This window comes from Mustela nivalis (assembly GCF_964662115.1).
Source record: "Mustela nivalis genome assembly, chromosome: 1".
Taxonomy (NCBI): domain Eukaryota; kingdom Metazoa; phylum Chordata; class Mammalia; order Carnivora; family Mustelidae; genus Mustela; species Mustela nivalis.
Genome location: NC_139020.1, coordinates 10,353,024 through 10,414,180, shown reverse-complemented (window position 1 = coordinate 10,414,180; position 61,157 = coordinate 10,353,024). Strand labels below are relative to the sequence as shown.

The 61,157-nt window shown below is 45.3% G+C and overlaps 1 long non-coding RNA gene across 5 annotated transcripts; it reads left to right on the top strand.

Annotated features, from left to right (window-relative positions):
- The first annotated feature begins 5,599 nt into the window (after positions 1 to 5,599).
- On the top strand, positions 5,600 to 30,884 carry LOC309860742. Of its 5 annotated transcripts, none has more exons than XR_014309566.1 (6): positions 5,600 to 6,422; positions 8,954 to 9,026; positions 10,240 to 10,344; positions 10,494 to 16,209; positions 16,350 to 16,426; positions 29,166 to 30,884. It is a non-coding gene; the product is annotated as an uncharacterized lncRNA (long non-coding RNA). The 5 variants fall into 5 exon arrangements; XR_014309567.1 differs by lacking the exon at positions 29,166 to 30,884 and adding an exon at positions 18,810 to 19,459; XR_014309569.1 differs by lacking the exon at positions 29,166 to 30,884 and adding an exon at positions 18,477 to 18,553.
- Positions 30,885 to 61,157: the final 30,273 nt, after the last annotated feature.

Below are 61,157 nucleotides of genomic sequence, written 5' to 3'. Positions count from 1 at the left end.
AGCTGAGACCAGAAGAATTAAGAAAAAACAACAGAAATGTTGAATACCTGGGTAAATGTAATACTCTTCATCTTTTAAGTTTTTAAAGATATAGTTTGGTTAAAAACAAAAATTGTAACATTGTTTAGTGGGATTTTTAGTGTATGTTGATGTGACAAATGTGACAACCCAGCAAGAAGGAGGGAGGGTAAGGGAATGTATGTAGTGTTAATATATCGCTGGAAATGGTAGATACCAATTCTATATAGACTATGAAAAGTTAAATATATCTATTTTAATCCCTAGAACAACTTAAACATTACACAAAGAGATACACAGTAAAGATGCAATAGATAAAATAGAAACTAAAAAAAAATGTTTAAACTAAAAGAGAAAAGAAACTACAAGGAAAGGGGAAAGCTAGAAACTAAAAATAGACAAGCAGAAAACAAATAATAAAATGGTAGACTTAAATCCAAAGATATAAGTAATTACATTAAATGTAAATGGACTAAAACACACTAATTAAAGCACAGGTTGCCAGAACAGATTTTTAAAATGACTCAATTATATTGTCTATAAGAAAAACTCACTTCAAATATAATGATCTATGTAGTATAAACACAAAAGATGGAAAGTGCATATCACTAACCGAAAGAAAGCTGTAGTGGCTGCAGTAGTGTCAGATAAAGACTTTAGAACAAAGAATAAAAAGGGCAATACATAATGATAAAAGGAGTAATTTATCAAGAAGATGCATAATCCTAAATTTGTTTACCAAGTAAAAGAGCTTGAAAATACACGAAGCAAAAACTAACAACCAAAAGAAGAGATAGACAAATCCACAATAATAGCTAGATACCTCAATAGTCCTCTCTTGGTCATAAGTAGAACTAGGGGATAGAAAGCTAAAAAGGACATATACTATAAATTACTGGTTTGAACTGGCACCTATAAAATACTACACCCCCAAACAGCACAGTACATGTTCTTCTTAAGTATACATGGAACTGTCACCAGATAAATCATATCTTGTGTCATAATAAAAATGTTTTAACAAATTTAGAGAATTGAAATCATGCAAAGTATGTTCTCTGACTATAATGGAATTAGACTGGAAGTCAATAACAGGATAATAACGGGAAAAATTCCAGACCCTTGGAAATTAAACAGTACCTAAATGATCCATGAGTCAAAAAGGAATTCCTAGGGATGCAGGTAAAGCAGAGCTTAAAGGAAAATTTACACAATTAAAATGCTCATATTTGGAATGGGAAAGCTATCAAACCAATAATCCAAGATGCTATCTTAAGAAATTAGAAAAAGAAGAGCAAAATAATCCCAAAACAAGCAAAGAAAAGGAATAATAGAAATAAGAACACAAACTAATCAAATTGAAAACAATTTCAAAACCAACAGAGAAAAGCAGTGAAAGCAAAACTTGGTTCTTTGAGAAGATTAAAGAAATTGATAAATCTCAAATGAGAATTCTAGGAAGGAGAGAACACAAAAAACCAATATCAAAGATAAGAAATGGGTTATCACTACAAACTCTGTTCATAAAGTCAACAATTGAGATAAAATGGATGAATTCTGCAAAAAACACAAACTACCCAAATTCCCCTGAGATTAAATATAGGTAAGTTGAGTAGCCCTATCACTGTTTTTAAAAAGGAATTTGTAGTTAGAAACCTATTTTCTGAAATCTCCAGGCTCAGATCATTCTAGCAGGTTCTACAAAATACTGGGAGTGATGGTTCACACTAGCAAATTCTACCAAATAGTTACAGAAAAAATACAACAAATTCTGCACAGTCTTTTCCAGAACGTAGAAGGGGAGGTAACACTTCTCATATAAGAGGAACACTTCTCAAATAATAAGGGCAGCATTAGCCTGATACTGAAGCCAAACAAAGATGGTACAACAAAAGCAGAGTACAGAACAATACCCGCCAGGAGCACAGTTGCAAAAATTCTCAACAAAATATTGGCAAATATCTAGAATACATAAGCACATGAAGAACTGTTCAAAATCAGTGACCATTAAAAGCAATACAAGTTAAACCCTGATGAGATATAACTACATGCCCAGAATGGCAGAACAGGATACTGAAAATAAAAAAAATACTGATCATACTGAGCACTCAAGACAATGCAGAGCAATTGGAATTCATACATTCCCAGTGGGAATGCCAAATGGCACAGTCCCTCTGGAAAACCACTTGGTGGTTTCTTATAAAGCCAAACAAAGACTTGCCTAGGATCCAGCAGTCCTACTGCTGGGTATTTTCATAAGTGAACTGAAAACTTAGGTTCCACAAAAATCTACCTGAATGTTTAGAACAGCTCTGTTGCTACTCATCAATATCTAGAGACAATCCAAATGTCTTTCGGGAGCAGAATGTGTAAGTAAACAGGGGTGCATCCCTACAGTGGAATATAGCTGTTTAGCAATAAAAGGGATGAACTATTGATACACATAACAACTTGGATGAATCCCAAAGGGTTATGCCATGTAAGACACGTCAATCTTGGAAATTCTATATACTGCATAATTCCATTTATATGAACTTTTTGGAAAAAATGAAACGATAATGACAGACAAATCAGTCTTTTCCAGGGGTGAGAGGTTAGTGGAGACAATGTTTTGTTTTTTTCCTCTCCCAAGTTCACACACCACCTGGGGAGAGGGTCTGTGGAGCCCAGGTTAAAAACCCATTCTATGCTATATATTATATAGAAATTGTCTTTTTTGTTTGTTCTTCTATGTCCTGTGCCTAGAGGAATGGACTGACATATGGCAGGCACTCACTTGTCTGGTTAATAGAAGAATAAATGAGGGTGCCTGGGTGGCTCAGTCAGTTAAGCATCTGCCTTTGGCTTGGGTCATGATCTTAGGGTCCTGGGATCGAGCCCCACTTTGGGTTCTCTGCTCAGCAGGGAGTCTGCTTCTCCCTCTCACTCTCCCTCTGTGCTCTCCTTCCATCTCTCAAATAAATTAAGTCTTTAATAAAAGAGGATAAATGAATGAACAAACTACTTAAGGACAAACATATAACAATATATTGAGAGACTCTAGAGACTTTTAGAAAAATGTTTAACCCAACGAATGATCACTGTTCATAATTATGAATTGGACTGTCTCTGATAACTCCTCTAACTGTACTTTTCTGGTTGGATCACTGATCAAGTTTTGTCTGGTGTTGTAGTACCTGCACTGTTCCTGAGCATCTCTTGTTTCCATCTCATAGAGGGAACACAATTAAATCTTTTCTCAGAATTATTCAGCTTGCTGTCACCAAAGATGGTCGATAACTGTCCTCAAGGTACACATTGCAATTAGTGTTTGAGATTTCTCAGGCCCTGCAGGACAGGACTTGGTAGGTGCAATGCTGAGGCTATAACGAGATTCTGCCAATGGGCATCATTCAAGCTTAGCAAGGAGTCCGGGGTGAGAAGCAGAAGTGGGCAGGCGCAGGAGGGCACTCTGCATGAGAGAGGCACCCTTGGGACATTGATGGGTACCCGGAAACCAAAGTTGGTGTTAGAACCAGAGAGCCCTCCACATGCCCAGCTAGTAGTAAGGGCGGGTGAGAATAATCACCAGAAGGTTCTGGAAGAGTTGCACAAACCTAATGAGCGGCTACACTTTCCTGGCCCTGTCATGTACCGGCAGTCTCCTTGATGGTCCCTGGCAGGGCTGTTCCAGACCTGAATAAAAGACTGGAAAAGGCTATTACCTTACTTCATTAAGTCAAGTCTAAGATACCCTTGGATGTAAGACCCACCATTATTTTATATAAGAAGGGAAAAACACTGTCAGTAGACTGAGGGGTGCCTTTAACAACAGTCCTGACTGACCTAGGAAACAATCACAGCAGAGTTTCTTGAAATTAATTTTCATGTCTTCTGAGAAATTGAGCAATGAAACAGCTATCTCGATGACAGAAAGTAACACAGCTTGTCTGTCCTTGTTGGTCTCTCCCTTTCGGAGGTTTCTGAGGCACTTGGTTGTTCCTTTGCAAGAAAACATGGACTTAATGATCATTCCTCTGTGACAAATATTCGTTACTAATACCACATTTACATCCTACTGTTTGGCTTCTGTGCCTTTCTGAGTACAAAATAGCTTGTCATTTCAATGCTGAATCATGGTGGAATTTTTTTTTTTTTTTTTTGAGAACATTTCTAAATGGCAGTTAAGCTCTCGGGTTGAACTAACAGATGCACATGCCTCACAACCGAAGTGGGGACTGTGTGAGAAGCCAAGTGGCTACACAGACAGGCAAAGGCAGTGTTGTCATAACCCCCACCACTTAGACCAACGGCTGAGGCACGGCTGACTGGGATAAATCTGGATTCTAGAGCTGTTTACGTTGTGAAAAACTGCATCTTGGAATTGGTAGAATACAATGATTCTGTCAGATTCCATGATCTGGGAGAGAGTTCTGCACCTAAGACGTGTTTCTTGAACGTCCTCTGTTTGCCGGGGAATGTTCTAGACCTACGGTGGGAAGCCAGCTCGATGATTTCCCTGACCACGTGGAACTCACTCACACTGAGTAGGGAGAACACAGGATCAATAAATAACCAGAGAAGTAATCACGTGGTTTTGAGTGCAGTGAAAGAAGTCGATGGGGCTGAGATAGAGCCTCACAGAGAGGAGGGTCAGGGTGTGTCAAACATTTATGCTAAGTCCTCTCCAATCTTGCTGATTTCCAACTGAGTGGACATTTCGATTTCAGTCTCTGAGAGTCACTGAGGGCCTGCAGGGTGATCGCCTGCCAAGGTTTGCCCCGGACGGAGGGGTTTCCTGGGTGTGGGAATGGCAGTCCAGAGACGGGCAGTCCCAGCCCCCCTGGCACACTTGGTTTCCCTGCAGCGTTTCAGCTCGGTTTCCTTTTGGTTTAATATTTGCATTACTCTCGCCGTATGGAGTAAAGTTTGATGCTAACCTTAAAACTGTGACTTATTTTCTTCCACTTCCATCTCTTCTATTTGCATAAAAAGAGGTTAATTTGATAGATAGGAGTAAAATCTTATAATCCCCAAATGCATTCAGTCGGTGAACAGCACTGATTAAGCTCCTAGGTCACGTCCTGGGGGTGGGGGGGCGCTGCAGTGGGGGGCCAGGTGGCCCCGAGGAGGAGGGGCGCCTGTCTCAGAGGCTGGAGGAAGACAGGGACCGTCCACAAAGTACTCCAGGAGTTGCCAGGAGTGGGCGTCTGATGATGCGGAGGTGAGGAAGGCAGGGGAAGCTGCCTTCTGTTTGTAATTTTTTTTCACTTTAGATGAACAATACGAACCACAGGCTTCAAAGAACAGCAATTTTCTTTGCCTTTGAAATGAGGTAAGAGCAAAAACAACGTCATGCTTTCATGTTAGGAATCATTTTGGTCACACGGCGTGGCTCTGTTATGTAACTAAAAGACTGGCTCAACTCTGGACTGCAAACGCTTTCATGACTATATGAAATACATACATTTTTCTCTTTAAACCAATGGAACGTGTATTCTTGGCTTTTCCTTCAAGAAAGGGGCCCCCGCGTGGAGAAGCCATTTCCGCTTCTGTGAGCAAATGCCGTGGTTGGGGCTCAGTGACATTGCCGTCCTTATTAGGGTTCACGAGCCCTCAGGGAACATCGTGTCCCATCTCTGCCTTCAGCTCAGGGTTGACCGGTAATGACTCGCCCATCTGCGGCAACAGTCAACAACTACTGTGTGATTCCTTTTCTTGCCCCTTGCCCCTCTCCATTCCATATCCCTCCTCTATCTCTTAAACGATTAGTTCCTTCTTTAATGGCTCATTGCTCTGAACACTGTGGTCAGTCTTAGAAGCACTGTCCTCTGAACCAAGCCACGAACTCTCTACTTGGTCACTGTTGTTTATTATTATTATTTTTTTTAAAGATGGAGGTTGTCATATGAAAATGGGGGCCTTGACTCTTGAACCTATGTCAAAACTTTATTTAGCTCACACATGGCCAGGAAATAGAATGTAGGTATGAGAACGTGTGTGGTTGGGCACGCTCACGTGTGCGTGTGTGCACGCACCTGAAATAGTACAAAACCGAAAAGGCATAAAGTTAAGTAAGATTGATAATCAGTTTTTAAATGAGATGTGTTTTATGGGTCGAAGTTATTTGAAAGCTGAACAGCTGGTGTCAAAAATAGACTTCCCATTCTTTCCAAAGTGTGGCAAAAATAACCACATGCCTTTCTTGGCCTCCTGACTCTCACCCCAGAGGGTTTTCTTGTATAGGAACCAACAATGCCTTGGATGGAAACTCTGGATAGGCTAGTCATTATTTTAAGATTTAGGAGATTGCAGATTCTTGGCAGACCTTGGTTGTTTTTCTAGAGTAGTAGGCAAGTAGTTGGACAAAAAGCAAGAAGCCGATCTACGCCGCTGGCTTTGGGTTCTTCGTGAACAAATGAGACAAGGTGAGTGACTGCTCTGATCTTCCTGCCCTTGCTCCGTGAAGAAAGATTCTGGTGGCTGCAGCCCTGGTGTGTGGCTCTTAGTCTCTTGGAAAACAACGGGACTTTTCCCCTTGCCTTTAGGCTTGCCCGCCACTGGGAGGAAGACCTAGACGATGTGCGTCTGGTGCCAGCACAGCCCATCGAGGGGTTAGAAATAGTAGCATTGCTTGTGGAGGGAGAACAATCACTCCATTGTCAGATTTTTTTCCCCCCACTTTTCATCCAAACGCTGGGCTGCTTTGTAGCACAGTTGGAGATACTGTGTTGAGGAGCCTTTGCTCATGGCAACGTATCCTCTGTTCGTTTTCTGCTGCTTCTTACACTGGAAAATTCCGTCCTTTAACACTGGGATTGTATGTCACTGTTGCTGAAATGATAGACAGAGTTCACTTAATTTGCTGCAAGCATGAGAGAGAGCCAGAGAGAATGGGAGAAGCATAGCATTCCCTTGTATAAAGAGAGGATTGAACAAGGTCAGTGAACCAAAGAACCGGCAGGTCACAAACCTCAGGGGGTCATGAAAATCTTCCCAGGTTTCTTGCCTTTAAGAGCAAAACTGATGCGTGTTTTGATTTAAAAAAATTTTTATTTTGTTTTTTTTTTAACGAATTTAAGTTTGGCCATGATAACTGAGCTGGAGAAGTATTTGAAGGCTTATTATTCTTGTTTCTGTACTTTAGCATGTTTTTCAACATTTCAATGATAGGAAGTTCTTTTTAGAAAGCATTTAAATGTTTCTATCTCTCATCCCAGAATGATTCCAGAACCCCTGAGTGGGTATCATGTACCCATGCGTGGCAGGGATGGTGGCCGAACTGAGCATGCTCGTAGAGTTGGCCTCAGTCACTTTAACTGAGGCGAACCCCCAAAGCTTCTAACCTGTCATACAGTTTCAAGTGGCCCTTATTCTTAGCCATATGTTCTTTGGTGCATATCTTGAGTGGATCCATTGTTAGAGACTAGAAGTGTTAGCAACACAGATGCTGAAATTCATGTTGTTAGTGCAGTAAATTACCTGATGCTAATCTTCTTTATCTGAAAATGATCTTTTTCTCATCAAAATCTATCCCTCTGAAGATGCCCCTGGACTTCAGAAACTAAATATTACAGAAAGAAAAGACAGTGACAATTATGTCTACTTTTGGTTTTCATTGATAAAGAACCAACGATTGCATAGAAGTGATTACAACTAGCCCTAAGTTGATTTTCTAAGCACAAAATATTGGAATTTCAGACACGAGGTCATGAAGGCGATTTTCCTAATTAATTTCAACCTGTGTTTTAATGTAAGCACCAAACAGCTAATACAAAATAATTCTTTTATTGACTTCCTACTCATATCTGGTGGCCTTGCAGTTGTCACCATGAAATTTATTGTCTTGTCATTGTTTCCTAGTGACTTTTGGGCACAGAAATGGTAGAATTTGGGACGCCTAGGTGGCTCTGTTGATTAAGCATCTGCCTTTGGCTCAGGTCATAATCCCAGAGTTCTGGGGTTGGGTACTATATCAGGCTCTTTGCTCAACAGAGAGCCTGCTTCTCCCTCTGCTTGCCACTCCTCCTGCTTGTGTGCCCTACCCCCTCTCTCTGCCAAATGAATAAATAAAATCTAAAAAAAAAAAAAAAAAAAAAAAGTGGTAGAATTTTCTAGAAATAGGCCATGTGGGCACCTTGTAAAGTTTATGGGTTTTAGATGCACACTCCAGAAATTCTGTGTTAATCCTCACATTCAATTAAATTTTAAAATATGTTGAATATTAAAGATTATACCAACGTGAAATTTACAATGTATGTGCAGAAGATAGAAAATATCTTTTACTCCCAGTCTCTTCTTTTCATAATACACTGTATTGGACATCTGTGCGTGTCTCTCACCTCCTGGCCCACCTTAGATGCCAGCCATTGCTGGCAGGTGGACCCAGACCATGCCTTGTTTCAGCTTCACCATATGTCTCTCTTTCAGCCTTGGGCTCCTCAGGGACTGTCTCCTGGTCTCCTGAACATGCCTGTACAATGTACAAGTTGTAAGGGAGTCAACACCCCATAAGACCACCTTCCAAAAGAGAATGGAAGTCAATGGGATAATGCTTTCCTTTTTCTTTCCTCAGGCTGAAAATTCCAATGTGCCTTCTACACAGCTTCTTAGAAGGGTCCTCACAGGAGACGAGATGGACCACATGGCCACCTTCTCTCCTTCCTTCTTTGCTTCACTCCCTCCTGTCTTGACTCCAGTTTGCTGGGATCACTCTCCAAAATAAGCTTCCTGTACAAAAGCTTTTGTCCCCAGCTCTGCTTTCTGTGAGGAACCCGGGCTAGACATTAGAATAATGTGCTAGAGTTAAGATATGAATATGGATTGTGCAGGGATTGGGTGGGTTGTATATCTCTGTGAGTGGCGTTCAAAGAGAAGCTTGGGAAACACTGGGCCGGATGTCTGTTGGACTCACGGCATGTCAAATGAGAATTGTCAGGTCCCCATTCTGCTCTAACAGGTTGGTGGGTGTCTGAGTCTACCATGAAGAACAGTGGAAGATCCCCAAGCCTTGTCAAGCCTGTACAACACTTGTGAGTATGTATGACATCCAAGGGAAACAGAACAAAACGAAACAAAATGTTTTCACCAACTTTCAGAGATCCCCCAATCTTGGGAGTCTTCTGCACTATTTCTGGATCTAATTCTAAAACTGCAAGTGATGCTGGCTTCTTCCAAGGAAATTGGTGGCCTGACTCTAGGGCATGGTCTCTGCCTACAGGGAAAGGTGGAGGAGACCCAGGGAAGGCTTTTGTCCTGATCCCTCCTAGGAAAGGGTGGCCTTTGCCTCAGCCAGGTTATTGGCTGGATGCTCAGGATTGTGAAATCTACTTACCCCCCTACCCCGTAGCCTTTTTGTACCTATAGTGTCTAGGCCAGTTCTCAAAATGTGATCCCTGGACAAGGCCATCTTTTTCTGAAGGGAAATTTTCCACTAGGGGCAGGGTCGGGGGTGGAGGTAGAACTTCCAATTCTAGGTCCTTTCCCAGATCTCCCACAGTCTGTTCTGAGAGCCTTCCAGGTGATTCTGTTGCTGGCTTAAGTTTGAAAACCACCTCCCTGGGCTTTTTCTTTCTCACCGGGGTTTGTGGGCTTTGGGGGGCCTTCAGTGTGGATTTCACACTCCTTCCCAGAGAATGAGCTCAGGAAACAAAAGACGCCTTGATTAGTCAGGAGGAGAAAAGAGGCTAGAACTGTGTAGGCAGCTACCCAGCTTATAAGCAGATCATATTCTGGACTTTGGAAGTCAGCTGTTTGGAATGTGAGCTGTTTTCCTAGGAATGGTAGAAAGGTTCCCACGCCAGCACACAGGGCATATTTAATCCTGAATCTAGCTGAAATACTGCTGTGTCACAATGAAAAAGAGCAGATCACAATGCTCCCGTAGTATTAGCAACCACTCAAAGCAGAAGAAAGTGATAAATGAAACACAGAGATAGTATTTTATTTTGGCTCACATTGGGGGGTTAAGGAAAGGTGGATTTGCAGGCAGACGACAAGGTATAAAAGGGGATTTGTCAAGACTGAAGGAGTTGCTGGCCTTTCTCTTTAGAATGTCATGATACTAATTCCTTTAGTTCTAGCTTCTTAAATGTGGTTCTGGACTGCCCCCCCCCCCTTTGAAGGCAAGTTTCACACTAGGAGGCTGTAAAGAATTCTGAGAACGTCGGCAAGAGTTGAGGAGAGTGGAAAGAGTAAGGGGACTGAAGAGAATGTGATGTTTTCTGTTAACTCGATCATCCACAGAGACAGAATTACCCTGAGGAGTGAGCAGTGAGAGACGGATGGGTCAGGATTCTCCCCTTGACAAAAGAGGACAGAAAGCAGACAAAAACTGACCGCCCAGTGTCGGTAAACCACTTTTCATTTTGATAAATATCCATGAATGATTAGTTTTATATGAAAAAAACACCCGACCGCATGATTCGAGAACCTTCTCTCTCATTGTATTGCCTTGAGACAATCACATTTCCTGTCCCTTGTCCCTTCTCTGACAACAGATGGACAGCTGACCAGAGGCCTTGACAGTGTCCACTGATTTGGTGTCAGAAGGTGATCTGGACCACGCTGACGTCCCCTTTCCTCCTCCCAGGCATTCAAAGTAAGGAATGCCCAGAGCATTCGTCCGGTATGCATTGGGAAGAGGTACATGGCTAACTATGATCCTTTTACGTGTTTTCAAATCAAATGCTTCTAGCTAGGCTTCCTGGGTTAGCTAAAATCCTTTCTTCCTGGACTCAGGATGCATTTACTACCCATTCTATTTATGTATCATATGAATTATCATCACTGATGGTTGAATGACTGGAGTCAGAGAAATGTGGTAGCCCTAATGGAATTAATTAATTGAATAATATTGCCTGACAAATGACTCTGTATACCAAAGAGGGCTTGAGACTTAATTACCGATGTCATTTATCTCTCTGTTTGCACCCCAACAATAAGCAACTCCTTTCTCATTAACGTTGGGTCATTTTCCAAAAGGAAGAAAAGAGGCCAAAATATCAGGAAGGGGGAAAAAAAATCGATGTCTTTGTTCCTCATCTCATTATCCTGATAAATCATAACAGACTCTGTTAATTAGATGGGCAGTCTTAACTGGCTGACTCCTGTCCAACAATTACCTCAGAAAGAAGCACCACTGGGAACCTTGCCTTCCCTTGGGAAGAGATGAAAGGAAGTCTGTAACAAAAAAAAGGGATCGTTCCCCCAACCGTGCTGGGGGGATCACAGTTGTCAAGGCAAATTTTGAGACCGAAGGGCGGGACCTGTTTCAGGGATGGTACCTGTGCTTTATGGCGACATGGGGTATCTGACACTGCCTTCCTAATCTAAGGCTTAGGTAATGGTGCTCGGTGCCTCAAATTCCCCTGGGGAGATTAGAGCCTAATTAAAACAGGGGAACAGGTGTAAGAGGGCCTGATTTGATCTGGTCAAATTAATTGCTGAGATTGGGCTTGCATTTGGTGACTGGAAACAGTGAATTAACTGTCACCGGAATACAGCTAATCCCTCGGTCTCACCGTGACTGTGTATAAAACAGACTGAACTTGCTGGGAACACAAACACAGAGGGATTTGAAGTGCAGGTACGATGCATCCTTGCATGGGAAAGCCTGGGCAGTGAGCCTAGCCCCAGAGGGAGGCCACCATCAGACACTGTCTGCCTGGGATGGGGCTGGTTTACGCCCGTTGTCCCTGAAAAATTATTAATAGGGCCCCCTTTCATTCTCAAAATAAAATGTCCCTGCATGGACAATAAATCAAATGGCTGCTGTATTTTAATGCCAATTTTAAGCTACTTTTTTTTTCTTTACCAGAAGAGTGGTGTTATAGGCTGAACTGCGTTCTCCCAAAAGGTATCAAAGTCCTAACCCTCGATACCTATGAAAGTGAACATTTGGAAATTTGGGTGTTTGCAGATGATTAAGTTAAAATGAGATTATCAGGGGGACCTCTGATCCAATAGGACTGGTGTGCTTAGAAAAAGGGATCTTGGGATATTTGGACAGAGAGGCACACACGCACATAGGGAGAATGCCATGTGACGGTGCTTCCCCAAGCCCAGGGGTGCCGAAGATCACCGGCAAACCAGGAAAAGCTAAAAGAGAGGCCCGGAGTAGACCCCACCTCACAGCCCTCAGAAGGAGCCAACCCTGTGAACTCCTTGATCTCAAGACTCCCACTTCTAGAACTTCGAACCAGAACGTTTCTGTTCTTGAAGCCGCCCGTTGGTAATGTTTGTTAGGGGCCCCCTAGCAAACTCATTCAAATGTGTGCTGGTTTCCAGTTGTCTGAAAACACTCTCATTGCTCTTAGTTTGTACAGTTCACAGAAATGAGCTCTGTTGGTGGCAAAGACCAGTACAAGGCTGGTGTGAGAAGTCATCAGTCAGTGAACCGACACTGACTTCTCAGTGCCAGTGCTGGGGGTGGGATGAGGGAGACAGACATGGTTCCTGGTGTCCAGGAGCAGCAGTTTGGTGGAAGGGAGGCAGTGCACATGACCTTGTATTTAATTAGTTAGATATAAATGTGTATCGACTATGCAGAGAAGGGAGGGAGGCACATCCTGGGGCTGGAAAGAAAACATCTCCTAGAGAAAGGGACTTCTAAGCTGACCTGATAAGCAAGGGTTACCTGGATGAAAAGAAATAAGGGATTTGTGGGAAAGAAAAAAGAAATAAGAAGCATGTGTGGAGTGTGTAGGGCAAGAGAGAGCCGGAAGTGTACGCTGAAGTGTACCTAGAGAAACCCAGAGAAACTGCAGGAGCAGAGAGAGAAACTGGAGAGGGCCGAGTTCCAGGTGAAGTCGCAGGTCTTCCTCTCAGCCCTCATCACCTCATTGATGAGAAGTTTAAAGACACATCATGTCCCAGACCCTGCGCTAGGGGCTGGGGGATACAAGTGGTGGAGACTAACAAGCAAGCTGCCAATCAAGCAGTTGATGGCCCAGGGCTGGGAAAACAGGTGGGAGCAGCCAGAGAAAACAAAGCCACCTCTTCTGTCTTGAGAATTCCTCTGAGGTGAGTCTTGAGGTAAAGCTATATGCAGTGGCTATGGAGGGGATAGGAGAAACCGAAAATGTTTATCCTTGGTTCAGAAGAAGGGAAACCATTGGTCCCTGAGCTTTCTGGCTAGTAGTTTTCATGTGACTAGACTCGGAGAGATCACATATTCTGTCCAGAAGCACTGATTCTTTCTAAGTGTCTAATGTGATTCTATTTCCCTGAAGCAGAATTTGGGTTTCTCCTTGTCTAGGTTTCATTTAGGGACCTGGCAAGACATTTCAGAACATTCTACAGAAAACCTTTGTGATGCCCTCTTGCCTTGGAGGTGCCAATGCCCCACATCCTCGGGCCTTGGTTATTGGGACCCACCGAGATGATGCCATCTTGGATTTAGGTTTCTATCTCCTTGGCTAGAGTCTGAGGGAATATTGAAATCAGTAGACTCAACCCATACTGTGCAGAGGGCTTTGAACTCTAGGTTTGGGGGTTCTTAGGTGCTACCCAATCAGAAGGGGCCATTAACAGTGCCATTTGCAAGATGGATTTCTAGGTTGGATGTTTGTCTTCTCGAGTTGACTTTAATTATCTGTCTCTGGTGGGCCCCAGGACAAAAAGTTTTGGTCAGGCAACACTGGGCTCTGGTTTTGTAGGCATGGCATTCATTATGTAAGCGTACAGGTCTGCATTTCAAAATGAAAAATAACAATAATCCTTAAAGTTTCTTTAGCCTTCTTGTGTCCAAACCACTCTTGCAAAACCACCTCTGGATGAGCTTTAAGTGTCAGCAAATCAGAAACATGTGGATTTAATTTCCTTTGAAATACACCAAGGGAACGAGGGGCAATGGGGCTTGGCAACCAGCTTCTTTGGGTTTGCCAAACCCCAAATATCTCACACTCAGGAAGCACCATCCTGCTGGCCCCCCGCAGTCTTATCTGGCCAGTCCAGCCACCACATTTCTTGCTGTCCCAGCTAGGTTTACTCTAACCATTAGGCTGCTCTCTTGGTCTACTCAGCTACCAGAAGGACGCTGTTAACACCACCCACATGCATAACAGAGCCTTGGAAGAGGGCCAGGCTGCAATGAGGTGTCAGGTTGGCTCCGGTCTTATCTGGACGAGCAGACCATCTTTGCAGCCATAACCGTGTCTTTAAAACCCCAACCTACTGCGAGGGAGTTTTTTCCAACTTGACTTCTAGATGGGAAAATATTTGGCTTTTATGGTGGATGATGGTATCAGGCCCCAAATATATTAGGTTTCACGACCTCATGTGTATAATGTGAAACAGGTCCATACTCTGCAAAGACCACAGCCGCCGCACCATTAGGTTCCAAGGTAAATACGGGCCCACAGACCTCCTGGGGAAATAGAGAAGAAGTTTCCTTAAAGGAGAGGAACCCCACAGGCGGGTAGTCATTATGCATCTCCAAACCCCTGAGCTCCTGGTCTACTCTAATCGAAGAGTAAGGACACGCTGATGGGTCAGTGTTGTTCCTGGTCCATTGTTTTTCTTTCTGTATTCACACCTCTATTTTCCATGTCTGGTGCCTCTTTTACCTTAAATAACAATGTGCCTTTAATGCAAAGGACACACTGAACCTTAAAAAAGTACTTTTCGCATTTGAAACAACTAAGGCTTTGGTGCCTGTATGTCACATATACATATGCTGACTTTTGTTATCTTCATCTCCCCGAAAAGGCCACTGAGGCAGCCCCAGAGAGACAGAGTAACCTACACATGACCCGACTGGTCAGTGACAGCAGCGCCTTGACTTTGGGCTGCTGAGATCCAGAAATGGTGTTCTTTCCAGTACATGCTGTTGCCTCCTACTCTGCCGTGATGGTTCATTTTATGTATCAACTTGTCTGCCCAGATATTTGGTCCAACGTTATTCCGAGTGTTTTCGTGGAGAGTGTTTGGGGAGGAGAATAACACTTAATAACACTTACGTTTTGGTAGACTGGGTAAAGCAGGTCCCCCCCCCCCCCCCACCGCAGTGTGTGGGTGTGGGGACCTCATCCGATCAGTTGAAGGCCTGGATAGAACAAAAAGACGGACTCTCCCTTGAGTAAGGGATGCTTCTCTTGCCTGTCCCATTGATCTGGGACACTGGCTTTCCCTGCTTGGGCTTGAACCGAAATGTCAGCTCTTCTGGGGTGTGGAGCCTCCTGGCCTTGGGTTAGAACTTCACGGCTGACTGTCCTGAACCTCAGGCCTTCAGAGCTGGACTGGGAATATACCCCTGGCTCCCTTGAGGATCTCTCTGGCCTCCTTACCCTGAAGATCTTGGGATCTGCCAGCTTACACAATGGCATGAGCAAGTTCCTTATAATGCCCCTGTCTCTGTCTGTCTGTCTGTCTCTATCTCCATTTATCCTATGGGTTCTTCTTCCCTGGAGAACCCTGATACAACCATTTCTTACTTAATCTGCTAGGCAGTCCTGTGAAGGTGAAGGATCATCGCTGCTTGCTAGATGAGGGAAAACCTAGAACATGCTCATTTTCTCCACTCACCTGGACCTGCATAGACTCCGGACATCAGGACTAAGAGCAGAATCCAGGGGCGCCCATTCCTCACTCTGTCCTCTTTCCCAAGTCTTTGGTAAAGCAGCCACAGATGGCGTCGTTAGGTTACTTCCAGAGTCATTGATCTCCTGACCTTCTCGAAGGCAAATCTGCCTGAGGATCAGGTGACAGAGAGGCCGCTGCTGTTTTGTTTGTTTTTCAAATTCCGCCTTGTAAATGCCAGCTACAGAAAACTGTGCGGTGAGGAAGGAATCAGCCTTGCAAGTTCCCACCTGGAAACAGGGAATGGATCCTCGAGGGTAGAATTACCTCGAACAATTGGGTGCTGAGCACGCCACAGGGATAGCTGGCTGGTGGAATTTGTGTGCAAGCAAGGGCTTGTTAGCTCATGGAAACGCCAAGGCCATTCTGTGGGTCGAGACTACTGACACCTATCCTGGGTGTTTACTTTGCAAGGCCTTCTCCTGGCTCAACCCACCTCAGCCTCGGGGTTAAGAAGAAATCCCGTTCTCTACCCCCCCCCCACCCCCTGTCTCTTGCTTTGACAGTATCCACCGGTGGCAGTCCAGGGCAACAGCGGAGCCAGGAAACGCTGTCCTGACGGTCTCCTGAAAGCCAAGGGCGGTTGGTGAAGGAACGCTTCTATCCACTTGCATCTTCGCCTGCTCTTGCCAAGTGGTCAGAAGCTCAGGCGGGGGCAGCTGTGGCCTTCTACTGCTATGTCCAAGCAGCAGAGAGAAGTCCTGTGCTGGGCGTCAGCAACCCCTTGGGGCGCACACCCCACCCCCACCCCTGCACACCTCCCTCTGTTTCTGCAGGAGCTGAGAAGCCAGGGGCAGAGAAGGACTGCTAGGAAGGCAAGGCCGGAACTGATCCTGCGAAGATGGGGCAGCAGGTGGGACTTGGTGCTTGCCAGCAGGGAGCTTTGGTTTTCATTAATGAAATCTAGCCAGTTGCCACCCGGGGACAGTGGGGACAGGCATGGGATCCTTGGACGGCGGTAAGTGAATGGGATTCAGTCTGGCCAAGGGGGGAAAACATTCTTATCCTGTAGCTTAAAACCTTCGCTGTCTCTCTCAGCCCCCCAGCCCTAGAACAATATGATTTTCAAAAGATCTGGTTTGGGCTTCACACTGTGCACGAGTTGCTGTGAGCAGGCAACGGAGAAAAAAAAAAAAAAAAAGAAGTTTTCCATTTAAAAAAATGAGCCTCAAATTCACTCGTTCTTCCTGAAGCCAAAAGCTCCTGCCTGATTTCTACTGGCTTCTCTCTGATGGATAATGGGTAGTTTTTCATACTTTGAAAAGCACTGCTTTTTTTTTTTTCTCTCCGGTTGAGTAAGCTCTTTTGAGTGGGGGTTAAACTAGAAAAGCCATTTCTCATGGAAATGGCTTTATTTCCATTATACCCACACAGGCTTGTTTTCAGAGCCGCTCAGAGGTGCTGCACAACCTACTCTGAATTGAGGAGGAAAAGGGAGATGGCTGAAACACTTGCTTTGAGGGACGAAACCAAGCAAAGAGCTCTATTCATTCATACTGACCTTGGACATAGAGATATCAAGTAATGCTACGGTTCAGGCCTAATTATTTGCTGAGGAGCAGGCAGGGCTCCTGTTCCACGTTTTGTAGCCGTGATCCTCCCCCCGCTGGGGGGCCCCCATATCAGATGCTGCTCCCCCGTGGGACGGGTGCGTTTGATGGGTCCTGGCACTGCCTGGTCACATTCCATCTCAGCAGAGCCATCCTTAGCGGCCAGCCAGCGCAGTGTCATTGGTATTACCACAGAATAACACAGACCTGCCTGTATGACGCTGGTGGCTTTCTACCTGGCTGGTGGCTTTCTACCCGGCTCCCCCCCACCCCCCGAAGTATTTCCAGCCTGCCAAAGGATCTGATCGCGTGTTAGATTTACTTAAGGTAGCCTTTACAAATATTGATTCAAGTTGAAATCTCCCCACTCCAAAATAATAATATAACAATAATAACAGATGCCTCCCCGACCCCAGGTCAAGGTTGTAGAATCACGCGGGGGTGGAGCCTGGGCATGGCCAACATTTCACAGAAATCTCAAGCGGGTCCTTCTAGGGAAAGCCGGGGCTGGACCTGTGAACTAGAGGAAGGAAAGCTGTCTCTTGGCCTTGTTTTCAGGGATTTCGGGGTCGTCTGGCTCTGTGGCCGGTGCTGCCCCGTTGGTAGGTATGAGCTAAGGGCAGCCCAGTGTACTCATGGTCCTGGAGGGGGTCGGTTTCACTGTTGTGAGCCCTGTTGATAGGGAAACAGACGCTTCACAGGCCAAGTGCACCAGGCAGGAGAACACACACACACACACACACACACACACAGAGGCCCTCACCCTGGTCACATGGCCGGGTGTGCGGGGTATCCAGTAACCACAGGAGCTGCAGTCCCATGACCTCGACTTCTCGTCTGTGGAACTGCGCTCGCCCACATTCTGGTTTCCCATTGTTTAAAAAGGTGCTTAATTTCTATTAGTAGCGTTAGAAACCTTTTTTCTTATGACCCGTGGAGACTTTCTAAGCCCCATAAAGCCTATCCCCCTTGTTGCTGGTAGGCCCCCAGCCCTCTCCAGTGATGACAAAAAGGCTTACAGGAGACATACTTTAAATATAAGGGCATAATCAGGCTAAAAGGAAAAGGATCGGACAAGATGTACTGTGCCACGTCAAAGCCTAAAAAGCTGGCGTGGTGACCTTAAGATCAGACAAAGTCGGCTTTAAGATAAGGAGTATCCACAGAGGCAATCCCCCAACCCCAGAAGGCAGTCCCCCTTCTGCCCGCCCTCCCTCCCACTGCCTGGGCGCCCAGCCCTTAGACTCTGCTGCCTATGGGGAACTGGGTAGGGGTGCCTGGGGGCACTTCTCTGGGCACTTCTCGGGGCTCTTACTGCCTCCCTTTCTTTTCCCTTCTGCTCCCACCTTCCAGGCCCTTGGCATAATCTCCTGCAGGGATTTAGCATTTACAAAAGCAGGAATCCTTACAGCTGGCTCCGATCCCTAAGGCAAGGAAGTGTGAATGTGAAGCTTGGCTGCCGGTTGGAAATTGGTGTGGGTGGGGAATAAGGGAGCCAAAGACGAATTAGTACTTCAGCCATTGATCCTGCCCAAATACCTGCCACCTCTCCCAGGGGCTCTCGGGCCTCCCCAGGCTCTTGGTCTCTTGTTTGGACAAGAGCTGCAGACATGCTTGACTTTCCTATCTTTTCCCTTCCCGACCCCCGACTTTAACCTGGGTAAAGCCGCTCTCATTTTTTTGCAGGAGCCGCTTAGCTCCCTCAAAAGCCCTGGTTGAACTGAGCAGAACGAAGTTATTCCCCCAGCGAGAGCATATGGATGGGAGATGTGGCTCCGGGACCAAATCCTCACTCGGGGTGGTTGCTGGTCTGACCCAGCTCTCTGTGCAGAGGTCCTCTTGGGGAAGAGAGAGCCGTTCTCACTCACTGACCCAGGTGTGTGCTGTCTTTTTTTTGTTTTGTTTTTAAAGATTTTATTTGACAGAGCAAGAGAGCACAAGCAGGGGGAGTGGCAGGCAGAGGGAGAGAGAGTAGGAGGCTCCCCATTGGGCAGGGAGCTTGAGGCAGGACTCGCTCCCAGGACCTTGGGATCATGGCCTGAGCTGAAGGCAGACACTTAACCCAATGAGCCACCCAGGCGCCCCACATATTCTGTCTTACAAGGAGTTGCTCTGGTAGGGCAGCTGGGGCGGCTCACTATCAAAGGAGGTCTGTGGAGGCAAGCACCTGCATCATTTGGAGAGCTTCTTAGAAATGCAGATTCTCTCAAAAAAAAAAGAGTAAAAGAGTAAAATTAAAAATTAAAAAATAGGGGTGCCTGGATAGCTCAGTGGGTTAAAGCCTCTGCCTTCGGCTCAGGTCATGATCTCAGGGGCCTGGGATCGTGCCCCGCATCGAGCCCACATCGGGCTCTTTGCTCAGCGGGGAGCCTGCTTCCCCGCCTCTCTCTGCCTGCCTCTGCCTACTTGTGATCTCCCTCTCACTGTCAAATAAATAAATAAAATCTTTTAAAAAAACCCAAAACTGTTAAAAGTAGACCATCGTCCGTGTGCTGAGTGTAGGAACCTTCACCTTCCCCCCCCTCTCCCCGCTGGGGGGATATTGAAGCATCCTCTGTAGTCTCTAGAATTTGATAAAACTCTAGAGCACAGTTTGAAACTGATTATAGTTATCTCTTTACCCACATGAAAAATATACTCATGAGATCTTGTTTAGCAAAGAAAACCGTTTACTAATCAAATTATGGTATAATCCAATTTTATATTAAGATAAAAGATATATATATATACATATATATGTACACACACACATACATACACATACATACAGTGATATATCGATCACTCATTTTCCCAGGCTTCACTGGTTTGGGGAAAGAATGAAGTCACTTTAATCATAATTACTCGAAATCCCCTAGCTGGTGGTCCTGTCTCCACGAGGCAGCACCTGCCTCCACGGTCCTCCCAGCTATCTCCGAGGAGCCTTCGGGGGTGTTTCTCTCCTTTTAGGACCATAATCAGCCCATAGTCTCCCTCTGGCCCCCTGGTTTCCATCACCTGTAGAGGTGTGTGGGGACAGTCCTACTAGCCCTGCTTTTGCTGCTGGTGCCCGGGGGACGTCTGCCCCAGATGTCCACCCCGCCCACTTTGCTGCAAACATCTGTCTGGGTCCCATGCTGTTTTCTGCAAAGGATGAGGAAGATGAACCTGGGCTGTCCCAGGGGGCTGAGCCCTGGCTCAGGAGCAGGCAGGGAACCAGAGGCCGTGTCAGCAGTCATGCGGACCTCCTCGTCTTCTGCCTGACCCTACGCCCCCATGCATTTAGCATGGACTTCCCAGTTCTCTCCAATGAGCTCACTGGGGCCCCCCATGCTCATCAGCTTGAGCTGGTTCCGTGTGCGTGCATGTGGACATGCGTGTGCATGTGCGTATACATCTGTACACATGGGTATTATTAAAGCAATGTAAATAGAAATTAAAAAAATTTTTTTAGGATTTTATTCATATGAGAGAGAGACTGAGAGCCAGGGAACAGGAGTGTGGGAGGGGCAGAGTGAGAGGGACAAGGTGACTCACCGCTGAGCCCTGCTTGAGGCTCCATGGCAGCACCTGGGCCGAAGACAGACACTTAACAACACTTAACGACTGAGCCACCCAGGCGCCCCAGAATGGAAAATTTCTATAGTCATATCTGAATGGCAAGATTGGGGTGCCTGAGTGTTCTAATTTTTTTCCTTGTGTTTTTAAAATTTCTACAAGAAACGTGATACTTGTATTTAAAAAGTGAAGAAGCTCTTGAAATCAGTTATGACTCTAGTCACCGAATACACTTAACATAATTGCTTAGGATGTTTTTTGTGAATTTCTTGCCATCCAAGGCAAAGTATTTTCCCTGTGTCAGTTTTTGAAGGGGTGGAGGCGGGCACTGGGAGGGGAGGGAGGCAGGTAGTGGGAAAGGGAGATAGACCATAAGCATAAAAATCATGTAGAATTGTGGTTTCAGGCTATTTCTAGTAGAAGACACTTCTCCTTTTTTATATTCAATTTTTCACAAAATCTCAATATCTATATACTATTAATAATAGTTAACACGGTGTGTCTGTATCTTTTTGCAGCTTTGGGGGGATTTAATTCACATATAACATTGTGTACGTTTAGGATGTAAAAGGTATTGGTCTGGTACCCTTGTTATCTCCATCTCTATCTTTGATTATATAGATCTGAAGACACTGCTTTCCAACAAAGTCCAAACATCCCACACTTCTGAGTGTGGTGACCCGCTCTTTCTAGAATGCCCATTCACTGGGCTCCCTGCCCTGCAGCCAGTGGGAACAAGGCTTTGGGGACACAGCTGACAATACAGGGAGTGTCCCAGAGGCTGGTGCTTCACTTGGGGGTACCCCGGCATTAACACTGGCATGTGGCTAGGGAATGGGGGGCTCCAGTTCCAGCATGGAAAGGGGGACCATTGCAAAGCTGGTTATTACAGGTGAGTCAAGTCGCCGTGGGAAACCATAAACCATCCTTGTTCCCATTAAATGCGGCACCGTGTAGCCCTCCGTTTTGCTGCTAAAGACAGTTGGCTCCAGGATGATTTGCAGAAAGCTTCCTCTTATAATGGGGCTTTCAACTCAGGTGGGAACAAGACGAGGGGTTCAAGGGTGCCTGCGCGGTGGGTCTCCACTGACTTTAGTTCATTAGCAGTTTTCCTCTGAGGGAGTCCCCAGGCGCAGTGGATTCTGCTTTGAGAGCTGGACTTTCCAAGTGCCCTGTTGCAGGGGACAAAATTTCAGTTCCCCTTTCACTGCAACAACAAAAGAAGGCTCATCCCATGCCCTGTGGAGACTCCCAAATTTGTGTCATTCCCTGTCTGAGCCACTCCCTCATCTGACACATTTGCTTTCCTTTATTTTCAGAACATCCCCTTTGAAGTTCTGTCCCTTCTCCTCATTGCTCTCTGTCTCCCAGCTGCCCCGATCCCCACCCTGCGGTAATGCACCTTGCTTAAAGCCATGGCAAGAACAACTTCAAGGTGCCTCCCTTTTTGTTTGCAGTGTTCAAACTGGCCCCTTGTCTTCCTCAACTTGCCTGCCCCCAGCAGAGCCCAAACCACCCAGGGTTGTTTTCTAAAGATTTTATATATTTGCTTGGGAGAGAGAGAGGACACACACAGAGGGAGAGGGAGAAGCAGACTCCCCGCTGAGCAGGGAGCCCCATGCAGGGCTCCATCCAAGGACCCCGAGATCCTGCCCTGAGCTGAAAGCAGAGGCTTCATGGAGCCACCCAGGAGCCCCCACCCCACTTGTCATTCGTCATTTACCTTTGGCTTAATGACACCAGCTAACATTTGTTGAGCTTGGACTTGGTTTCTAGCACATGAGTGACTTTGCTTAATTCTGAGAGTAGCCCAGTATAGTAGGTGCTTCATAAACCCAGCTGCTGAGATCAGACAATGACTCCTGGCAAGAGCCTTGAGCCTGAGGTCCCAGGTAGAAGGAAGACAGAGTTGCCAGCAGCCCAGACCTCCTGGCTCCCCAGTCTGTGTGGCAAGTCCCAGCACCAGTGCTGGGCGTGGGTCCTCTGAGGAGCCTGCATCAAAATTTTTTAAAAATTCCAACCCTTCCATTCAGCATTTCGGGTAGTTTTAGCCATCCCTCAAGGACCTTCTGCCTTTGGGACAGACCCTGGGGAGCTCCCACGTGCTGGGCTTTGGGTCAACCTCACGAAGCCCCCAGTTCTCACCACTACGTGGCCCGAGGAATAACACAGAATCAAAGAATAAGATGTTTCACTTGCTCAGTCATTTCCGCATCGATGTCACATTTAATCCTCAGTCGGGTAACTTTATTATTAGTCCCATTAAATTTTTTTTTAATTAGAGTGAAACTCATACAACGTAAAATTAGCCACTTGGGAGAGAACATTTCAGTATGTTTGGTGTTATGTAACCACCGCCTCTCCTTTCCAAAACATTTTCATCACCCCTAAAAGAAAGCACAGGCTCATTGAAGCAAGTGATACCCCAACTCTGGGCAAATACCAGCCACTTCCTGTGTCTCTAGAGTCACCTCTACTGGACACGTCCCATAAATGCAGTCACAGGACGTGTGGCCTTCTGTGTCTTCTTTCCCTTAGCATCACATTTTCGGGGTTCACCCATGCTGCAGGGTGTGTCGGGACTTCCTTCCTTTTTATGGCTGAGCAGCAGTCCATGGTACCTGTACCCACCTTTGTTTATGTGGGTTCATCTGCTGATGGACTCCTGGGTTGTGCCATTGGGCTCTTGTGAATAGGCCTGCTAGGACAGTTGTGTAGGAGTATCTGTTTTGAGTACCTGTTTTCAGTTCTCTTCCATGTGTACGTGGGAGTAGGGATAGCAGGATCTCACAGTCATTTTGTTATTTAACTTCTTGAGGAAACTATTCGTGGCATTTAAAAAAAAATTATTTATCAGAGAGATTGAGCAAAAACACAAGCAAGAGGAGCAGCACGCAGAAAAAGGAGAAACATGTTCCCTGAGCAGAGAACCCCATGTGGGACTTGATCCCACGCCTCTGGGATCGTAACTTGAGCTGAAGGCAGACGTTTAACCCACTGAGGCATCCCAAATCCATACCTAATTTAAAAGTAAGGAATCAAGAGTTTGAGAGAAAGGAGTTGCCCAAGGTCATGTGACGAGAAATGACAGAACCAGCACTAGGACCCAGGAGCTCACACTGCTGTCCTTCTAAGGACGGACCTGCAGGCTGTGGGGGACATCATTCATTCACTCACCAAATATCCTCGGCTTTGTGGCAGATTTAACAGTAAGTTCCAGAAAGGAGCTTCCTAATGCCAGAAGCTTCAGAAGCAAACAAAACAAGGGTAGTATTTTTAATCATAAATCAACATGACTGGCTCACACATACATTGCATTAAGCCAACATATCTATTTGAACACAGTGATGTTCTCTCACGTCTTGCTGCGTATTTTAATTCCTGCGTAGGGAGTTCATGCTGATTCTCCAACAGACCTAATAGGTCCTGCTCTCTCTGTTTCTAATTGTCTTTAACTGTCTGCATTTCTTGATTGACCCCGGGGGTGGGCTATTGCAAGCGCAAAGGGTTAAATACCAGGGTCTGGAAGAAAGACTTTAAAGGGGCGTGAGGAGGGGGGCAGGGAGGATGGGGAAAACAGGAGGATTTAGCTTTGGGAATCTTATTTTCCTGCGGTTTCCAGGGGAATTCTACTATAAAGAGGCAAATTCTCATGTCTCCCCCTGACCGTTCCCGGCTCACTGGCGCATTTTCTGTGCAGAAAGGTGACATTCAAAGGCTTCAGCTGAGCTGGCTTTGATAACAGGCTCGGGCTCCTCCTGGCTCCCACCCTCCCCGGCCTCCCGTCCCTGGCCCCGCTGACCTGATTAATCAGAACCCTGCCAAGCCCACTGAGGAGGGCTCCCTGGCTAATCTAATCTCCGTCCCCACGCGGGACAGACACCCCCGCTCGGCCAATGAGACGCGATTGTGCAAGCTCGGCCGGCCGGTGGAAAATTCCATGCGCCGGCGGCCGCGGCGGCCCCTGGCGGTGTCGCGCGCTCCGCATTCCGCCGCGGTCCCGGAGCCGGTCCCCGAGCCGGCCCGCGGGTCCCCTGGCCGGTCCCCAAGCCGTTGCTCTCGGCTTCCAGGCGCTTTTTCCGAGTCACCGTTCGAGAAGCTGGTTTTGTTTTGTTGTTGTTGTTGTTATTGTTGTTTTACGCAAGAAAAGCTGGTGATGCCTGTACCATGGGGGGGGGGGGGGGGAGATGTAACTAAGGTCCCGCGCGCGCACGCGCGCCTGCTTGTGTGTGTGTGTGTGTGTGTGTGTGTGTGTGTGAGAGAGAGAGAGAGAGAGAGAGAGAGAAACACACACAGAACGCACCGTCCTCAGCCCCCCTCTTGCCCAAGCCAGCTGTAAGTCCGGTCTGGAATTGTCCCCCAGGTTCCTCCGTTGGGCTTTGCAGCTGAGTACGTGTAGGGAGAATGAATGAATCGGGCATCTTTCTAGATCTATTCATCCAAGGACTGCGGAGACCTTTTAGAAGTGGCCGGTGGGTCCTAGAGAGCAAAAGATTGGGAGTTAGCAAAGGTGGATTAGGAAGGTGAGGAGGGAGATGGAGAGCAGTCCAAACCCCGTGCAATGGATCAGTGCCATAATCCAGAGACGCGCAGAAATGTCCAGGGCCACGAAGAAGGGACATTTTGCTCAGTCGGCCAGTGCGGAGGAGGGGGGTGGGTGCAGATCGCAGATAGGAGAGGAGCGAGCCAGACGAGAAGGGGGAGGCGCTGGGGAGCCTGTGTTCCAGCCCTGGAGGGAGGCGGCTGCGTTTCCATGAAGCTGGGCTGTGTTAGAGATTCCTATCTTTCTTAACTCCAGGTGAATTATTGCAAGAAATCCACGTTATTCAGGGGGATCCGGGCCTGTGCCTGCTCCTTGCAATGTGAAAGAACCTAGGGAACAGAGTCCAAAAATGAGAAGGCAACCTTGCCCCAGAGCTGGTTCTGCCCGCAGGCAATCACAATGGCTTCTTCGTGAAGTGGGAGGGAGGAGGGGGACGATGGACCAGGAGCTATCTGGGAGGAAGAAAGAAGAAGGAAAAGGGAAAATACAGGTTTTTCTTCTTAAAGGAGACTATGAATCTTCGGCAAGCACCATGATACAGAAAGAAGGGGCCATCCTCATTCCAAAAGCCTGAAGTGGCTGAACCAAGCCAAGCCCAGGGAGATGCTCCAATTTTGCTGGGGACCCTCTAAAGGCTCTGGAAAATCTAACTTTTCTGTGTCTTAGTTTTCACCTCTGCAAAATCAGGATTATAACAGTTCCTGAAACTAAAATGAAATGAAATGGTATGAAACTGCTTGTAAGGAAATATATGGAAGTATTTTTGCCCACATATGCAAACAATATATAAACTGCATCTTCTCAGTAGGTTAACTGACAAAGAGTCATGGCTGAATTAATGGATTGGTGCATATATTAATGTTTTCAGCACATATTAACTGAGCACCTAATATGTTCCAGACATTCTTGTATGCCTGGCGAGACAGCAGTGAACAAAAACAGCAATCTCTGCTCTTGGGAAACATGTTGTTGTGGGAAACACAGGACATAAAACAGATAGAGCTATAGAATATTCGAGGTGATGATCAGTGGCTAGCAGGAAAGGGGAATAGGGACTTGGAAGGTAGGGGGATGATTTTCTTTTCTTTTCTTCTTCTTTCTTTTTTGAGAAAGAGTGCGTACATGCACATTGGGGGGAGGGCTGGGAGGAGCACAGGGAGAGGGAGAGAGAATCTTAAGCAGACACCCCCTCTGAGCTCAGAGTCCCATGGCTGGGCTCTCTCTTGTGACCCTGCGATGATGACCCGACCCAAAATCCAGAGTCAGATGCTTAACCCACTGAGCCACCCAGGCACCCCAGGGAGGTATTAGTGAATAGGGTGAATAGGGAAGGGCTCATTGAAAAGGCCATCTTTGAGCAGAGACCCAAGAGGTGAGGGGCTGAGCCCTATGGATTTCTGGGGAAAGAACCTTCCAGGGGTGGGGGTGGGGGAGCCGGCCAGTACAATGGACCTGAGGTGGGACTGTGGCCCTCCCAACTGGAGGAAACCGAAGGCAGGCGCTGTCCCTGGAGGGGGAGTGGGTGATGGGGACGAGGTGAGCCTTGGGACAGCCAGCGGACAGCGGTGCTGAAGATTCCCCCTTGGGGCTTCGCTGACTGTACTGTATGTAACTCCATCACTAGCTTGGAGACTGGTGGGCAACCAGTGAGCATTCACTGGAAGCCTCCCTGTGCGTTCGAGCCTGTGCAGGGAGGCGGAGCTCCAGAGAACACGAGGAAGGATGACACAGACCCTTGCTCTGATAGGGGCTACGCACGGTCTGGAGCTGCAAAAGCAATTCGTGACCAACACAAAGCAGTTGCTAACACTTGCTGAATTGTGCAGATGGGCCCTGAAGGGGCGAAGAGACCAGGAGCTTTGGGAAGGAACCCCAGAGGTAGCCCGGGACTGCGGGGGCTCATAGCAGGTGCTTGTGAACCAAGGGCGTGCCTGACGTTGACAAGCAGGGAGAGCCCTGTGGCTCACCTGTCTCCTCTTGGGTTGGGGTGGCTGGCAGCTGCTGGCAGCCACCCCGAGGCGGACAGGCCGGCCTTGCCAGACCACCACTGGGGCTACTGCGGGTGGCCTCGTGAAGGTCTCGTGAAGAAGGAAATGACCACGCCGATTGCTGAATGGAATGTTTCCCCTGGAGAAATCGCGTAAGCAGTCAGGTGTCTGGGCCTCGGCCTCACTCCCTCACTGGGCCAGTCCACCAGGGTCCTGGGGTCAGTGCTGGCGGGGAAGTGGCTTCCTCTAACAGGCCAGCCTCCTTTCCACGTTGCTGAGTCTCCTTTGCTCTTGTAACCCTGTCTGAGGCATCTCGCCAGGCAAGGAGGGTGATCAGGGATAGAGAAGTTGGCAGAAGCTCATTCAGAAAACGGCACAATGCTGTGCCACTCATTGCCTTTTGCAGAGTTGGCCGGCTGGCCCAGGGCTGGCTCTTAGCAACGCTAGAATGCAGCAGTGGTCCGCCCTCAGAAGCCCCCAAGCACCTCCTCGTCTCGTGGGGGCCAAGTCTCCATTCTGAAATCATGGGACTCCTCACCGCAGTCTCCCAGCCCAGGGCTTCCAGCTCGAGAAGCACCCTTGACCTCCCTGGACAGGCCTGAGCACGTCCTAAACCCTTCCGGGCCTCAGCTAGACCCACCCAGGCTCTGTGAAACCACAACAGCCACATGCTTGTCCCTCAGCTCAGCCCCGTGGGAGCCAGGTTGCTCTGGGGACAAGGGAGGGAGGCAGAGGGAGCATTGTTCTGCGCGTCCTTCTCCCAGCCAAACAGTTACTGATTTCACGGTGTGAGTAAGTACTAGAGCATATGATTCAAAAAACCAACCGTTATAAAACATTACCTAGTGCAGGGGCACCTGGGTGGCTCAGTGGGTTAAGGCCTCTGCTTTCGGCTCAGGTCATGATCCCATTGTCCCGGGATCGAGCCCCGCATCGGGCTCTCTGCTGGACAGGGAGCCTGCTTCCTCCTCTCTCTCTGCCTGCCTCTCTGCATACTTGTGATCTCTGTCAAATGAATAAATAAAATCTTAAAAAAAAAATTACCTAGTGCAAAACACCTTTCCTCATCAGCTCATTTTTCATCCCTCCCCTCAAAAGGTAGCCACTGTTATTAATTTATTTATCTCTAGATAAATATTTCTTTCTTCCTTTCTTCCTTCCTTCTCTCTCTCTCTCCCTTCTTCCCCTCCTCACTTCCTCCCTTCCTTTCTTTATTGCCCATACAAGCAAATTGACTATATATTCTTCTCCCACTTCCTACTCTTACTTGCTGTTCTGTACCTTGTTCTTTTCAGTTAACTGTGTCTCGGAGATCTTCCCATCATGGTACATAAAGCATGTCATGTTTCTCCTTCACTGATGCTTACTATGCAAAAGTTGCCTAAACAGTCTCCTGCATAAGGACATTTAAGTTGTTCGCAATCTTTTGCTTTCAAACACAGCTGCCATGGATAACTTTGCAACTCACGTAGTGTGTGATTATGTGTATGCAGAAGGTCAATTCCTAGAAGTAAAGTGGCTGAGGCAAAGGTAAATGCATCTCTAATGTGGACAGATGTTGCCAAATTGCCCTCTGCAGGGGCTATGCCAAAGTCTGTTCCTGGTAACCGCCCGAGGAGAGAGCGCGCCTGTGTCTCCAGAGCTCCCCAACCAAATTTGTTTTCAAGCTTTTGGATTTTTGCCATTTCTGATGTTATTTTTAAATCAGTATGGTTTTAGGATGTAGAGTTCTTGTTATGATTGACGTACAGCCCATTTTCATATGTTTAGGAACCAAGCGTATTTCCTGCAAACTGTTCATATCCATGTCCATTTTCCTCTTGGTTTTTTGGTCTTTGACTTATGCGTGTGCAGCAGCTCTGTGGGGGAAGCAAAGGCCCTGTGGTATGAGTGACGCATATGTCTCACTTTGTCATTTACTTATTGACTTTGCTTAGGATGGTTTTTTGTTTGTTTTGTTTTGTTCTGTTTTAGAAGGTGCCACAGCATGGAGCCCAACACAGGGCTTGAACTCAAGACCTCGAGACCAAGACCTGAGCAAAGAACAAGAGCCGGGCGCCTAACCCACTGAGCCACCCAGGTGTCCCTGCTTTGGGTGGTTTCCAAAATTTGTTTGCTTTCTTTCACGAGGAAGGTTCTGATTTTCATGTAGTTGAGATTATCAACCATTTGTTTCATGGCTTCTAGATTTTGAGTCATAGTTAGCAAGACTTTCTTCATATCCCATTTTTTTTTATGTTTTAAATTTTCATATTTAAGGCTTATGCAGATGGAATTTATTCTACCATAGATGCAAAGTCTATATACAAAATATTTGTTATCAGAGCACCTGGGTGGCTCAGTTGGTTGAGTGTCTGACTTAAACTCGGGTCATGATCTTAGGCTCTTGAAATTGAGCCCCACATCAGGCTCCCTGATAGCAGGGAGGCTGCTTGTGCCCCTCACTCTCCTTCTGAGCCCCCCCCCCGACTCATTCTCTCTCTCTCAAATGAATAAAAATTTCAAAATATTTGTTAGTAAAAACACTTATCAGCTGGTCCATCTTTCCCCTATGTATTTGAGATGTTACCTTTATCTTAAAATTTCTGTATGTATTTCGATGTTTTTCAGGCTTTTCAATTCTGTGCCATATGTCAGTCTGATTAGTCATATTCTACAATTACAATGTTTTAATTATTGAAGATTTTATGTGCATTTAAATACATGATGTAGCTCTTCCTCATTTATTTTCTTTATCGAAATTGCTTGGTTATTCTTGTTTATTTATCCATGTGAAAGTTAAAATCACCTTGAATAGATAAAAATTTCTTTTTATATTTTTATTGCAATAATATTTACAAATTAACAGTTGTAAGTTGAGGGATATTGACATAAGGCAGTCTCCTTGTCTAAGGACATGGTATGTCTTTTAATCTACTCAAGTCTTGTACTTTCTCTCTCTCTCTCTTTTTAAGATTTTATTTATTTATTTGTCAGAGGGAGAGAGAGCAGAAGGAAGGGAGTAGCAGGCAGAGGGAGAAGCAGGCTCCCTGCTGAGCAAGGAGCTCGATGTGGGACTTGACCCCAGGACACTGGGATCATGACCTGAGCCGAAGGCAGATGCTTAACCAACTCAACCACACAGGTGCCCCAATCTCTTCCTCTCTCTCTTGCTCTCTCTCTCTCTCTCTCTTTTTTTTTTTTTTGGTTCACTTATGAACGTTTGAAAAATTATGTAGGCCTTGCTTAACAGTATCCTGTTAAGCTTACTTTTAGTTATTTTACCTTTTTTATTGTAAATGATGTATTTTTTTATATTTTATTACCTAACTGATTTGCTTGTATAAACAAAACTATTGATTTCTGTAGATTAATTTTACATAGCCTCCCATCCGACCATATTCTCTTATTGATTGTAGTGGTTTCCATTCATTTCTCTTAGGATTTCAAGGAATAAAACAAATCCCCTGCAAATAGTGGTAGCTTTACCTCTTTTTGCTTGATTTGTTTCAATTGTGTTCTTTTTTCTAGTTGTGTTGGCTAGTACCTCTAGTACAAAATTAAATAATAGTGTGATAGTGAGCAAACACTTGTCTTATTCCTGACTTAAAGGAAAAAGCTTCTAGTATTTCTTGATTGTGTTTTTAGTTTTGAGTATCAGATATATACTTAAAAGGTATCTATTTATTGCCTATGAAAAATAAAGAATGAATTGTCAAATTTTGTCAAATTTTATTTGAACATGTATTAAGGTGACTACCTAATTCTCTCCTTAGAATTAAGTGCATTTCCTAATACTGAATCATCTTTGCATTCTCGAATAAGCCACGTTTGGTCCTGGTGTGCATTATTATCTTCACTTGCTGATAAACCCTGTTTGGTAGTATATTGGTTAACATTTTGTTGATAGGAAAAGTGCACAAAACTTAGGTATATAAGTAAGTGAGTTTATGCATGTGCTTATGTGTGTGGGAATAAATGTACATAAGCAATATTTGCATAAGAATCTGCACATAAAGGTATGAAAAGCTAATGGAATAGAAAAATACATGATTAATCCTTCAAAAAGGCAAAAAATGAGGAACAAAGGAATAGAACAGATGGAACAAATAAAAAACAAATAGCAACATGGTAGGATTTCATGCAGCTATATTGGTAATTAGTTGAAATGTAAATGTAAAATGCTCCAAATAGAAGAATAAAGCAGTCAGACTAAATTTAAAAAGTTGAGACCCAGGCATAGACTGTTTACAGTGAGCACAAATCAAATATAAGGGCCAGGTTAAGGATGAAAGTAGAGGGTAACAAAGTTATACAACACAGTACTAGCAAAAAGAAATTTGGCTGAGTTAATGACAGACTAACTGTACTTTAAGGCAAGAAGTGTTACTAGAGTGAAAAGGAAGTGTTTCCTTCTGATAAAAGGGTCAATTCAACAAGAAAACCCAAGAATCTGACCTTTGTATGTCCTTGATAATATGATTTCAAAATAAAAATGAACAGAATTAAAGAAATAAATCAACAACCAGAGCTGAGAATTAATCATATTTTTTCTACTCTATTTTCACATCCATTAGCTTTTTTAAATTTATGTTTTTATTTATTCACTTACGTACTCTCTATGCCCAATGCGAAGCTTCAGCTCACAACCCCCAAGATCAAGAGACAGATGCTCTTCCAACTGAGCCAGCCAGGCACCCCATGGTCCATTAGCTTTTTAATTATACTTCTTTGGGGGGTGATTGCCCTAAAGATTTCATTATGCATCTCTGACTTATTATTTTTGACCTTAAATTGATATTTTTTTATGAGAGGGAGGTAGGGGCAGAGGGAGGGGCAAAGAGGGGCCCAGCATGGAGCCCTTTGTGGGGCTCGATCTCATGACCCTGAGGTCTTGACCTGAGACAAAATTGAGAGTCAGACGCTGAAAAGACTGAGCCACTCAAGGGCCCTTGAACGGGTACTTTTATCTATTAATTAATAAAGCAATAATCTTACAACAGTTTAAGCCCATTTACTCCATCCTACACTTAGGGGTATTGTTGTATAATTTTACCTCCTACATATGTTGTAAAGCTCACAAGACATTCTTTTTATTATTCTGGTTTCAAATCAGAAACTATTCTTTTCTCTTTTCCCATGTATTTATTGTTTCCATTGTTCTTTGTTCCTTTCTGAAGTTCTGTGCTTCCATCTGGGAACATTTTTCCTTTACTCAAAAAGAAATGTCCTTTAGTATTTCAAGTAGTGCTTTTCCACAGGGGATGAAGTATTTCCGGGTTTGTTTGTTTCTTTGATGCCTGAAAAATTTTGATTTTGCCTTTATCTGAAGGACTTTTGCTAGTTATAGAATCCTACTTTGATATTTTGTTTTCTTTCAGTGCTCTAAATTTATCATTCCATTCATTGTCTTGTGGGTTTTCACAGTTTCTGTTGAAAAAGTCAATCATCAGTTTTACTGTTGCTTCATTGAAGGTCATGTACATTTTTTGTTTCTGGATGCCTTTAAGATTTTCTCTGTGTCATTGATCTTCATTGCTTTACTTAGATATGTCTAGATGCATTTTTCTTTTTATTTATCTTCCTTGGGGTTCACTGGGACTCTGGATCAATGAGGTGACATCTTTCATCAATATTATAAAATTCATGGCCATTGTCTCTTCAAACTTTGCTTCTGCCCTTGTTTCTTTCCTTGCTTGACTCCAATTATACACATATTAGACCTTTAGATTATGTCTCATGTATCAGTTATGCTCTATTCTCTGTGCTTTATATTGGATTTCTGTGTTGATCTATTTTTGAGTTTACCAGTCCTGTCTTCTGCTGTATACAGCCTTCTTTTAAAACCAAGTTCTTAATTTCAGCTATTATATTTTCATTTGTAGAATGCCCACCTGATTATCTTCATGGATTCCATTTATTTCCTTTAACACATTTATCATGTTATTTTAGAAGCATAGAGGCTGCAGATGGTATCTTCACCAGTGAGAGTTGACTTTTCCTTCTCATAGGTGAATAAGTTAAAAAGCAGATTGCTGTAGTCTGATCAGAGACTGAGCCGAGTTGGGGCTGGTTTCCAGTTTAGTAAGATGCATTCTGCCTCTGGTTTGCCCTGAAAGTCCTGCCTTTTGGAGGCTTGAGCTAAGCAACCACTCCAAGCACATTAAAATTTGGCATATGTCTTGAGGGAAAGACTGATCACATGTCTGACAGGCCTTTCCACTCAATGGGACTGTTTCCTAAGAACCTACAAGACTGCAGAATATATCTCTCTGCCTTTCTAGCCCAGTCCCAGCCTTTTGGACTCACCCTTCCCCTACCACCCGCAGCCCTGCCCCAAACTTAGCAAATGTCTCAGGAAAATTAGCCTTGTGTTTTGGACTCTTTTTTTTTATTTAAAGAATTTACATATGTATTTGAGAGAGATAGGGAGAGCATGAGGCAGAGATGGGCAGAGGGAGAGGGGGAGGGGCAAGCATACTCCTGGCTGAGCACAGGCACAGTCCCAGGAACCTGAGATCATGACCTGAGCTGAAATCAGATGCTTAACTGACTGAGCTACCCAGGCATCCCTGGACTCTTTTTTTTTTTTTTTCCTTAAAGATTTATTTATTTGTTTGAGAGAGAGAGAGAGAGAGAGAGAGAGAGCGCACACTGGGAGAGGCAGAGGGAGAGAGAGAATCTCAGGCAGACTCCCTGCCAAGTGCAGAGCCAGACTTGGGGCTTGATCCTAGTACCTTGAGATCATGACCTGAGCTGAAATCAAGAGTTGGATACCCAACCAACTGAGCCACCTAGGCACCCCATGTTTTGGATTCTTTTAATTTCCAATCCATTGCATTAACCTAAAGTTCTGCTGCTTTCTCTTTCCATGTAATGTGTTAGAGCCAAGCTGACATCAGCCCACAACCAGCTGGTGAGTATCAGCTCGTGTACGATGAAATCTTACTTCTCCAGAATTTTCTGTTTATCTAGTCCCTGTTTTCATGGTCCTCAACTGTCTTGAAAATACGGTTATTTCAAACTTACTCAGTTGTTGTTATTATCTTACAGAGAATGTCGATCTTTCTGACCTATTGTATTCAACCTAGAATCCCAAATACCCTGTTTGTCAGTATTTTATGTAGTGCTTTTTGCTGTCATTGTTTGTTGGTTTCTTGTTTTAGTATCCATAAGTGAAAGTAATGTATGAGGGTTGGGTTTCCTTTTTCTTCTTTTGGTGGGGGGAGTTGTTGTTTGTTGTTTGTTTGTTTGTTTGTTTGTTTTTGTTTTTGTTTTTGGTGAGCACTCCTTGTCAGGTTTTGGTATTATGCTTATTGCATGAAGAGCATTTAAAAACATTTCTCTGAAAAATTCTGTAGCATAGTTTAAATACCACTGGAATTACTCCTCTGTAACAGAAAATCACCTTGGTGTGGAGCTTTTATTGCAGAGTGGCAGGGAGAAACTGTGGGACAAATTTCTTTGCTCCTGTGCAGCTATTAGTTTGATTTTCCATCTTTTCTGGAGTCAGTTTTAACAATTTTTTTCTTTCACAGCACTGTCAAACATAAATATAATATAAGTCACACATACAATTTAAAGTTTTCTGGTAACCACACTTAAAAAGTGAAAAAAGCTGGTAGAGTTATTTTAAATAATATTATATTAACCAAATATATCTCAAATATTATCATTGTCAGTATTCAACACATGATCAATTGAAATTACTAGTGAAATGTTCATTTTTTTGCTTCATAACTCTTCAAAATCCAGTGTGTGTTTTATACTTAAAACACCGGGCTAAGACTGGCCACATTTTCAGTGCTCAGTTTCCATGTGTGGCTAGTTGCTGCTGTATTGGAGACTTCAGCTCTAAACACTGTCCTTTTCAACCATGTTTTCAACTGTATTTGAAAAATTATTTTTATGATGCTGGACAAACTACTTTTAGATGATTTGTTTAATTTCCATGGTTTTTCCAGTTATTGGATCCATTTAATCTTATTTTATATATTTGCCCTTTCTTCCTTCCTCGATTTCATTAGCCATAAATTTGTATATTTTATTATTTTGTTCTTCAAAAAAAAAACCCCAACTTTTGAATTAACTAGTTCCATAGTCTTCTATTTCATAATCATTATATTTTATTTATTTAATTTTTATTAATTTATTCCTTTAGCTATCCTATCCTTCAGTCTATTTGATGATTTTTCTAACATATTTATTATGTTATTTCCTTCACTTATTTTTAATTTTTCTGTTTGTTAATAAAACTATATAAGGCATATGCATTTTCATTCTGTGCTGCTTTTGCTCTACTGCTGTAAGCGCTCACAGTCATATCTTCCTTATTACCCTCTTGTTCTGTGCTATCAGTTTGTATTTTTTCCTTTGACTCCACAGTTGTTTGAAAGAGTGTTTAAAATTTTCCAGCAAGTAAGGGCTTTTTGTCTTCATATTTTTGACGTTAATTTCTACATTGTTATTAAAGAATGTTTTCTGTTCTGTTTTTGTTTTTTGGGAATTTTGAGGTTTGTTCTGTGGCCACTTGAAAAGGAGATGTTCTCTAGTTCTCTTATTTATTATGTGATTAAGTTCTCTGTTAGCCTTGTTAATTTTCTTTCCCACTCGCCTTGTAAAGCTTTGAAGATGGATTTTTCTCTTTGTCTTTGGTATTCTGTAGGGATACTTGTAAGTATGGGTTTATTTTAATGATCATTTTCAGATTTTGGTGTACTTCTTTAACTGAGGGTTCATATCTTACTCTGATATTAAAGATCTAAGCCCTCATGTCTTTGAAAATTGCTCAATCCTTTCTTTTCTGTCTTGGGATTTCTCTTAGTTGTAAGTTGATTTTTCCTATTCAAGTGTTCATTTTTCTCAGTTTCTCTCTCACCTTTTCCATCTCTTTAATTTTTGAGGCACGCTGGGTAATTTCCTCTGATCTTTTGGTTCACTGATACTCTCCTCATCTGTGGCAGAAACACTACATCAACTCTAGTTTCCCATTGGAAGTTTATATGTTTTCTGTCTCAAACTTCTATTGGGTCCCTTGGGCCTATCCCCATTCTATTTCCATTCTAGGCCTATGGCTTATGTTTCTTCTTTTATATGTCTAAATACGTTAGGTATCTCTTTTATATTGGCCTATTAGCTTTGGTTCTTTTTTTTCTTCTTCTTCAAGATTTTATTTATTTATTTGAGAGAGAGAGGGAGTGAGAGAGAGCATGAGAGGGGAGAAGGTCAGAGGGAGAAGCAGACTCTCTATGGAGCTGGGAGCCCGAAGCGGGACATGATCCTGGGACTCCGGGATCATGACGTGAGCTGAAGGCAGTCGCTTTACCAACTGAGCCACCCAGGCGCCCCATCTTTGCTTCTTGATATTCACTTTTCCCCAGCTGTGGCATCTGTGATTTTCCCTCATGGAAATTCATGCCTCATACACTTTACTATTTCTGTTTATCTTTAGTGTGGCTCATATTTTCATGGTAAGTCCCAGTTGCCTGAGTTTGAGGACCACCTCTACAGGGCAGCTTTGATTTTTTTTTTTTTTTCCCACCAGGACCCTTATGGATTTCTTTAGTATGGAACTACCTTTGACATTGATGTTGTGGCTTGGGACCACTGTGCAGGGCAGATAGTGTGAATTTATATTCATCAACAGTGCAGCCTGGGTGTCTGATTTCTAGTATTTTTCTCTTTCTTCCCCAAAGTCTGAGTAGATGATGGGTGTCCTTGCCACTTCTCAGACTGGTGGGTAGAATATTTCTAATCCTCGGTTTTCATTTCCCGTCAGGAGCAGCACTCTGCAAACCCTAGCCCCGTGTTTTAGATCAGCTCCTCTTCTACATGAACATGGAGTCTGCACCTTTCAACTGGTATCAAGTCCTGGTTTCCAGAAGTTTCTCATCTTGACTTCCCCCTATCACTTCAACTTTTCTTGCCTCAAAGCCTGACTATGAATAAATCTTTTTCTTGTTAAGTTTCATCTGGAGACTTTTATCCACTTAAAGCGGGAGGGAGGGGTTTACCAAGATAGTGACCCAAATTCCACAAATAAAATTTGAAGAGAAAAATTTGTTGTTACCATAAGGCAAAGAAAACTCTATGGTGGAATAAAATTCAGAACGTTCTTGAATTTTTAAGATAGACTGCACACTAAAGAAATGTTGCTGGAGGCAGAGATTTGGGCCAATTTCCTTCATCCCTTGAGGTTACGTGTTTGTTCTGTTTTGTCATCAGGGGTACTTCTGTGGAAAAGTCTGAGAAACATTGCCCTGAGATGACCTTGACTGCTGAAATGGAAATCACTCTGTGGGCAAGTCCCTGACACGTAAATGAACACCCAAGGTGAAGAGCACTCACCCAGCTCAGTGGTCCACATCCACTGTTTTGCCTAGGCCTGCTGTAAAATATCAGGAAGCAGATCTTTAAAAAATATTATTGGGCTCCTGGGTGGCTCCGTTGGTTAAGCGACTGCCTTCAGCTCAGGTCATGGTCCTGGAGTCTAGGGATTGAGTCCCTCATTGGGCTCCCTGCTCAGAAGGGAGTCGGCTTCTCCCTCTGACCTTCTTCCTTCTCATGCTCTCTCTCTCTCCCAAATAAATAAATAAAATCTTAAAATATATATTTTTAAAAATTTTTAAAGATTTTATTTATCTATTTTACAGAAAGAGAGACTGTGAGAGAGGGAACAAAAGCTGGGGGAGTGGGAGGGGGGAAACAGGCCTCCCGCTGAGCAGGGAGCCTGATGCAGGGCTCCATCCCAGGACCCTGGGCTCATGACCTGAGCTGAAGGCAGACGTTTAACAACTGAGCCACTCAGTCGCCCCTTTAAAAATTATTACTACCCATGACAAAAAGTTATAACATTATAAAACACTACAAAGTGGAAAGAAAAGGAGCCCCAACCAGTACCCCCTCCCTTTCCCTCTGATTCCCAGAAGATCACACTGCTTACAACTGCTCATGGACGTTTCCAGAAATGTTATGTGCACATGGATTTTTTTTTCCATTTAGCATAAATAGGATCCTAGCATACTTGCTCTGTAGATTTAGTTTCTTTTTTGTTTGGGGGAGGGGGTTTGTTTTGTTTTGTTTTTACTTATTGCTACCTTTTGAGTGTGTTTTCCTATGAGCACATGTAGCTGTGCCTCATGTTTTCCCATAGGGATTTCCCATACAATCATAATCCTCTCTCCATAGACAGTGAGTCTACATCCCATATTTTTTGCTATTTCCAACAACAATTCAGGGAGTGTACTTATGCAGACATTTTTCTGTAAGTGTGTGAGCAAAACCTAGAAGGGAAATGTGCATCTAAGCCTTTGATGGATAGGGTTGGACAGCCCTCCCATAGTGCAGCAGGTGTTTGAACTGTCACTTAATGGTGGGAGAACTGCCTGGTAATCAGGACTTTAAGGAGCCTCTAGATCTGTACCCTCTGCTTAGCATCCCCAAAGAGTGCAGGGATGTTGCCCCCAGTTGAGGACAAAAATCTGGTTATTGATACCAAAATCAGATGCTTCTTATTTTTTGAAGAATGTGGTTGCTTGAGTGCCTTTTGGGATTCCCAAAATGGAGAGCAGACATGGGGCAAAAGCCAGGAGGGCAGAATAGAGGACAGTGGATGAAGAGTTCCTATCACTGAACTCCTCAACTATTTGGATAAGTAATACATTTCACTATTTTAAGAAAGTGGTATTAGGATGCTTGGGTGTCTCAGTCGGTTAAGCGTCTGCCTTTGGCTCAGGTCATGATCCCAGGGTCTTGGGATTGAGTCTCAACATCACGCTCCTTGCTCAGCGGGGGAGCCTGCTTCTCCTTCCCCCTCTGGCACTCGCCTGCTTGTGTGCTAGTGCTCTCTCTCTCTCTGACAAATAAATAAATAAAATCTCCTTTAAAAAAGTGGAAAATGTAAAAACACACAAAAGAGTTAATGAAGCTACTAATATGTGGGCAATTAAATAATGCTATTTGTTTGAATAATTATTTAATCTATTAAATAATTAAGTAAGACTACTTTGTTGGGGGGTAGTTGGCACATGAAGTAGGGAATGAAAACAATTCTAGCACAGAGACAAACTGGATCTGGGGCCATGGCCCTTCGTTCTTGGAAACCAGTTGCTAAACATTTTTAAATTTCTTCTGTGTGTACTGTATATGTATGAAGTTTGAATGTAAAGAGAATGAAAAGTTGTTTTGTGCAAATGGTTACCAGAATTGACACTGGCCTTGATGATCTGTAACTTTCTCTTTTAATTCTGATGAATTGTTATTTTTTTGCATTGTTTTTTGGTGACTGCAGAGTACAGAAGGGATGTGCCATCATCCATTTAGTTAATCCAAATACCAGTAGAGTTCTGGTAATTTGACATTTTGACATCGCAATGTCAAAAGTAGCACAGAGTGAATATTCATGAGTGTGCAGGACTGGCTTGCACACTCCTTTGCTTATTTCCTCAGGATACGTTTTTGAATGTGGAATCACTGGTTCAGAGGTTACGTATGTGTTTAAGTCTTTTTGCTCTATTTTGCCAAACTGACCTCTAGAAAGATTGCATGAATTTGTATCACTCCTAGCAGGACATAATAACAGCAGTGCCACTGTGTGGCATTTCTTGGCCATTTTATGAAGAAAGAAACAAACAAGACAAAAAAAAAAAGAAAAGAAAAGAAACAAATGCGTCTCATTTTTAAACTTTTTTATTACTGGTGAGTGTTAGCATTTTTATATGTTGTAAATTTTATATCTTTTACGTAGGTGTTCACTTAGATAAACTGGTCTGTAAGAGTTCATAATACAATAAGGATAATCAAACCTTTCTCGTGTGTGTTGCACATATCCTCCATTTTCCCGGGGGGGGAATTTCTTGATCATTTTCTGAAAGAGATTTGACACAGAGTCAGGTCTGTCTCCTCCCTCTCCATCCTGTGAGCTGGCTACAGGTTGGTTAGCAGCTGTCTTTCTGCAGAGGATCCGGAAGCCCAGAGTCTGAGAAATGCTAGTGGGGTGCTGGGGACAAGGGTTTGGCAGCCAGGTCAGGTCATGGTCAACCGTCATTCCATAGAATCACAAGGTCATGGGGGCTCTGGGCAAGGATTGCTTTACCAAGGTCTGTGTTGTTTGTTGAGTGTCTTACTGTGATCCCCCTCAAATCAAGTGATGGAGGCTGTCCTGAACGCCCTGGGATGTGGAGCCTGTTGTTTCCACATTCCAAGCCGGCCGCCGTGATCTTGAGCCTCCTTCTTTGTCCTTGGTGGGTGCAGGGTCAGCGGGCTGTCTTTTCATGGTTTGTCAAATGCTTCCCTGGACCTAAATGTCACTCTGGGCACTGGGACCTTGGATGTTGTCCTCATTCAAAACCCATTCATCTGTAGTCAGCGGTCCTTGAGCGACATGGAATGCAAAGGCAGCTGTTTTCTTGGTGGGGGTCATTATTAGAATGCCTAGAATTCCTGCAGCCGTCTTGATACCAGACAGAGAATGAAGCCCACACCAAAAGCCGAGAGAGGAAAAGAACTGGGTCCTTGTTGACATTCTCGAACCACTTATTCAACTGGCCCGGAGGCTCCCTACAGGGAATATTTATGATATAAAATAATACATTCCCATATTGATTATGCCGGTTCCAGTCAGGGTTTCTGTTATTTGCGGCCAGAACCTCCCAGTGGATGGAGGAGTTATAATGCCAAAACCCCATAAAGCCCACAGCTTCTTAGCACGTCCCAGGAGCAGTATCTGGAAATGCACAGCAGTGTTGTTCATTTGCAACATTTCATTTACCCCCTCCTCTGGTGAGCCAGTGCTCCTACTTCTGCTAGGGTTCTCTCCTCCGTCCTCCTGGCTCCCACTCTTCTGGGAAAGTCCGGAAGACCCTTCTAACCCAGACCTGTCTCCCCTTCAGGCTCCTGTTTGTGAGGAAGGGTGAATGAATCACTGCTTACTAGTCAGGCTCAGCTCACTACCGGGGGTGGGGGGGGCGGCTCACTATCGGGGATAGCTCATTACTGGAGGGGAGACTCATTGGTGGGAGGGATGGCTGACTAGTTGGGGGACTACTCAGTTGTGGGGGAGTGACTCATGACTGGGGGGGGATGGCTCCCTGGTTGGGAGGCCACTCAGTAGTGGGGGAGTGACTCATTAGTTGGGGGGATGGCTCCCTAGTTGGCGGGGGTGGGGAGTGGCTCACTAGTGGGAGGGGCAACGAAGATTTCCAGCTGGAGAAGATTGAGAGAAGAGCAGTCCCATTGAGTGTATTCGGTTGGGAACATCAATGACATGGTTCTCCAGGACTCAGTCTTTTTCCTTCTCTATGCCTTGTCATCCTTGGAAACGACTCAGTCTTTTTCCTTCTCTATGCCTTGTCATCCTTGGAAACGGCCTCATCCTCCAGCTGGTTTCAAGATGGCAGCATCAACCTGAGAACTAGCCTCCCAGGTGAGGGAGATTTTTCCTGGGGCTTTCTCTCGGTGGAGAGGACTCTCCCTTTCCTGCTTCACTGTACCCCCCGTTGCAGGTCCTGTTCATGTCTCACTGGCCGTCAGTGTGTTGCAGAGTCATACTGAAGAAATCGCTGGCTACTGAGAACGGAGGGCCCCTTTCCGATTCGGCCCTGCCCCGGGCTCCCCAGCTACGTGGGAGTGGGGCGGATGCCTGAACAGGATGGGCCTTCTCTGCAGAGGGAGGAAGGGAATAATAGATCCTGAGACAGTCCAGGGTGCCTTCTATAAATATGATTTGCAGAGTTTCACCATGTTCCAGAACTCCATCTATGATATTTGTAACACCCACCTCACCCCATGAGGTTGTAGCATTACCTCATTGTACAGAGGCGTAGACGGTGCTTGGAGGTTAAGATCTTTCTTGGAGATTATTAAACAACCCTTTTCCTAAAATACTGTGGTAAGAGAGTTTGCAAGTGGGGAGCTGAGGGATGGAATTTCCCAGGTGGTGAGTGGCGTTCAGCCAAGTGCAAGGCGATGCCCTCCCACCTTCCTGTCAGGCCAGGAGACCCCCAGGAGCAGGCGCCCCCCTGAATGCTCCTTGCCCCGAACTGTTGACAACCATCATCAGCCGAGGCAGGCCTGTTCCTAATAATGGGAAGGCTTGCCAGGTACAGGGCAGAATTACCCTGGGGAGCAAGTCAGGCACAAACCTTTCTGATTGACATGTCTTTCCGCCCACACTCCGGCCCACTTAGGGCCACCCAACAAATGATGCCCTGGGGCCTTGGCATGCAATTAAAAGTGAAGAAATGCTTAATCAAATCATGCCACTTGAAGTGAGTTGGGCTGGAAGGAAAATGCTGCGGAGCGCCGGCCACAGTGGAAATTTCCAGGCCCAAGCAGACACCAAATACTCCCAGGTTGTTTTGAAATAGATACCGTTGTGTTCTGTCAAGTTCTGAGATCCGTTTGCAAATATTTAAAAACCTTTCCATTAACAAGGATTGCTTTAGGAGATCACACGCAGACGTATACGCACGCATCCACACACACCTCACTCCCCCCAGCACCCAGGCTTCTAGTACGTGCACGGGGGAAGCAGAGCCCCACAGCAGGCCCCGCAGGGCACCCCGAGTGTCTCTTCATGCCGGCTGAAACCCATGAGTCCTCTCTATCATCCGCTGAGACAGCTCCGTTTTTAAAAAAGTTTATTTATATTTTCCCCCCTCAAAAATGTCATGACTAACTTTCCATTCATTATCAAAATATTCTTTTGCCACGAATTTCCCTTCTTGGTTAAAATAAACAAAGCAGCAAACCCTGTTGGCACTGCATCTTAGGATGCACTCGGCTGTAAACAAGAGAAACTTTTCTTAACGGATCTCGAAGAGCCCTCCCGTGAGAATTCCCTCTGTTTATCAGCTTCGTGTGGCACGGAGGGCAAGCAGCTATTATGAAGTTCAGGGGCAAGGGGAGGCTATCGAGAACATGCCGGGTCCCGGCGTCTCATCCTTCAAGGTGATGCTCCAGTTTCTCAGGCTAGGTGCCCCCTCCCCGCCATGTCCTGGCCAAGGACACAGAATCTTGGGACCTGGACCTTGGGGCTGACTACTGTAGAATTCCAGGTGGCCCTCTTACCTCTCTGCCCCTCACCTTCCTTACCCATAAAATGAAGCTGTAGGATCTTATGATCCCTAAGCCCCCTCTAGCACTGAAATTTTAGGATTCTGATTTAGCAATGTCTACATGGCAAAAAGCTGGGGGGGGGGGGGATTCTTGACAACAACAAGAACAACAACAACAACAACATCTTGGTTTTTAGGATCTGGAACATGCAGTGAAGGATCCCATGTGAAATCAAAACATTTCATTTTCGGAAGGTAGGACACAAGAGAAGTAGGTCAGAAAACTAACTCACCCAAGGCTTCCTTTCCAACAACACAGCGGAAAGCCTGCCCCAATGCCCCAAACTATATCCTACAAAGGGAGGAAAAGAAACGGGGTGCAGAGCACCTCTTCTTAATTGCACTGAGCCAGGGGAGAGTTCTCAGCCCTTTAGCCTCACTTCTATTCCGTGACCTAATCTGAATGACTCTCTACCTGCAGGTGTGTCCGAGAAAAGTGTTGAGGGGTCTGAGCTGGGGGATGACTCTCTTGACAACAGAGAAGGGAAGAGGTCTGGGGAAGGGACTCACCTTAAAGTAAATCAAGGCAGGCCATTGAGTCCTTCTGTGATAGATGTGGCTATTGATAGATGAATATCTACTGCTAGATGAGCATCTACTGCTCAGTGAGCATCTACTGCTCAGCATCCTTTAGGAGGACCTCTGGAGTGGTGTCCTGGACTTGTTCTACATGGAAAGGATATTGGGGAGAAAGGACCATTGTTAGAAAAGGTGTGACTTTTTAAGATTGCCAAAAGGAGATGGCATTGTCTCTGCCGGGGAATTCCCCTCTTGGGGTGTATGGCATTGACATGGCCAAGCTTTCTAGAGACCCCTGATATAACGTACTGTCCTACAGTGGGGTTAGGTCCTGCAAGCCACAGCAGTGAACGTGAACTGCCCTGGAGCATCTGGAAATGGGAAGGGACTTGAGGGAGTGGAAGCTTGGAGGGTGGGAGAGATCGTAGCCATCCCCCTAAATCAGGGCAGCCTGGAGAAATAAAGGTGATGCTGACAAAGCTCTAACAGCCGGGCTTCAGTCCTGGCTTCTGGTTCAGGCCAGGAGATGGACGCTTGTGCCAGTTTCAAGGGAAATGAGAACAAGGAGGATGATACACTGCCGGCCGTCTTCCATAACTCTAAATTTGTTTAATTTAAAAGACTGTTTTCTATTTTGAGATTATGTCTTCTCCAGTTTGGGTATTAAAAATGTCCTTTCTTTTATAAAGCGATGGCAATAGGTGGTATTTTTTAAAAATGTCCTTATTTGACAAAATAAAGAATTGGCACATCCAGCTGATGCCTGTGGCCAGTTCTTCCAGTTTTCTCTAAGTATTGGTTTTCCCCTTCTTCCATGCCAAGAGAAATTTAAGGGGGCATGCGACCACCCAGAATAGAGCCTACAGTTCCCAGTTTTCCTTGGAGCTAGGTGTGACCAGCTGTTGAAGTTATGGCTAATGGGATGTTTGCAGAAGTGATGCCTGCAATTTCTGGGTAGTGTCCTTAAAGAAGGGGCCTGTCTGCTCCCTGCTACTTTACCTCTTCCCGAAGGCTGGAACATGGGCATGGAGTTATCTGGGACCATGCAGATGAATGCAATGCATTTGGAGTGGCAGAGGAACCAGATAGAAGGATCCTGGGTACCCCCAAACCATAGCATTATCATATCAGCCCAGCATGCTTATATAATGTGAGAGAAATGGACGCTTGCATTTCATGTCTCGGCAGATAAAACGGGTCAGCATTTACATGATATTTGCAATGATGAAAATGGACAAGATTATCCAGGAATAGAGAGTAGAGGGAGAAACGAGAGAGCCTAGATTGGAGCCGTAAAGAAGTCCAACATACAGATATATAGAGGAGGAAGAATACCTAACGGAACTGAAGAGGGGCGGCTGGAGAACTAGGAAAGGAAAATGGTGGGGAGTGGCCACTGGGAGAGTGTATTTCAGGCAGGAGAGAGTTCCAGTTCCAGTGGTGGTGAGACCGGTCAAGGAAGAAGATGCCCAACATGGCTGTTCTGTTTCGAATGGAAGTAACTGGTGATCTTATCAAGGACTGTTTCATTGTAGTGGTGGAATGAGAGCCAGGGGAAGGGATTGAGGAGTAAATGGGAGGTGAGAGAGAGAGACAACATGTTCAGAGAGTGTGGCCAGGAAGGAAAGAGCAAGAGGGCAGGAGCTGGAGGGAAAAGAGATTTCTTTTCTTTCCTCTTCTGTTTTCTTCTCTCCTCTCCTTAATTTCACCTCATCTTTCCTTTTCTTTTTCTCCCTTGCTCTCTTATTAAAAACTGCAGAATCCAGGGCACTTACCTACTCATGGGAAGGATCCAGAACAGAGAAGAGATGAGGAAATAGGAAGATAGTTCCTACAAACAGCTCCCGAGAAGATGGGAGGCGAGGGAGGCAGAGAGCATTTGCGAAGGAGTTGGCCCTCCACAGGAGGACAGAGAGTCGGGTGCAAACTCGGGAATGCGTGTTGGGCAATTGGTTCTTTTTCTCGGTGTGACAAGATGCAAGCTGGTCCATGCAGCTGTGGGATTTGCCTCCTGCAGGATTCTGTTAGCCAAGAGCAGGTATGGGGAAGATGGATGCTGACGTTCATCCCAGGTTTGAATTTTAGTAGATCAAGGATGTGAGGACAGAGGAGGAAGAGACTGTTTAGTGTGTGGAGGGGAGTAAGTAAATGACTAGACCATTGAGTCTAAGCAAGATAGAATAGAAGCTGAAGAGAGTGAAAACAATGGACAAGGAATATCTGGAGGGTTCATTGTCCAAGGGCCCCAGTGGAGTTGAGTAACAGACATAGGGGGGTTATGGAATTGAGGGAAATGTTAGCATATGGATGGGAGCACTTGGGTTTGAGATTCAGAGATGGAGAAGCCTGGAGTGTCAGTCAAGTCTACATGGGCATGAAAGTAGGGGCTGAGGAGGAGGAAGGGGGAGGTCACTGGAGATGGGAGAGCACGAGCACAAGAGGCCAAGATCATGCCTGGGCCAGTTGTAAGGATTCTGAAGCAGCAACCTGAATAGGGGTGGAGAAAGTTGTGAACCATTTGCTAAATATTGGTTGGATGAAGAAATGTATCAAATGAAGTGGAGAAATGACCTAGACTAGGACAAGGAAAAGACCTGAATGACCTTAGCCTCAGAAGAGCAGGTAATTTGCAAAACCAGGAAAGAAATATTCTGAAGGAAGATGTAAACCCAATTCCTAGCCCCAAGGTCAAGAGCACACGAATAAAGTTTCCATTTGGGAAGCAGATGCAATATCTCTCTCTAGGTCAGCCAGCAGCAGCCAGCTTGGTCACCTTAGCACTCCTAGGAAGCTTTTATAATGCAGATTCTAGGGCCCCACCTAGGCTAATTAAATCTGAATGTTTAGGGAAAATGCCTGCCTCTAGGGCCGGCTTCATAGGCTTTATAGGTGCAAGTCCTACTGGGCCCCACATTTGGAAGGACCCCAGGCTTAGTTCATGCAATCTTGAACTTCTTAATAATTTCGGAACAGAGGGCCCTGCAAATTCATTTTACACTGGACCTCACACATTTGGGTAATCAGGCCTGTTTGGGTGGCAGTATCCTTTGCGAAATCTCCCCAAGAGAGGGACGCCTCGCTGGCTCAGTCGGTAGAGCTTGCGGCTCTTGATATCGGTGTTCTAAGTTTGAACCCCACGTTGGATGCAGAGATTACTTAAAAATAAAGTCTTCCAACAAATCAAAACCACAATGAGATGCCACCTCATTACCAATCAGAATAGCTAAAACTAACAAGTCAGGAAACGACAGATATTGGTGAGAATGTGGAGGAAAGGAAACCCTCTTACACTGTTGGTGGGAATGCAAACTGGTGCCGCCACTCTGGAAAAGAGTATGGAGGTTGCTCAGAAAGTTAAAAGTAGACCTACTCTACAACCCAGCTACTGCAGTACTGGGTATTTATCCAAAGGATACAAACGTGATTCGAAGGGGACACATGCACCCCAATGTTCATAACAGGAGTGTCCACAAATGCCAGAATATGGAAAGAGACCAGATGTCCATTGACAGATGAATGGATAAAGAAGAGGTGGTATATATCTATATCTATCCACCTATATAGATATATGCAGGGACGCCTGGGTGGCTCAGTGCGTTAGGCCCCTGCCTTCAGCTCAGGTCATGATCTCAGGGTCCTGGGATCGAGCCCCACATCAGGCTGTCTGCTCAGCAGGGAGCCTGCTTCCCCCACTCTCTCTCTGTCTGCCTCTCTGCCTACTTGTGATCTATCTCTCTCTGTCAAATAAATAAAAAAAATCTTTACATAGATATATGCATCTATATATCTTTTATACACACACAAACACACACTGAAATATTACTCAGCCATCAAAAAGAATGAGCTCTTGCCATTTGCAATGATGTGGATGGAACTAGATGGTATGCTAAGCAAAATAAATCAGCCAGAGAAAAACAAATACCATATGACCTCACTAATACGTATAATTTAAGAAACAAAACAGATGAACATAGGAGAAGGGAAGGGAACATAAAATGAGATGAAAACAAGAGGGAGGCGTCCATAAGAGACACTGAACTCTAGGAAACAAACGGAGGGTTGCTGGAGGGGAGGGGCGTAGAGGGCTGGCATACCTGGGGGATGGGCATCAGGGAGGGCACGTGATATAAAGAGCACTGGGTGTTCTATGCAACTGATGAATCACTGAGTTCTGCCCCCGAAACTAATAATACAGTATATGTTAACTAAGTTGAATTTAAATTAAAAATATATATATAATTTCCCCCCCAAAAGAAAGAAAGAAGAAAGGAAGGAAGGAAGGAAGGAATCCCCTCAAAGGATTCTGATGTGCAGCTAGGATTGAGAATCAACAAGTTAAGCCAAGAGCTGGAGGGGCCACACGAAGAAATGGCTGAGGGTATAGGGTGGCAGGCTGAGTGGGTGGAAGATGGCAGAGCGTATGAGGGGGAGGGCGCGTGCACAGAGGTTTATGCTTAGTTTATGCTTGGTTTCTTGGAGAAGGATGACTGCTGGAGCCTACCAGCTCTGCTGTGGCTTGAAAGAGAGGCGCGCTGGTGGGGTGTGGGGCTGGAGAGCCTTTGCCGTATAGTCTTCCGGGAGTGCCTGGGCAGCCTCGGTGGGGGGGTGGGGTGGATAGAAGAGCCTACGTAGGGGTAGGGACAGGTGGGAACAAGCTGAACACATTGCTTGGGCTGAGGCACTGTATGACTGTGCGGGGGGCTGGGGCCGGGGTGGGTGGGAGAGCCTCCAGGGCTCATCAAAGCTGAGAGACTCAAGACGTGGGTCTGGAGGTCCAGGTTTGGGGGCCGCCATCTCCTAGGCAGAACGTGGAGCAAAGCCCGTCTCAAGTTTTGAGCCCTCACAAGGCTTAGGGAACCTTACCAGAGACACGGCGTGGCCATGAGAATCTTGTTTTCCCCTGGGAGTCCGAGAGGAAGTGAGCAGAGCTATGTAAACCGAGACAGGGCTCTGGGAAGAGGAGGCTCCCCAGAGAAACGCACCACAAACACAGGCGCCACAGGGTCACTTGTCAATGAAATGTTGGTTGTTTTTCCAAACTAGGAGAGATAAGAGGTGGTGAAATCTTCCCTCTGCTTCAGCCGTTTACTATAAATATTTCTTTCAAAATCAACCCAGATGAGGCTGGGCCTAAAGGAGAAACCAGGTACAGGAGCCCTGTTGTCCCGTCTCTGGGAGCTGCTGTGTCCGGGGCTGGCCACAAAAGCACCAGGTGCCTCTGAGGCTGGTGAGACCCCTGAGACCCCTCCGGAACGGATGCCATCCTAAGGGCAAAGGAGAAGCTGCCCGAGGAAAGTCTCATCCCAAGTCTTGGGCAGTGGCCATGAAGGCAGAGGACACCACAGTCACTGTCCCAAACTCAAGCATGGCTGGGCAGCAGGAGAGGTTGGCAAAGGTCATCTGACTGGGGACACCTCCAGATTTGTCAGAGCAAATCTCAGCACTTGCTACTTGAGGAACAGCTGAGGCATGAGGCAGCCTCTCACCTGGGTACATTTTTATCCACCTTGGCCTCACAGGGGCCTCGGCCCTCCTGGTCGCTGGCCTCCAGCCTCTTGTGGTCCAGGGGGATCCACGGACCAAGAGCAGCCGCGGTTCCCCTCCTGCGGTAAGGTTGAGTTGACCCCAAGTGTACTCGGAGTGATGGCGGGGCTGGGGGTGGCTGCCCAAGCAGTGAAAGTCCACTTGCTTTTTCTCATCCCCTCGCAGGACCAGGCAGCCGCCCAGGGAAGACCAGAGCTCGCTGGAGAAGTGAAGTGTCATTTCCAGGGACCCAGGCCACCACGGATATTCTCCTCTCCTCAGAAAGGTCCTAAACTGATAGGTTCTCTTGGGCCACTGAGAACTGCTCTGAAGTCTGTTTTTTGACTCGGCCAGGGAGAAACTGGCCAGGACGGTCTGCCTTACTAGTCGGTGGGTTGGGTGGTTTGCAAGCAAGTTACCCTTTGGCTAACTATCCTTAGTACTGAAATTTCCAAAATTTCCTTTTGGAGAGGATGGATTCTCTCTCCCTCTGCCACATAAACCCAGCCACAGTGCCAAGAAGAAGGTCCCATCTGCTCACGGCTTCAGGCTTACAGTATCGCGTACCCAAATGTGCGGTGTCCAAGAACTTGGGTGTCATGCTTCTCCTGCAGCTGGTTCATCCCTGGGCACATGAGTGGGTGCTGCGTAAGGAACGGGCTCACACCTCCTGAGCATTCCATAGGGACATCACTTGTGACTGAAGATCCCCTACCTCTCAAGCATTCTCCCATTAGCCCCAAGTCCCATGACTTAATCTCTCCTTGAAATCTCTCTCTTTCTCTTTTTTTTTTTTTGCTTAAGAACCTTGCCCTAACCTCTTTAATTTAAAGAGCTTCTTGCTTTATCGACTCTTTCCCACCCACTTCTGCTTTGGGGTTAGAGGAACATGGGGGGCTTCATGTTAGGAAGGTGAGGAAAGAGAGGAAGATGGTAGATTGTCCCTCACCAGTCACCTTGTGACACACTCCCTCAACCCTGGGTCCCGAAACCCTTGTTCTTCAATGTCAGTCTGCTGAGATTCGCTGAGTTTATGAGGCCCCTGCTTGCTCAAGAGTGTTCGTCACCTCACTGACCTCGAAATATATTAAAAGGTCATGTTCACTTGTCTGTTTCTGCTGTCTGAGGATTTTTCTCCTTCACCGGAACAGGTAAGGGGAAGCCGTCCTGCCACATTCTTGTCCCTGCGGAAAGCTTCGTGACTTTGCAAAGTTGAGAACGAGCTCCTTCCTGTTTTCGGAAGTGTGTGGGTCAGTATGACCGCGCAGCGCGCCTGAACACGCGGGGCAGTCCTCTCCCACCCTGGCCACAGTGGATACCTTCCTGGGACCCAGTGCCAGTCCTCCTGCCAAGGAATCAGAGTCTTTTTCCCTGATCTGGGGAACTAGACCCCCTGACCCCTGGGGCATTTCCTGGCTCAGAACCCCTCTGATGTCTCCACAGCACCTGTTTCTGGCTGAGGGTTGGATATGCAAGTTCCAGCACCTCCTGGTATGGGGTGGGTGTTGCCCCATGTCTGTCTGCAGCCGCTGACCTAAATCAACAGTTTCCATACTTTTCTGATTATGTACCCACACCCATTTAGTATAAGGTTGGAAGGGGGTACATAGTCCCTGTATGTTTACTTATAAACGGCACATGCTGTAAATTGTAAAACATAACTAACATTGAGGTTAAAAGAAGGAACACGATGACATAAACAATGTTTTAATTGTTAATTGCAGTGGCTTTGTATGATCGCTAGTTACTCCCTCAAGGCATAATATGAATCTAGGTTTAAGGTCTGTTGTTAACAAAAAGGGATATAAATACACAGCTGAAGTAGTTTTCTTGTTAATTCAGAGTCATTTTTGACCTGCTTCCTGTCAGATCTGATCAACTCCCCAGGGTTTTTATCGTACTGTGGGAGATGGGCGGGTGGGGGGGGGCACCTGTAGGGGACAAGTTAGCTCTACTTGGCCTTTTCGTGCCCTGTGCAAACCGCGTCAGCATTGTTTCTGGTCAGGTTTTTTTGGTAGTAATCCTCAAACTACCCATTCGTTTTCTGAGAATTGATTACATCACAGTGAGATTGTCTAATCCATAAATCTCCTTCACTGGGTGCAGGAAAAGTGTTCCTAGCCTCAGGCTGCCAGAGAGCTAGTGCCTCCCTCAGGAGGCCTCAGATCCTGCATGTGAGGGACTCTGCCAGGGACCAGGAGCGTCTTTATATTAAATATTAGAATATTCGCTTGCTCGAGCTGCTGTAACAGAGTACTGCCAACTGAGTGGCTTGAACAATAGAAGTTTATTGTGTCACAATTCTGGAGGCTGGACCTTTGAGGTTAAGGTGGCATGGGCTGCTTCCTCCTGAAGGCTGGTGAGGAGAATCTGTTCTCAGCCTCTCTCCTAACTTCTGGTGGTCGCTGGCAATCTTTGGTGTTCCTTAGCTTGTAGACACATCACCCAGATCTGTCTTTGTCTTCAGTCTGCTCCCTCTTCCTCTTTTCCCCATGAAGGTTCACCCCCAATTCCACTGGGGGCAAGAAGTGTGTAAGTGTGCAGAAGACCAGGCCTTGAAGAGTGCCATGTGGAATTCCACAGATTAGTTTCATGATGGACTTCTGGGATCATGGACACGGGGATCAGTGAGCCACCATCAAGCCTCCTCTCCCTTCTTGCTTTGGAATGAAGTTATGCCTTCACTTAAAGCTGTCCTTCTTATTTCCTCAGAAAAGTTAAACCCTGTGACCCAGCTATTCCACTCTTAGGTATATACCCCAAAGAATTATGAATGTTATCAGACAGAAACTTGCACGTGAATATTTAGAACAGCACTATTCACAATAGCCAAAAAGTGGAAATGACTCAAATGTCCATCAACTGGTGAATGGATAAGACAGAATGTGGGTGACCTGTACGATGGATATGACTTCACCATGACCAAGAGTGGAGTACTGGTACATCTTCTATCATAGATGATTGAGAACATTATGTTGAGGGAAAGAAGCCAGACACAAAAGGTTGGGTGTTGTTGTATGATCCCATTTATGTGAAATGTCTAGAATAGGTCGGCCTATAGAGGCAGAAGGCAGCTTAGTGGTTGCCGGGGGGAGGGCGCTGGGGGCAGGTTGGGGGAGAATGGGAAGTAGTTGCTTCATGGATGGGGTTTTCTTTTACGGTGATGAACATGTTTTGCAACTAGGTAGAACTGATGGTTGCAAAAGGTTGTAAATCACTGAATCACGGCATGGTGTACTTTAAAATGATTAATTTTATGTTATATGAATGTACCTAAATTAAAAAAAAAAAAAATAGAAGCAAGAAGGGGAAGTCTTGGGGGATCCTTTACCGTAAATGGCTGAGGACCTTCCAGTTCCGAGTAAATAGCCCCACGAGGGAGCACTGAGTGATACCTTCCAGGGTAATGGTAAATTTGCAGTTGGCCTGGACAACTTCCAGCAAGCTGTCCATGGGAAAAGCCTCACAACAACATGGATTTTTATTATTTTCTTTAATCAAATGGCTTGGTGCTGTCTGCTGTTCAGAGCTCTAGGACAAGGTCAACGTATTAGTAACCATGACTTACGCGACCCCTTCATTCTTCTCTATCTCACTCCCGAACCTTAAAATCTTGTATTTTAAGTTCCTCCTGTTTTCTTTGGAATGCTGTTCATTGACTTGGAATGACTATGATCTCCGGTGGAGAATAACATGCTTACTGGGTAAATAGCTCCTTCTCAAAAGAGCTGCAAAAAGCAGATTATGTGCAAATTCAGAGAATGCTTTTTGGTGCCAAGCTCTGGTTGGATTTGAAAGGTCCTGTCAAGATTCACAGCTTGACATTTACATGGTTATTTCTGCCACTTATTAACTGTGGTGTGTTAGTAGCAATCTAATTATGATTGTCCTCTTCGTTTGTCTTATGAGAGGCAAGAGGAGATTGCTTTAAGACAAGAGTTCACCCTGGGATGCTCTTCTGGAGCACATCTGGGGAAGGATGGGGGTCAAAAGAGCTGATGGCTTTGGCACAAGTTCTCTTTGGTCTGTTACGTTCCTGAAGCTTCTGCCCCAAGAATCCTGGTTGCCAGGCATTTCTGCTGCTCTCGGTCCAGGAAGAGGCAGAAAGATATGCTCCTGGGACCTGAGAAGCTGCTCCAAGTGCAATGTCTTGAATAGCCTTTGTTTCTAGGAGATTCTGAGGCACATGGTTGGCAGCTTTGCCTTTCTTTAAGGTGGTTCAGAAAACCAGCCTGAGTAGGAATTGGGAGGAGCCAATATCCTGGTTTTTGAGAAATTTGTTCTAATTTTTCACATTCTGACATTAAGAAAATGTCTTGAGCTGTGATTCCGAGCTTTGTGCCTGAAGCGCAAGGGGCATCTGCTCTGTTCTAAAGGGGCCTGGCCTCTCCAGTCTTCTGATTCTAAGATTGACCTTCCCTCTACCTTCCCCATGGTGAAATGGGTCCTGAAAGGGAAGAGTGGGGGACATAGTAGTAGGGAAGAGAGAGCACAGGGCAGCAGAAGAGAAGATCTATGGGTTTTTGCCTTGGAATGAGCTTTACTGGGCTCCTCCAGCCCCAGGTGAGCTTCTCAAGAACAGATTGAGTCCTCCTGACTCTTCGCAGAAGAATCAGGAAGAATAAGGAAAGCACAGCAGAAAGCAAATAAATAAAGTAAATTGCAGGGACAGAGGACTGTAAGATGTTTCTAGACCTGACACCAAAAGCATGCATGATCCGTACAAGGAAAAATGGGTAAATGTTACCTCCTCCAACTTAAATGCTTGCCTCACTGAGCCATAAGACCCTCTTTAAAGATGTACCCTTCCTGTTACTGCTGGCTGGAATGGCTTTGTCTCACACACATGTGGTCACACCATGGGGACCAGCCCTTCAAGGCCTTCAGAACAGCTCTGTGTTTTAGGGAAGGGAAAGTTGGAGTTCACTCACATTTTTCTCCGTTCTTGGGAAGGGACCTATCCTCCTGGCATCCACTTTTATAAAATCTAATTAAGTTGCTGATGGACGCTGCCCCTTCCCCAAACCATCTTTGCTTTTTGCTGTCCTTAAGTTTGGATGCCATTGATCACACCCCAGAGGCTTTGTCATTGGATGGGAGTTTTGAGTCCAGGCACTTGGAGCAAAGGACACCAGTTATCCAGAGTCTCCAAGACTTCAAATGTGTGCAGCCATTTGCATTCTGCCTGACAGAGGAGTTTCTAAAAAGAAAAAGAAAGGCAAGACAAAAGTCAAGTCCACACAAATACATCAAACGGCGTTTTGACAAAGGAGCAAAAGCAATTCCACGGAGGAAGGATAGCTTCTTCAATACATGGAGCTGGAGTGCTTGGTGTCCACAGATAAAGATACCAAAACCCAAAGCCAAACCTCGAACCTCCGCCTAAACCTGACATGTTAGTACTCATTATTGTCCCTCTTACTCATGATCACATCATTACTCATACATATTACACAAAAATTCACTCAACATGGACATGGGCTTAAATTTTAAAAAGTAAAAAAAATGCTAAGAAAGAGAAAGGAGAAAATCATAGGGACCTAGGACTAGACAGAGAGTTTTTAGACTTGATATCAGAAGCATAATCTGTAAAAGGGAAAATTAATAAAATTCTCAAAATTAAAACTTTTGCCTAGTGAGGAGAATGGAAAGACACATTATAGCCTGGAAGGAAATACTTGTGAAATGCATATCCGATAAAGGACGTGTATCTGGGATATATAAAGAGCTCTCAAAACTCAGTAGTAAAAAAAGTCCTAAACAATCCAATGAGCAAATGGGCAAGGACACGAACAGACATTTTACTCAAGAAGATACACCGAAGGCAAATAAGCACAGGACAAAAAAAGTTCACCATCATTAGCCTTTAGGGAAATGCAAATTAAAATTGAAACCACAACGATATATCACTATCACCTATCGGAATGGCTAAAATAAAAACCAGTGATAACACCAACTGCTGGCAAAGATGGGGAGAAACTGGATCACTCACATATTGCTGATGGGAATATAAATGGCACAGCCACTCTGCGAAAGTCTGGCAGTTTCTTACAAAACTCAACATGCACTCACCATATGACCCAGTGATCACACTCTTGGACGTTGTCCCAGAGAAATGAAGACTTATGTTCACCAAACAAACAAACAAACACACACACACATAAACAAAAAAACCCTCTACAAAAATGTTCATAGCAGCTCTATTTGTAACAGCTTCAAACTGGAAGCAACCCAAAAGTCCTTCAATGGGTGAATGGCTAAATAAACAGGTACATCCATCTCTCTCTCAATCTCTTGCTTGTGATATGATACTATAGTTAGGCACAATGATGTCTCAGGAGAGAAACTGGGTGAAGGGGCCTTCTTGAATTATTTCTTACAACTGCATATAAATATACAATTATTTTCTTTTATTTTTAAGATTTCGTTTATTTATTTGAGTGAGACAGAGCATGATCAGTAGGGCAGGGAGAGACGTGGACTCCCCGCTGAGCAGGGAGACTGATGCCGGGCTCACTCCCAGGACCCTGAGATCATGACCTGAGCTGAGCCGACTGAACCATCCAGGCATCCAATCACAATTATTTTAAAATAAGTCTTAAAAAAAAAAAAAAGGTAAATTGAAAAAGTCAAATGGATCAGATGCTAAGAAGTAGGGAGCTGTGGCACCAGGATGGGCTTTTTGAAGCCCTCATAGGGCAGACCACAGAGGATATGGGAACAGAGAAAGAGGAGCCTTGGTTTGAAAAGTGCAATTAATAATAGCATTGTCTTTTATGATCCACCAGGTATGCTCTTTGGTATTTACTCAAATGAGTTAAAAACTTATGTCAGTACAAAAGCCTGTACACGGATGTTTATAACTGCTTTTTTCATAATTGCTCACAGAGTCCTTCAGTAGGTGAGCGGATAAATGAACTGTGGTATATCCATACAGTGAAATATTAAATAGTACAAAGAAAAGAGCTATCGAGGCATAAAAAGACATAGAGGAATCTTAAATGGATATTATTAGATAAAAACACCCATCTGAAACGCCTAGATACTGTATGGTTTTAACTGTGTGACGTTCTGAGAAAGGCAAAACTTGTGAAACTGGAAGAAGGTTGGGGACTGCAGGGGGTTTGCAAAAAGGGAAGGGAGAATAAAGAGGCAAAGCACAGAGGATTTTTAGGACAGTGGAACTACTCCATGTGGTGCTATAATGGTACATACACGTCATTATACATTGGTTCAAACCCACAGAATGCATACCACCAAAAGTGAACTCTAGTGCAAGCTATGGACTGTGGGAGCTAATCATGTGTCAGTGGAGACTCACTGTGACAAATGTAAGAAGTCTAAACCTATTAAAAGTAATAATAGCACTGCTTTTATGAACACCTTTGCAGAATTCAAGGTGCTTTTAGGCACATTTTAGGAACATTTAGGAACATTTTTTAGGAACATTTAGGAACATTTTGCACAATTCAAGGTGCTTTTAGGAACATTTTAGGAACATTTTTTAGGAACATTTAGGAACATTTTCTCCTCAAGACCATCAAGACGATGGTCTTGACCATCGTCAAGACCATGCTCTGGGAGGAAGGGGTGGAAGGTGGTGGGTGTAAAGTGGGAGTAAATACTGTGGAGAGCACACCAGCAAGGGGCCAGACGGTGAGCAGGAGGTGCCCATGTGGTCAGGGACACACCTGTCCTCCGAAGGGCAGGGATGAGTAGGGAGAAGGCTCCCTGGGGCTCACCGTGGATGGGTGGATGGGGTCTTTGAGGGTCCAGTAGAGGCAAACTAGAGGCAGGAAAGAGAGGTATGTGGTCCAAGGGAGGGAGGAACAGGGCAGAGAAGTGACAGGGGTCTGCTGGGATTCTCTTTCCATTATTGGATGCCATGTTACAATGTCAGTGGGACTGCTGTATACATAGGACAAGGAAGTGAGAGGGGCAAGCAGAAAAAGGGGTTAGGAGTGGGGTCAGTCCAAATTAAAAATGGAAGAGATAAGAGTTGGAAATCTGGCATGGATCCATTACTTAACCCAAAGGTTGATTTACTCTGGGGACATCCCAGGGAATGGGACAGAACATGGTGGGAGGGATCTATCCTTGGTGTTATGACTTCTAGGGAGGTATGCCTGCTGATTTCCCTCATGTATGCCTTCTTAAATAGTCTCCTTTCCAAGGTTGTGTGGGGCCCAGGGTTGGGTAGACAGGCTTGCCCTCCAGGTAGCCTGGCAGCAAAAGCATTCTTCCTCTTGTGGTCCCTTGGGGAAACCACTCTGGGCACCTGGGACCTTTGGAGCTGGGAGGACTCTTGTTGGTACTTCCAAGCAGGAGGCACAGGCGAGTGAGAAGTGGAGTCCCGGTTTGGCCCTTGGCTATTTTAAGTCAAAGCAGACTCATAGGAGGACTGAAAATCAGGGGACGTGAAGAAGAAAATGAAACAACAGCAGAGGGGCAGAAAATTCTAGAGCCTCAGGGGCTGACTGGGTGCTGCTGCCTTGGTAACAGGAAGAACAACATGTCTGGAAAGAGGAGTGCTTTTGTCCTCCAAGTCCTACTTTTGTGGGCAGCCCCTGCTCCCACCCCATCTGACATGACCCGGAGCGTGGGGCAGCTGATCGCCCCTGCTTTTGTGATCATAATGGTGTTTCTTTACAGGGACAGTCACAGATACTTGAAAAAAGGTAACGACCTTCCAAAGACCCGTGGTGGTGTCACCCCTTCTCATCTTCAATCTTGGTGACATCTGTTGAACTGAAGTCTTCTGAGCGGAGCTGTTGACTTGGGGTCACGCGGCACAAGTGGTCAAAGGCAGGCCCAACCCTCCTGCCTCCCAGGGGCAGCCTGGCGCATTGCCAGCCTCATCCCTACCAATCATGGGAAGGCAAATCGGAGGTTAAAGAAGGAAAGAAAGTGCTGATGCTTGGTAGGGAGAGAGGAAGGAAATTTTCTTAAGTAGCAGCTCCATCTGAAGCCCAAAGGGGGTCAGATCAGATGTCCTGGGAAGCAAGTCTTCTCACCTCCAGGGCTAAAGGGCTGCCCATCTTGGAGTCACACTGTGTTTGGGTGGCCTTCGATCGCCATGGGACCTGGGGCCTGCCTTTCTTACCCACTGACAGCCGTCTCCCTCCCTGGGCTCTCCAGCAAAACACAGCTGTGCAAGGCAGGCTAGGCTCTGTGGGCCTCACTGTGATGTGCTGAAACCCAACAGGGCCGTGAGCTTAATTAGGATCCGAGGCTCTCACCTGTCTTCATACCTGCTGCCCTTAATTCCGAAATAAGATGTTTTCAAAATCCCCACTTTGTTTTTTAAATGTCTTACATTATTTAGGGTTTTTTTTGTAGTTTTGAACCTTTTATTTTGAAACTTCTCAAGTGTGCAAAGAAGTCATGAGAAGAGCACAGTGGACCTACGTTTACCAGTGGTTGGCATTGCTGTGGACACGTTTAGCTCGCTCCTTATTCTATTATTACCATTAGTTACTGAACTATTTGAGAGTAAGTTGCAGACACCATGATCCTTCATCTCTGAAGGCGAAGAACAAGAACATTCCTTTTTATAATCACAATATATTTGTGAGGTTTGGAAAATTGAACACTGATACAATACTAAATGTAATATATATCCGTATTCAAATTCTGCCAGTGTCCCTCAAAATGCCCTTTATAATAATTTTCTGATCCCAAGTGAAAACCTTCTATCCTTAGTGTCAACAGTGCTTGAAAGGCAGATCTGGCTATACACACACACACACACATACACACACCCCCCACATTGTGTACCACACCACACACATACACATTACCATGCAGACTCATCACACGTGCACCACATGCCACACATGTATACACACACACACACACACTCTCTCTCTCTCTCTCTCTCCACCCAGATTTAAGCTTCACTGACAAGTATGCTCCTTATATCTTAATGTATTTCTTTATTTTTTGTTGACAAACTGCCTTCCCCCAGCCCCCAGCCCTGCGCTGGGGTCTTCTAACCAGGCTCATTCCTCTGGCTGCTGGGAAAGGTTTTTCAAGCCATCCAGCTGTCTTATAGACACTCAGGGCCGAGGAGCAGGGAACACAAGGACAGAAGGGAGAACAGATGCCCCAGAGAGAATGGGAAGCAAGGAGCCGTGAACATGCCTTCTTGAAAGCTCCAGATGTAGAGGAGCTCCTCTGACGTGAAGCAGCTGGAGAGCTGGGGGTCAGGCTTCTCGTCCCCGAGGAGGTGAATCCACGTGGAGCTGTTCCCTGGGGCTTGGCGCTGTAGGTGGGCACCTGGGCAGGCGAGGGCCCAGAGGCTGTTCATGCCCCCTTCTCTGTCCCAGCTCCTAAGTGTTCTTGGTTTGGATGTTCTCCTTTGCTTGGCGTCCTCCCTAGGACTGGAGTCTGCTGGGAGGAATTTGCCATAATCTGCTATTCTTGCTCTTGAAGTCACCAAGGGACGCAGACAGGAGACATATGCTCAGTGTGAACGAGACATCACAGCTCAAATCATCATTTTTCTAGTTGCAACCAATTGGATTTTACAGGACTAAGTAATTAGACAAAAAGTCATAAGCTAACAAAATAAGAACTTTCTGCCAAGAAGCCCTCTGCTTCAGAGTTTGAGGTTGGAATCAGTGGCCTGATTTATGGGGATCCTGTTCATTGGGAATGCAGAAGCTGGTGCCAGAGCTGTAGGGCTTCATTCCTCCTGAAGACGGCCTGGAGTGGAGACTGTCCAGGCCGCATCTGTTTTGCAGATCAGGAGAGACACACAGAAAGCATACTATTGTGCTCCTGCCGTTTCCGTGGCTCACAGCGGCCTGAGCAGAGCGTCAATGGCCAAGGATGAATATCCAGGCCGTACAACTTGGCCTTCCTTGGAAACAACTTTTTCTTTTGGAAAAAATACTTGAACACCATATTTAGAAGGCCATGACTGCTAAGAGGGAAATTTGGACAAGTTGATCAGCTCCTATCCCCTTTCCAGATAGATCTTTGTTTGTTTGTTTGTTTGTTTCAACAAAAAAAATGGCATAGATCTATATTAACATATTAACAAAAATAGACTATAGATCTATACTGGGAGTGTGCTGTGAGCCAGACACTGTTCTAAGAATTTTACCTATTGTGTTCTTTAATCCTCAGTATGGTCCTAGGAGATAAATCCCATTTTACAGGTAAAGAAACTGAGTCTTAGAAAAGCTGAGAAACTTGGACAAGGTTTCACGTCATTACGTGGCACAATCGAAATTCTAACCCAGTTACTCTGGCTCCAGAGTGTAATCTTAAACACCGTTCTTTATTTTTCCTTAACAGATTTATCATTTCAAGGCAGTGTGTGTTTGCTGTAGACTCAATGTGTCATTCCCAAATTCATATGTTGAAACCTAATGCTCAATGTGGCAGCGTTAGGAGGTGGGGCTTTGGGAGGTGATTAGGTCATGAGAGTGGAGTCCATGTGAATGAGGTTAGTGCCCTTATGAAAGAGGTCTCAAAGAAGAGTCTTCTTGCCTCTTTAACCATGTGAGGATACAGCATGAAGATGGTTGTCTATGAACCAGGAAGCAGGCTCTCACCAGACACCCAATCTACTGGCACCTTGGACTTGATCTTGGACTTCCCAGCCTCCAGAACTTTGAAAAATGAATTGTTGTTTCTAAGTCATCCAATCCATGTTATTTTTGTTACAGCAGCCTGAATGGACTAAGACTGTGTTAGAGGGGGATCTGGGTTGCAGTTTTCTAGGCAAGTCTTCATGTATGTAGATCTCATGTGACCTTTCCAACTTCCTAAGCCGTTGTAGAACTTTCTGAGGCTAGGACTGGATCTTCAGTACCCTGAA